The 70,251-nt window shown below is 40.7% G+C and overlaps 6 protein-coding genes across 10 annotated transcripts in view; 2 read left to right on the top strand and 4 right to left on the bottom strand.

Annotated features, from left to right (window-relative positions):
* Positions 1–750, top strand: part of suox (sulfite oxidase) — an 11,575-nt gene extending 10,825 nt beyond the window's left edge. For both annotated transcript variants that reach the window (XM_083939940.1, XM_083939939.1), the window contains one exon: positions 1–750. This exon is cut by the window's left edge and continues 2,269 nt beyond it. The gene's annotated coding sequence lies outside the window, so the exon portion shown is untranslated.
* Positions 751–4,586: 3,836 nt separating this feature from the next.
* Positions 4,587–9,398, top strand: mmp19 (matrix metallopeptidase 19). Its single transcript, XM_083939477.1, has 9 exons — positions 4,587–4,674; positions 4,794–4,879; positions 5,036–5,166; positions 6,442–6,654; positions 6,750–6,995; positions 7,782–7,907; positions 8,350–8,514; positions 8,599–8,726; positions 8,831–9,398. The coding sequence occupies exons 1-9, from the start codon at positions 4,588–4,590 to the stop codon at positions 9,062–9,064; spliced, it is 1,416 nt and encodes a 471-aa protein (XP_083795603.1). The 5' UTR covers position 4,587; the 3' UTR covers positions 9,065–9,398.
* Positions 9,399–9,931: 533 nt separating this feature from the next.
* LOC310966044 (transmembrane protein 198-like) lies at positions 9,932–26,027 on the bottom strand. 3 transcript variants are annotated; one of them, XM_083939840.1, is made up of 6 exons: positions 25,579–26,027; positions 24,821–24,864; positions 13,232–13,469; positions 12,287–12,862; positions 11,136–11,284; positions 9,932–10,966 (listed from the first exon to the last, which is right to left on the bottom strand). In XM_083939840.1, exons 3-6 carry the CDS (start codon positions 13,383–13,385, stop codon positions 10,817–10,819), a joined length of 1,029 nt encoding a protein of 342 aa, XP_083795966.1. In that variant the 5' UTR covers positions 13,386–13,469; positions 24,821–24,864; positions 25,579–26,027; the 3' UTR covers positions 9,932–10,816. The 3 variants fall into 3 exon arrangements, with proteins under 3 accessions (XP_083795966.1, XP_083795965.1, XP_083795967.1); XM_083939839.1 differs by lacking the exon at positions 24,821–24,864; XM_083939841.1 differs by lacking the exon at positions 24,821–24,864 and having other exon boundaries at positions 11,207–11,284.
* A 4,037-nt stretch (positions 26,028–30,064) lies between these two features.
* timeless (timeless circadian clock) lies at positions 30,065–41,480 on the bottom strand. Its single transcript, XM_083939604.1, has 29 exons — positions 41,397–41,480; positions 41,094–41,247; positions 40,738–40,852; positions 40,541–40,603; positions 40,310–40,411; positions 40,033–40,188; positions 39,823–39,956; positions 39,306–39,393; positions 38,744–38,920; positions 38,214–38,431; positions 38,028–38,131; positions 37,049–37,218; positions 36,832–36,957; positions 36,587–36,738; positions 36,406–36,503; positions 36,209–36,326; positions 35,910–36,111; positions 35,656–35,795; positions 35,388–35,467; positions 35,187–35,310; positions 34,579–34,661; positions 34,275–34,429; positions 33,903–34,125; positions 32,087–32,155; positions 31,823–31,941; positions 31,426–31,666; positions 30,891–30,936; positions 30,712–30,776; positions 30,065–30,495 (listed from the first exon to the last, which is right to left on the bottom strand). The coding sequence occupies exons 1-29, from the start codon at positions 41,476–41,478 to the stop codon at positions 30,365–30,367; spliced, it is 3,735 nt and encodes a 1,244-aa protein (XP_083795730.1). The 5' UTR covers positions 41,479–41,480; the 3' UTR covers positions 30,065–30,364.
* An 11,220-nt stretch (positions 41,481–52,700) lies between these two features.
* prph (peripherin) lies at positions 52,701–58,587 on the bottom strand. Its single transcript, XM_083938460.1, has 9 exons — positions 57,997–58,587; positions 56,196–56,256; positions 55,794–55,889; positions 55,101–55,265; positions 54,882–55,007; positions 54,558–54,778; positions 54,241–54,293; positions 53,486–53,559; positions 52,701–53,396 (listed from the first exon to the last, which is right to left on the bottom strand). Exons 1-9 carry the CDS (start codon positions 58,542–58,544, stop codon positions 53,325–53,327), a joined length of 1,416 nt encoding a protein of 471 aa, XP_083794586.1. The 5' UTR covers positions 58,545–58,587; the 3' UTR covers positions 52,701–53,324.
* A 5,810-nt stretch (positions 58,588–64,397) lies between these two features.
* Positions 64,398–70,251, bottom strand: part of pmela (premelanosome protein a) — a 7,413-nt gene continuing 1,559 nt past the window's right edge. Inside the window, exons 2-13 of one of the 2 annotated variants that reach the window (XM_083938809.1) lie at positions 70,214–70,251; positions 69,957–70,103; positions 69,022–69,156; positions 68,207–68,368; positions 67,812–68,096; positions 67,365–67,703; positions 66,720–66,875; positions 66,449–66,622; positions 66,235–66,337; positions 65,799–66,004; positions 65,621–65,711; positions 64,398–64,994 (exon numbers count right to left, since the gene is read on the bottom strand). The exon at positions 70,214–70,251 is cut by the window's right edge and continues 58 nt beyond it. In XM_083938809.1, the coding sequence (XP_083794935.1) occupies positions 64,841–64,994; positions 65,621–65,711; positions 65,799–66,004; positions 66,235–66,337; positions 66,449–66,622; positions 66,720–66,875; positions 67,365–67,703; positions 67,812–68,096; positions 68,207–68,368; positions 69,022–69,156; positions 69,957–70,103; positions 70,214–70,251 (1,990 nt within the window). In that variant the 3' untranslated portion in view covers positions 64,398–64,840. The remainder of the gene's footprint in view (positions 64,995–65,620; positions 65,712–65,798; positions 66,005–66,234; positions 66,338–66,448; positions 66,623–66,719; positions 66,876–67,364; positions 67,704–67,811; positions 68,097–68,206; positions 68,369–69,021; positions 69,157–69,956; positions 70,104–70,213) is intronic. The other variant, XM_083938810.1, reaches the window with a different exon arrangement.

The raw sequence follows: 70,251 nt of genomic DNA, 5'->3' as shown, positions 1-70,251 counted from the left end.
TGCTAGCAGCGAATGGGGAAAAGTACTTTTCTGACAGTGCGGGCTGTGTGCAAACTTAAGGTTTGAAGTTAGCAACTCATCTATAACAGGAATATTTTACAATAAAGAATGAATGGAAATGGATAAGATAAAACTACTTAGAAAGCTAAAACAAACTACATCCAGGTAAGAACAAACAGAAGGTGTTGAGTTCTGAACGGTGTACATTGCTTCAGGCTCCATCTTCTGGTGAACTAAAATTTAAAAATATTAAATATATAGAAACATTTAGTCCTTTTGGCAGTAGAGTGGGATGGAGACTGCATGCAGAGAGTTGTAATTTTACTGAATTCATATTTACACATGATGGAAGCGCTGCTAAATGCAGTGCAGGCTAAAATTAAATTAATTGGGTATATTTTTAACCAAAACATGCCGTAAAACATAGTATTGTTTTTTGCGTGTTTCCCCCCGAAAATAAATTCACTATTAAATTGAAATTGCAAAAATTCCCTTAATTCTCCAACTTTGCCAACTTCACTTCCCTCGGAAATTTACTGGACTTGTTTTGACCCTGTGCAACCCCAGTGGAGCTGCCCTCCGCTGTTGTTGTGAAGTACCACACCTCACTGTGCCGCTCTAGCTGAGGCTCAGCTGTGTTTACACTACGACGCCACAGCACTCTGCAGAAGTCAGGGTGCTTTTTGAGCACAGTTTTGACTACACTGTGTTTTGTGTAAAATGTACATTATCAGTGAAGATGAAATAAATAAAGAGCTCTAATTTACACACTGACATACTTGTTCTGCTGGAGTCACTTGCTGCTTACTGCCAAAAAGTGTCATACAGCACTTATTAAAAATAGCCAGTTATTTAAAGACATTTGCTTTAACACCATAGTACTATGTGTTACTCTGTAGTAACTTTGTAGTTCTTACGTTTTTCCACTCAAAGTAGATTTAATCAGATTATTTTAATTAGGAAAGCTCATTAAGTTTGGACATTACTGATTGTAAAAATGAGTGCCTGTGTAAAAATAAAATATCAAAATAGGATTTATTTTATTTTCAGTAGTATGTTTCCTTCTCCTGTTTGAATATATTGTATGTACAGTAGAAGCGTTTACAGTATGACCCATTTACTGTAAAACTGTTAATTCAAGCTCCATATTAACTTTTAGTGGGCATATCTATGCTGTGGTTAACATTTAAATGCCTCTTGTAGTTTTGCATATAGAGTAGAAAACTCTGAAGTGCCACTAAAGGGGACTGTTCAAAATGCCTCACAGCATTAGGCAACCTAAAATATGACTTTTGACTGACCCTTTTACATGTTGGTGATACTTTTTGTTGTTTTGCTTTGATAAAATTCAGTAGCTGTCAACCTCCGGATTCAGCTATTTGTTCTGAAATCTTAAATAATGTAAGGTTAAAACATTGTTCATCTTATTTCATTAACTGCAGAAATCTAACCGCTGTACATGTTGGTACCAACATCCTGCATGCTCCTGGATTAGTTAAAGTAAGTTTAGATTGTAAAACTTGTCTGAAGGTTTTTATATATCTTCTGTTGCAACTTTACTTCCATTCGTAAAAGTGGTAACGGGGGAAACAGGATATGAAGTGACTCAGACAGCCTACAGCTGGCAGGAAAGGAGGGAGGACCATGATGTAAACGATGAGGTGTCATGTCAGGACATACAAGTGGAGATCTAGAGGAATGCACTCAATTATCCTGTATTAAACTCATATTTTTGAACATACTGTATGAACTAGGAGACATGATGAGTGGCCTGGCCTTTTGTCCTGAATAGGACTTCTCCTGGATGTTGTTATTTCTGACTGCAGGAGACGTTTTTGTGCATGATAGATCCCGTGAGATTTGTTTATTAGTACCCCAGGACGACTGACCTAGTAGAGGAGTTGTTTTGCAATCGTATGTGTATAAACTTTTCATTCTGATCTTCCCCTGAGTCATAAATGACTAGAGTTACGGTAACCAGAAGTGCGTCAAACAGATAAAGAAAACGCATTTATATGGCTCTGCAGTTGGCCGGGACTGTGAGGATTGATGTATTCTGTTGACGCTGCTGTGAGTATGTGTGCAGTGGAGTGCAACTATGCACTACTCACAAAGTCTTAGGAGAAATGACAGAAAGCCACATATCTGCTCGCTGCAGTAGAAGATGAGACGGTAAATATTTGTTGTATCAAATAATGTGGACCAAATGTTCGACATGCACCATTTACCCTTGGTTGGGTCAAACATGTTCACTATTATGCTGCTGCGTGACATTTCGGATTCAGACGACCTGTTCAGCCGTGTGCAGAAAAAGCCTATGCTATACTTCTCCGTCTTGCATGTTCCTTCTTTCGGTTCCTTTCTTTTTGTTACCAGTAATAATGATGATTCTGTCACAACAATGATGTATACAGTAGATAGGAAACAGATGAAGCTGACTCTTAGTTCCTCTCTCAGCAAATACAGACATTTGTCACCTTGGTGGTAAATGCAAACCGGTGCACTAAAGGTTTGGTTTAATTTCTCTGTGTGGTAAACTGTGATACAGTGAGGAATGAGCAGCATGCAGACTGTGGGTATTCTTATCTTAATGCTAATTTTGCAAATAAATCCTAGGCCTAATAATACCAACTGTAGCTAGGAATTTATCTACAGCCCATTGGGAGTTGGGTTCCTACGTTTTAGACTGAATATAAGAAAGTAATTTCTCTTCCCTCCTGGAAAGTGTTGATTTAAGTTCTGCTGTTGGCATGCAAAAGACAGTGTGTGGTGTTAGTGTGTCGCCTCAGGTTTAAGTCTGAGGCTGCGCGATGCCAACCATCCACCATGCACTCACATCTTGAGAGCAGCTGCTTTGTGGGCTAATGCTACTGTAACATTTATACCAGTCTGCTGTCGTTACAGCCCCAAATTTTCTAAGGATCTCGTACAAATGTTCCAACTTGTGTCAAATGCAGTATGACTTTTCCCCTGTCAGGATCCCCTTTTTCCAATTATTCCAACCCCACATGAATGCAGCACAAATCTTGCAATATTAACGAAAAGGAAAATGTATTTATTTTTTCCCTGTGATTCGGATCTGGTCTAAAAAATAAAAAGGATTCTCCTTGGTCCACGCTTCACCCTTTCACTGCGCTTCATGAAAGCAGGCTTGAGTTTCTTCGTATTCCTGCTGTCAAACAGACAAATCAAGCTAAAAACATTAAATTCTTTAGTGTGCCAATTTCATACGACAATATCAACCTTCAGTCATCCACAACTAGACAATTAGACGTTCTGCTGTCATTTACGTTATTTGGGTTTTGTGAAAAATTTACACTCGCACACCGCAAACCACAAACTGATCTTAATGTATCAAAAATATGATTTGCCTTTCCTTAAGCAGAAATTATTTATAGCTGAGTGGAACAAAACAGAAATAGCAACAAAAGTTCCTGGTGACGAAAGTTTCTCAGATATTATTTGCTTCTTTCTTTTGTGACTCAATTAAAGGTTATTACAACTACGGAGACGCAGCATTATAGTTCAGATGGGATTTTATATACATCTGTAGCTTGTCTCCATCAATTTTCTTATCATTATGTGCCAGAATAGAAAAAAATGTTGTGTCTAACATTTGACCACATAAATGATATTAAACTTAAATCTTTATTCATTAAGTTTTGGCCAAAAGGAGGGAACACTAATGCCATTCAGACACAGAGCAACATTATCTTTTGAGTCGTGTTTATGGTCACCTGATGGATTTAAGTCCCATATTAAGTCACTTCTGTCTCGTTCAGTTGCTCATCAAATATGTTGGTGTTTTGCTCTCTGTTTCTGGGTTTATACAGTGATGGAAATTGTTGTCAGAATTCATAGCTTTGATTTAGCTGTTGTCGAGCGTTGGTCTATTAAAACACCAGTGTGTTAGCACAAACCAGGGTTTTTTGTATTTGAAACCTGGATCACAGATCACATTTGTTTTCCACATAAGGGAATATTGTTGTTGACGACATGTAGCATACCAAACCGATATGTGATCTGTCCTTTGTTACCTGTCAGCATGGATGGGTCCAATGATGCATCAACTTTTGTTTGAGCAGTAAACATAAATATTTGTGTCAGATGGGATAGCTGTGGCGACAACAGAAATGTGGAGATGAAGGCCCAAAATAAAACTGTGATACAGACCTGTAGGACAAACAGTGCTATTATTAACACCGGGGAATCAACAAAAAGACATTGATCCTGAGGGAATAATACAGGAAAGTTCTAGTGATAGTTTCAATCAGGGGGGTGACCTCTTTTCAGGGAGTTAAACGGTAGCTTGACCCTGTAAACTGGTCGAGTGTGTCCTCTATGAACAGCTGTACACTTTAACAGCAGACTTCTTGGCTGGAGATCAACTGGCTGCTCTCGTAATCCTCATTCTTCAGTGATGGATCATCACAGCCACAAGGCTGACTCACACTCCGGACTGAGTTAAAAACTGCCAGGGTGCTCCGAGAACAAACAGTCTGCTGCTGGACTCCACTGAGCACTTCACAAGCTCCGAGCATCGACCCCAGATCAATTGGGACAGAAACTCTTGAGTGAAACTGGAATATGGACTACACATGGCTGCTGCTGCTGCTCAACCTCAGCGGAGCTATTTGTGAAGTGCTGCAATGGACAGAATTAGAGGAAGCAACGGTAAGATGATAGTTTGTTTAGGAATACATTCACAGTGAGGATATATGCTGTAGATGTAGACATGCTACAATATTCTTTTAAGTGTATGAGAACTTAATCGTCTGCTTTTGCGTTCACAGACCTATTTGAGCAAATATGGTTACCTGAATGACCCTGCTGATCCACAGGACCCTCATTATCTGGAGGAGATCATTGAAGCTCTCAGGTAACATAGACTGATGCCATTTAAAATGGGAAACACAGGTATCTTACAATAGGTTAATGTCATACCACATTAGAGAGTCCATTGGAACGATTTTCCCAGATACATTGGAGGAGGATGAGAGCACTTTGCAGATGTTTGATCCCCTCTTGTCTCTAGGGCTTTCCAGAGAGTGAATGATCTGCCACCTACTGGAGAGTTAGATGAAGCTACTCTGGTTCAGATGAGACAGCCCCGCTGTGGCATGGAGGACCCCTTCAACAAGAAATATCACAAATACAGAGTGTTGGGTGAGTCAAGAAACAAAAATCTTAATCTGCCAGCGGGTAGTTTATTACTCTTTGAAGCTATAGTAAGCAATCTCTTTACTTCTCAAACAGCACAGGTTACCTACGCTGTCCACATGTCCAGCAAAGTGAAGGTTAAAAGTGTTTGTAGTTATAACTTTGCGAGGTCTGGACGGCTTTAAGAAGCCTTTAAAACTTAAAGCGGTTGCAGGGAAATCGTTGGAAAAGCAGAGGTTCTCAATTGCTTTTCAGCCAAGTACCCCCGTGCAAGATAGAGAATATACCAGGGACCCCCTCATGTAGGCGTAACCTGTTTTTTTACACTTTTAACAACACGATAGAAAGTTATCAGAATGATTATAGACATGTATTAAATATATGAGCACCATCTCAACCCAGCTGCACCTGACATCAGTTCAATTAAGTTGCAAGTAACACTGTACCTAAACAAAATGTCGAAGGAATATCAAGAGAAAACAGCTAATTTGATGTGCATTTACGAACACGCACATACGCACACACACACACACGCACGCACGCACGCACGCACGCACGCACGCACGCACGCACGCACGCACACACATACACACTCTTAGAATCTGCTCACAGCATATGATGAAACATCCTCCATAAACCAGACAATCAAAGGGAGGGCAGGGAAGCATCTGCGGAATCCGTGATGGGAACCTCGGCTGATTTATGACCACTACCAAAAAAGGGTAGTAAGCGATGCATTACAGTTGCATTTCTCCATGATCTTTACTACTTTCCTGATCTGAATAAACCACACGCTGTCTATGAACAATTTCCCCCCAAAAATGAAGAGAATTGAGGTTTTTCAATTAGGTCAGTATTAGCTATTGTTGGCTTACAGATTCAGATTCTGACTATTTAAAATAATAATAATATAGGCCTACAATTTATTGGATAAGAGATATAAAATATTATTTGTTTAACTCAGGAAAAAATACAAAAGGTTTTATATTATAATAGTTAATAAACCCCAGTGCCACAGGCCCCACTCTGTAGAGACTGCTGAAATGTTCCACTCTAGTATATTTTGTTAAAGAAATAAAAGTGCTTGTTTAAGCTCGACACAAGTAGCAGTTTTAACTTCCTCAATTCAAGTGCACTCAAAGTATGACCAATCATTAGATGTGATCATTGCTATGTGATGAGAAAAAAAGCAACTAGAAAAACAAGGACCCTCAAGACAGTTCTCGTCCTCACTGACAAATATAGAAAACTTTGTTGTGAAAAGGAAATCTTCTCTTGTAGGTCGTTGGAGAAAGAGGAGTTTAACCTATCGCATCTACAGCTACACACCTGACATGCTGAAGGCAGAGGTCAAGGCAGCTATCAGATCTGCCTTCAAGTACTGGAGTGATGTGGCTGCTTTGACCTTCAGAGAGGTCGACTATGGCAGAGCAGACATAAAGATCTCCTTTCATAAGAAAGATGGCTACTGCCCTGTCCCATTTGATGGCCGCGGTCAGTTTTTTATTAAAATATATAAATATAGCTACTATTGTGCCTATTGTCCCTTAGAACACTAACTTAAACAGTTTTTTTTGTACTGCGTGCAGGTCATGTACTCGCCCATGCTGAAACACCAGAAAGTGGTATTGTCCATTTTGATGAGGATGAGTTCTGGACCGAGGGAGCATATTATGGTACTAATCTACGTATTGTGGCTGCCCATGAAATCGGCCATGCCCTCGGCCTGGGCCATTCTCAGTTCAGAAGCGCTCTGATGGCTCCTGTCTACTCTGGTTACCGTGGCAACTTCAAACTGCATACAGATGATATCAGAGGCATCCATGCATTATACGGTGAGTGCAAGATGGCCCACTGGATTAGATCAAAGCTGTCTGTTTGCTATTGATATCAATGTTATTGTATTGTATCAATGTTTGTAAATTCTCATCAGAACCTGTGAATCGACCTGACACTGACCTGACATGTGGTTGCATGACTATAGATTCACTGTTTTATCACTCTTTGATCCAAATATACATTCATTTTAAAAGGAAAATAATTTTAAAGATTAAGTTATAAAGCAGGTGGAGGTGCTATATGAATACTGTGAAAGCATTAAAACGCTCAATCCACAGAGAAATGAACACAACCTGTATTCAGAAACTGTGTCTTTAAACGAGCCGTCAGGACGCCTGTACAGTTATGTAACTATGCTATATATATATATGCTATGTTATATATAACTATGCTACGTATATATATAGGTAGAAAGTGATACTATAGTGCCGTTACAGTCATTCCCTGGCTACAATGACAATGTAGAGACGCAGAGAGCGCAAATTATGGAAGACCCGGTAATGCTGACTAATCAGAGCAGACTGGGCTTTTTCAGGAGGGGGTCTTAAAGAGACGGGCGCTAAAACAGAGCGTGAATACTGGTATATGCAGACAGACAGTATGAGAAATATAATGTGTTTTTTAACATTAAAGTTTGTAAACATGTTCTAGAAGAATCCCAAAACATAAATATGGACCTAATAATTAGAATGATATGGGCCCTGTAAACTGTAGTCACCTGTCTGGTAGTAATGTTAAAATAAGAAAGCATGCATTCATCCTTAAACTTTTATGTTTTATAGGAAAACGCATCACCAGCACTTTAGCCAGTCCAACATCCCCAGACAGTCTGTTTCCCACAGAAAGCAGCCATGATACTGAGAACATCCCTGACCCCTGCACTGCCACACTGGATGCCATCATGTTAGGTAAGTTATAGATCCGCTGCTGCCTGAATAATTACCCACCTGTGTGCACAAGAGTCTGACTTTACGTTAGAGCACAACTTGCTGGATTCTCAGGGAAGATACGAAATATAATGCAAACTAATATTAGCAGCATCAGTGACCCACAATAAAGACAATTTAGTATTCTGATTTGTCAGTTTTCAGAGGACCATGAGTCAAAAGAAAAATAGTTAATTTGTCCAGGGGAACAGTCTGAAAAATCACATTTTTGCAATAATGATTTGTTGACTTTAAGTCCATTTTCATGATAGGTTTACAGTATTTTGTCCATGAAGGAGATTATGTTAATCTGCCTACATCAACATATTTTTGCCTTACCATCATATGAAGACTTTTTTAGCACAACAGCAGCGTCACAAAGTGTGTCGCAAAGTCTTTAGTGCCTCCCTGTATATTTAATCAGGTCCATGGAGGAAAACCTTTGCTTTCAGTGGTGATTACGTCTGGACGATCTCTGAACTGGGTCACAACACACCAATAAAGATGGACAGACTGTGGAGCACCCTCCCTGGAAACCTGGCTGCTGCTGTGCACTCTCCAAGAACCAACAAGACCTACTTTTTTAAAGGTACAGTTGTCCAATTCTTGTGTTGTCTTCTTCTGTGAGTCCAGAATTGAAATGCGTGAACGTTCATTCTGTTTCTGCTCACAGGCAGTAGAGTGTGGAGGTATACCATGTTCCAGCTGGACTACGGTTACCCAAAACTGGTCAAACGGATCCCTCACAGTATTGATGCAGCTTTGTACCTGGAGAAGAACACGAAGCTGGTCTTTATCAAGGTATCAAAACATGAGCAGCAATAAAACATGTAGATGCATACTCATTGTATCACTCTTCTTGCAGAAATGCTCAGTTTGCATCTCTTTGCTGTCTGTCTGTGTAGGGTTCAGAGTACTGGCAGTGGGATGAGCTGAAGTACACTGACTTAAGTGTTTACCCCAAACCGCTGTCTATGCTCTTCACTGGAGTGCCATCCAATCTGGACGCCGCCTTCACCTGGACCAATGGCAAAATCTTCTTCTTTAAGGGAGACAAGTACTGGCGTGTAAATAATGACCTGCTGACGGTGGACAGAGGATACCCGCTGAGCAAGAAGGAGCGCTGGATGCAATGCTAGGAGCCGACCATCAGGGGGCAGCATGTATAAGGAAGTCTACTACTCAAGAGGCATTCACAACCAGGCAACCTCAACAGCATTGTGAATTGACATCTATAATGTTAAGAAGAAAAAGTGGTTGAGCAGGAATTGATTTTATTTCACTGGACCTGATTTTATTCGAGCTACTCCTCCCCTCTGTGGCAGGCGGATTTTTTTCTGTGAGGTTAACTCGAGCACAAATGTGTGTGACGGGGAGAATTATGTAAGCTTTTGTATGATCTCAGGGAGAAATCAAGGGAGGCCTTCTGTTTTTCTCTCTTACATGTGTGTTGGATTATGTGTTAATACTTTCAGTAAGATGTAATATGATGATGGGAGTGTGCTCTTGCTGTTCGGACATTTTGTTTAACCGATCAAGCAATACTTTTAAAAGAATGTTTTTAAATAGTACTAAACACTTCCATTATCTCATGAATCACACTGGTCTGTGATGACTCATGTGGCATAGATATGTGCCATGATTTTTCTTTTTCTAAGGTAAAACATTTTCTACAATAAAGCGAGACTTGATGTCTGCTGTAAAATTGTTTTTTATTGCAGTTCCCGGTCACCAAAAAAGTGGCTCAGCATTCCCACAAAAATGAGAAAAATATTTTACATTCATTATGATGAAAGGCCAGTCTGTCCCGCATTGTGTTGTCTGCAAAGAAACTTTGGAGGCGCCATGGCAACCCCAAACCAGTCGCAGAGTAGGAAATCCTCCCCATGACCCCTTTATTGCCCATGAAAAATCTAGTGAGTAATGGTGCCGGTGTTGCTAAGCGCCCAGAGAGACAAACAGTGTAATTAATCTCATTCAATCAATGAGTTAAAACTGGTTTTGTATCAAACACATTTATTTATCTTTGAAATTTCTATCAACAGGTATGTACAGATTCAGGTAACAAGTGCATTGTTCCTGCAAAATTCAAACACACAATTGATAATTATTTAAAAATCTACAAATTAACAAACATGCTTTGTTTTTTGTCCTTTTTTTCAACCCTACCATGTACTTGGTCATTATATAAATTAAGTTATAAAAAGTTGACTCCCCAAGCATACACATCAGTCTAAATTCTTCACCTACTGTATTCTGTCAGGAAATACAAACTGTTTTTTTTCTATTTGCACCATTTAGGTTTTGCTTCACTTTGTCATACTCCACGTATAAATCTGCATGTTATGTTTTACTCTCTCACCAAACTCCATCTAAAAAAAATACAGTCGTTTTATTGATAAACTTTCACGAATCCTACGAGCACACAGTTAAACAGGTAAGACAGGTAATAATAATAACACAACACTTCATGGCAATGACTAACTTTTTAAGTACAGTACATGTAAGGTCAAACATATTGCTTTTTCATATTCACTACCAAAACAGAAAGAGGCTCGTACTTACTGTTTATGTATTTAATACTTGATGAGAGGAAACTGAAGGACCTTACGGTGTTAGTATCTGTTTTTAAGTGTTTCTCTGAGAAACACAGTGGTTGCAGTGGTTATATTAGAGCATTCACCAAACAGGTGATGCCTCCTACTTTACCCAGAAAAGCAGCATTCTCTTTCTCCAAACACCCGACTGACGCTCGCCCTCGCTCCAAATCAATTTCAGGGCAGAGTTAACCCTTGGCTGAGGGGAACAGTTCGTTGGCTCTACTCTACGTTAGGAAGACACAGTTGGAGAACCAGAGAGCACTGAGCAGTCCCTTCTTCTCTATGTTTCGCTCAGACTCTGACGACTGGGGTTGTAGCTGTAAGGGGCGCAGTGGACCCGGTGTCATAGTCCATGTCGATCATGGTGTGGTTGGCAGTGCCCAGGCTGCTAAGGGAAGTGCCGGTGCCCATCTGTCTGTCCCGCAGACTTTGCAGGTAGCTCTGAGAACAACAACAACACAGGGAGAGATGAGTGAGGTAAACAAAAATGGTGGCGTCAACTTGAAAAAGATTTCATGGCATCAGTTAAGCTTACTGATGAGATGTAACTGATGCCATAAAAACACAATAATCAGTATCTACAGCACACGCCATGTTGGGTGACACTGACCGGTGCCAGTAGATCCCCAGCGTAACGTTTCACTGGGGTGGGTTTACGACGGTACGTGCCTTCCTGCCCACCTGCCTGCTGTCGCTTCTTGGCGTCCTTCTCTCGGATCCGCATCAGCTGGACTCTCTTCTGTCTCCGACTGATAACGACTACGAGGGGAGGGACAAATCCAAAGGCTTCATTAAACAAATCACAGTCGTTATAGACAAGACTATGAGATACATTAGTGGTAGAAATGAGGTGTTAGTAACATGGAAACTTAAAAAATATATTTATCAATCTGCTTCAAGTACAACTGTGAAAGATGAAAGTAAAAATGTTTTACCCCTACACAAACTTAAGAACATGGATATACAGTATATCTGATTTCTTTAGAGCCAGACAGATATATATCGGTTGGCCGATCCGCCGATATTGATAATCAGCGGTATTGGCGTATATATTTTCTGATATGCATTTAATTTTATTTGTATTTATTCTTAATTTAAATGGTCAATAATTGACTGGTACTGAACATAATGTTTTATTTAACTTTTTTATTTTATTTGTTAATCTCTAGAATTGGTTGAAAATACACAGGGCTCAAAGTTGTCAGGCAACAGAGCAGTTTTAAATTCATTCAAATCCTTTCCTGCTTTAACCCCTGAATGTACATTGTCTGTATAATAATGTTCAATATTCTTTAATAAAGTTTTTTGTCTAAGAAAGCAGCATTCTGAGTACCTTTACAGTAATATCGATGCAAAACCCTCATAGAAAAGTTCTACTTTTATTCCAGCTCAAAAATTCACTACATTACAGTGAATTCTTCCCCTTTAAAATCAATATCGGGCTCAAAAATCCCATATCTGTCAGGTCCTATATTTCTTACAGCTTATGCTCTTCTATTTAAGAAAGCTCCAGATGTGTCTTAGGAGACTGAACAAAATAGCAGTGGTAATGATGAATAAAAAATTATATTCATATTGATCATCACTAGGTAATTTAAACTCACACTCGACACCATTATCAGTATTTAAAAACTACTCTACTGTGAGTAATATTTTATTTAACATGGTTTTCCCACACAGACAAAAACTCAGACAAGGGTCTGGAAGCCCATCCCACAGCCCTACAACAGAACTCAAAGTGTCATGATATTTCCTCCTTACCCTCAGTGTGTGAGAAGCTGTCATCCGTCAGTTTCCATTGGACCAGTACTCCTATGAGGCTGAGGGCGGGCCAGATGCCCAGAATAACCCAGCTGTACCAGCACAGAGGTGGCCTGGGTGTGAGGCGCAAGCATTCATACACATGCATGGCCAAAACCAGCATCTCAACAAAGTAATCAGCACACACTGTCATGATAGCGGCCCCGAACACTGCCGTGGAGAGCATGGTGAAGAGCTTTTGCCACTGCAGAGTCAGCACAGCAAACAGCATGCCTGTTCCCAGAAGTGTGCCCAGTGGGACCCAGACTGTGGTTGGGGTGTAGAACTGGTGAGTGACCAGCAGGGCGGCGAGAGCCAGGAGGAGGCCCAGCAGAAGGCCTGTCATGAAGAGGCCGACGCTTCGTACCAGCATAGTGACCAGGCCGCACAGCAGGCCGATACCGAGGCCAATACCCGCACTGGCCTCAACGCTCAGCTGGGTGTCTAGCACGTGCTCTTTGTGACACAGCAAGAAAATGATGACGGAGCCGAACATCAGACCGGACAGGAACATGACAGCTTTGAAACAGCGGTAACCTAGAAGAGGAGAGAATCAGGAGTTAGAAGGATCCGTGGATAAGCATTTTAGTTTTATATGAATATAAAGTACACAAGGTACAAGCTCAAAAAAGTAGATTTGGACACAGATACAACCAGAAGGTTTCTGTCAAGTGTTTAACAAGAAACAAAAGATGCCGACAAGAACCAGGCTGCAGGGAAAATTAGTAACATCAAGTAAAAGCGCAGGTTTATCCAACTTGATCTGATCTTTAAAGATCTTAAAGGCTGCACTACGGAGCACGTTTATAGCTACAAGTGGCATTTTGATGGTGTGTTATGTCATCACAAAAACATCATTTTCAGCTTCCTTGATGTCAAAGTCTCTGAGCCAGCAGGGATCCTCACCAAAGAAGCAGTAGATGATGCCAAAGAGGCAACACATGGAGCAGATGACGGCTGGGATGACATCATACTTCCTCTCTATCTCCAAACTACAGGTGTCGACATCGGCCGTGCCTGCGCCGGCCCCTCCAGAGCCTAGCCCGGTGGAATCGGCCATTCCTGGAAGAACGTGGGAGGCTGCGGTTCAGGAAAAGGGTGGAACTTCTGCGTTATCTCAAGTCCATCTGAGCAGGTCTGGTGACTGTAAGAGAGGAAATGTTGATGAATGAAAGTGCATGGTATCCTGATCAACACGGAAAACTGAAGTGCTCCAGGGGTAAATGTGAAGTGTGAAACCTTCAGGTCAACTGTGACTTCTTTCCTAGCTGCTCTGTATGTGCAGCTGCCATAGACTCAACAGACAAAGCTATGCGACTGAGTGCAATACTGAATGTCCGGGCATACACACAAGCAGCTCATTCACTCACTATAATCCAGGACCCCTGTTGATCTCTGAACTCCGACAGCTGTAAGTGGTCAGTTATCTGAGAGGAGTAATTGGCTTTACTCTTATCAGTTTTTAACACAATTAAAACAATCTAGTTTTAACTGTCCTTTTAGAATTACAAGGGAAGTAGAAAACAGTCGAGCAATGTTTTCTGTCAGTTATTTTGCAACTTTGGTTTCATGTTAAATTAGTTATTTTTATTATTTTACTGTTACTTATTACACTGCTTTATATTACAGCATGTGACGGTCTGTTATTGCTCAATAACAGAACGTTGCCATGGATGCAGTTCTGATCACAGACTCCGGAGAACCTATATTTTGTGTCAAATTATTGTTTTCTTTAGTGCGTAGCCATTCATTAAGCGGGATAATGTAGAGTGAATGGGTCATTATTGTGAATTAATGACCAGCTTGTTCTACATTATCCCTAACTTGGCACCCTTGCTTATTAAAATACACATACAGTTAATTGATCATTTTACCATTTGGACACAGTATTTATGTCCACAATTACTGATATTATCATCCTGTGAAAACCATGTATCTCCACATGTTGTCTTTTCATTAACTAAGAACAGAAACCATGTTTTCAGCTGTGAAACGGTTTGTTTAGCGTAAAAAAAGTATTTTTTTATCCTCAATTCATAAAGGAACAAGTAATCCTTCAGTTCATCCAAAAGATTCACCAATCATCACCAAATTTGGAGAGATCTGGTTTTAACTGGACAGCAAAAAAACAATATACTATACTATAATTTAAAATGGCATGAAGCCCACCTTTTTAAAAACATCTCTAGTAGTTCTTTGTCATTTCACCTCCAGTGACTTAAAACTTTTCCAGGACCAACTAGAAACTCTTGAAAAACGATATTTGAGTTGGCAGGCCTGTAGAGAGCCACAGAGGGCTGCAGCGGGGCTAAAGGCTTTTGGGTGGACTGCACTTTCTGAGGCTGCTGGCAGGCCTCCTGTATGATCTCACCACAGCGGAGATCCGATTACAGCTCACTCACGTTTTCTACTCGAGACAAACAGTCAGGAACAGTCACTCCTGCCTTTATTCTTTGCTACTTGCCAGATCTTTTTTTCCGCCCTGTCCTGTCCACTACGTCTTCTTCTTTTACAGGAACTTTCCCCACCTTAAATCGATTTCTTCTTTTAAACTGAAATGTGCCTCATTTGTTTTGCCTTTTCTCAGACACTGGGCTGTGGAAGCTGCCTGTGAATTACTTTACATGGAAAAAATGAGAGCCCATTGGAAAGTATCTTTTCTTCTTAAGTCACCCACAGTCTTTCAGTACATATAGCACTCTCCCTCTTTCTGCTTTCCATCAGTGACGACTGTAATGTCTAAATTCTTTGCTGAAAGACAAGACATACCTTTAGGATATGCTTAAATAGCTGAAATTGAGATAATATATACAATGTTTATGCAAATGTATTTGAAGTGGATGCAGAAATGTTCTAATAAACATACCACAAACTGCAGCTACTATCGATTTAAAATTGTCATTGTATATGTTTTATGATAGAGTGGCTTCCCTTTCCCAATTAGAGAGGACTTCTGTAACCCAGAACAAGATAAAAGGTTAGAAAATGTATTGGCAGACACAGGGCGGTCATTGTTATGGGCTTTTGTCTCGCTCTTTGGTCTCATTACTGTGATCTGCTTCTCCATGATGGTGTTGATTCAGTCATATGAAAAGAAGAAGTTGCATTGTAGAACTGTTGAAATGTTAATATGTACTTCCGAAAAGGCATTTATGTTTTAAAAATTAACCAACAAACTTCAGTAGATATACTTCAGTAGATATACTGATTGCCATTGGTTTGCCCCAGAGCATTTTGCTGGAGTCGGCCTTTGTCCAATGTCACATGAAAGCAACACAAGGCCACCTGGTTGGTTTGGATATGAAACACCTGCACCAGCTGGCTTCCTGCAGGGAGCTTCATTATTTGTAGAGCTTTTTGTGACTGACTCTGCTCTCAAGTTTAAAAAAAATAAATAAAAAAGGGTCTGATTATTCTGTAGTTTCAAAGCTTAATGGACAACATGTCAAATAGTAAATACAGCTTTGTACAACATTTTGAAGGTAGCTAAAATAACACATGTGACACAGTATCTTAGTTTTTACGGTAATAATTTTAATTGGACACTAACAAGATTTTCCCACAACTTCCTCTGTTACTTCTGATGAGCCATGACTTTGGATAGATGTTTTGGGGCCTATTGAAATTAGTTAAACCATGAATAAATCATTAGTGCTCATAGAAAATTCCAGTCTCTGCTCCAGTTTTCTCCCCTCTACCACCTATCATATTTTGTTGCTGTTAAATCTTATATTGCAATTAATAAAAACCTTGTTTTGTTTACCAGCATAGCACTATGTGTGAATATGTCAACACCATTTTAGCAGTAATTAACTTAACTCTACACACTCAACCATATATCTGTGAGTCTACCTCATGTTACTCCTCTGTGAGTCACAATGGTGTCCTATGTCTAGCAGGCTTGGGAGTCCTTGCTGCTGTGGGAGAATAGAGCCATTATGGGGCAAAACAAAGACTCTGAGGCCCATGCTGTGACCTCTAGTGGCACTCAGAGGAAACCATGAGGACAAAAAAAGAGACCACATAAAGATGGCTGCCAGCACCAAGGAGACTGGTAGATCCTGGGTGTTTGCTGTAAGTATTTGCCTTCAGAGGGCTGTTGAGTGATGGAGGGAGGGGGTCCTAACTCGAAACAGAACTATCTGTCTTAATGACTAAGCTCTCTGGAGGCCCCAAAACCTTGCAATGCTTCCTCCTGGCTGAATTCTCTACAAGCATAAGTCGCCTAGCAACTAATGCAATACAAGTCAATAAGACCAGCCACGCTGCCAGCTGTGTGACTGTACTTACTTAAAGGTATAATATGTGAAAAGTATCGCTTACAGTTAGACGAGGTCGAGCAAGCTAGAGAGCAAGTGAAGAGAGTGAGCGCCGTTCAGTGAAGACAAAGCAGTGAATCTGAGGAATAAAAACGTATTTTCTGACAGGGACGACAATCTTTTTCAGCAATTGAGCTCTGTAGCAGAAACGGTTCATAATGGCTTGTGTTATTATTTGTTTGTGCAAAGTGAATACAATTTGGTCCTGTAATGTACTAACTTCCTTAATAGCCTCTTGAATTCATCCTGACAGTCTTCCATGCTAAAATTAGCTAATTAGCACAAAACACACACAACTGTCATCTTTTTTTCTCTCCATATTTTTAATGAACAATATTTAAATTCAGACCTGATTATATTGCTCAATAAAAAGTCAGAGGATTGCCAAAGTGAGTAGGATTCTTCCACCTGGGATCATAAATGTCTGTACAAAATTTTATGGATAGCTATCCAATACATGTTTTCAGTCCAGACTTAAGTGGTGGACAGACCAACTGACAAAAACTTTAATTTCCAGCATGGACTAGCTTGACCAGTAGAGGCTTGACAAGTGTTGAACCTCTTTACACAAAAATAAAATAAAAGCCTTCGGGAGTTTCACTTACATTTACTTAAGAGGCAGTAGGTGGGTAGTGTCCATTAACACACAGTAAGCACAAGATGCAGGTGAGCTATTGAATTATTTTACAAAAACTTGCTCAGGAGTATATTCACTCCTGAATAAACACTGTGGGGGGCTGAGTAGCCCAGGTTTGAGTGCTCAGCTGCCGGGGAACAGGCAGGACCGACTACAAGTTCCCCACATAGCTAATTTGGGTGTGTTTAATGAAGGGGTGGGAGTGTGTGATTCCAGCCAAGGATTCTGCGAGTGCTCCTCAGAGTTGACAGCCAGGGCCAGCTGAGAAGCTGAGAAGCTGAAAACCTGTGGTGTTATGACCTGGCTGTTTGACAGCATCACTTGGAAGACTCTACCAAGAATGTAGTGAGATGCACTGGGGTCTGTGCTTTACAGTTGCAGCCATAAATCCTGCCACCTTCAGCTGAACACCCCAGCCAGCTGAAACACTGATCAGGTCTAGACAACGGAGCCGTGGTAATAAAGCTAACTGTCAAAGTGGGGGGTATTAAAATAGATGCCATATAACACTGAATAAACATGGATACATTTACGCTCATCGTCACAATAACATCTGCTGTCACTCTGCATCATATTGAGCAAGACATCGTATGGATCTCTATTAAGTTTCCTGTCTCTCCATAGCAGGAAGCTCGGGACCAGATGAGGAAGTGGAACATCAGCTTTCAGCAGGAACTGACCTTTGTGTTTGTGACACGGAGCAGACAGGAACTAAAAGCTGGATCATCAACACTCAAACATCACGTTACCTCAACAACACTGAAACTAGATTTCAAATGAGAATCTGGGACTGGGAAACACGACGCAGCTACCTAGAATACAGCACTGCTGCGAAAGAATACATTGCCAAACAACTTTGCCAACCTTGCAATATGATGAAAACAAGCTGGTAATCTGTTTGGCACGCAGGTTAATCTACATATAACACTTGCCTTTGTGTATAAGTGCTACTGGATTGAAACGGCGTCTGTACTTGGTGTGCTGTAACAACTTGCATAATGAACAAAGCGTCACATGACAGTCAGTTTACACTTTTTTACAGACTTTGAATGCTCTTAGGTTTTGTAATTCTTATTGATACAGTCTCAGTCTGAGCTCCATGCATTCACATTCAAATCAAAATGATGCACTGATCATGAATGTACCAATCTATGCAGACATTATATCGACCAACCAATGCTTCAAAGTGCCACTACTCTACAGTCACACTCCTGTTGAGGAAACCCTTTAGTTTTTAATTCAGCTTTATCTTTCCCCACTCACACTTTCTTACAGCCGAAAAACACACACAGACAGGTTGTCCTTAAATCACAAGGTTGGTGGTTCGAATCACAGCTCCTTCTGTCCGCATTTTTAAGTGTCCCTGAGTAAAACAATGAACCCCAAGTTGCTCCCAATGGGCAGGCCAGCGCTTTTCATGGCAGCTTGGCCACCATCGCTTTAAAAATGTGTGTGTGAATGAGAACCAAATTGCAAAGCGCTTTGTCTGGTGGGGTAGAAAGAATATATAAATGCAGCCATTAACCATCAGCTGCTTAACCCAAAGCCATTTCATAAATTTACCAGTACACAGGCAGCTCTCTGAAAAGATGTGACACAAAAATGTGCACTTGGATAATGCACGGATCTTTCTTGAACAAAAAAAAATCTGTACTTTAGTACTCAGCAGTTTTGCAATCTCAGAGTTTCAAAATTTAAGAATTGTATGCAAAACCATTTACCCCAAATGTTGACTCAATCCACCAACTTAGTTTTGCACACAGCACAGTTAAAGTTCCCTTATTTTATAGAGACACAGTTGGCAGCTGTTCAAATGAAGCACACTCTGGCTCCATGTGCATTTCTCTTTTTTATTATACAGATGATGTTTCTGCCCCAAGGCCTTCTTCAACAATCATCTTGATCTTGAAGGGGCAAAACGTCTTGAGGGCCAAAACGTCATCTGAATAGTAAAAGAGAGAAATGCATATGGAGCCAGAGTGTGCAACACTTTTCCCCTACTTTTTGTACTGTAATTTGTGGGTCACAGTTTGAAATTAAATCAACAAATATTCTTTCAAATGCAAAAGTACTCGTCCCTAATAATATATAGCAATATAATTGACTTGTGTATATATGCAAAACCAGTGTAATGAATGAAAAGGATCCCTGTATCATTGTATCTGGGAATGCAAAGAAAAGAAAGGAGTTTTGGAAAGAAGTAAAACATATGGACAGAATCACCGCTGTAGGTGTCCCTCTGGAACCTAAGATTTACATTTTGAACTTGTACCCTTCAAACTTAAAAAGAAGGAAGACAGAATATAAACTTGCAGACATTTGTATCCTGCAAGCCAAAATGCTTACAGCTCTTTATTGGAACAAAACAAATAGACCAAGTATTAAAGTATGGATAAACAAAATGGCTTCATGTATGGTATTAGAGAAGATAATTTACATGTTGCAAAAAAAGTGTTTGAGGAAATGTGGAAATCTTGTATAACATTCCTTATAAATCGAAGCATTAGAGATACCCTGACATGAGGAAACAATCTTACACTTTCTTAAAAATAATAAACTAGCCTATCACTTATGAGACAAGAATGGCATTGAGAGTGCAGACATATTTTTTGTGTAATTTTTATTTTCTATCTTCTGTTTTTTATATGTATTTTGGTACTGCTGTGTTGTTGCTGTTTTTGTGTGGGTTTATGTCACCTATTATTTTATTAGTAATACGTTATTATAGGCGTAATGTTTTGTTATCATGTTATGAAGAAGGGTCTGGGGAATTCGGGTGGGGGAAGTCGGAACATTGTTTGTCTTTGTCATCTGTATTAAAAAAGAAAAAATGTTTATGTCATTCTTTTTAAAACCTGACTTAAAACGATGATGGGGCATTATCAGATGTTATATTTTCGCCTCCACGTGTTATCTCCACTGGTCTCCACACTGTATTCTTACCTCTTGGTGCCTCGTACCTTTTGTTAAAGGAAAGGGGCGAGAGAATCCTGCATGCACATAACCTTACAACTTTTATTTCCTTATCGAACTGGAAAATTCAGCTCACATGTGATCACATGCGAACCAGGCCACAGTTTGTATAGTTAACGGTTCGGTTCAGTCTCTAACTACAACCCTCGGTGTATGTTACGTTTCTACATTATAGTTGTTCAAGTGACAACATGTCAGTCACAAGTCTCACTGGTACTTGTAGGACATTAACTGAAGTCTCCTATTTCCGAATAAAGATCAAGTTCATAATTCTCGCAGCCAAATAGTCTGCCCTCTGGCCATGGACCCCAATGGTCACTTGTTGCAATATTTCATTAGTGGTATCTAACTTCTTTTTCCCTCATAATCTCTCAATCTCATGCCTGACTTGAGTCTAAACAAAAGAGCCCTTTCAACTTAAATATGCAGAGAGCTACTTATAGAGCGGCATGTAAAAAAAACACACAATGAGGAGCCTTTTGAAGAGAGTCACATGTCAATGCTGTACATTAGTAAAGGTCATTAACATAGTAAAGACTAATATCTAATGCATACAGACACTGAGTAAACACTCTATGCTGCAGTAAGTTGGATTTGTGACTGAGCAGCAGAGGAAGGAGTGAACAGCGTGTGCAGCAAGGAGGGGCAGTTCCACAACGTTCTATTAGGGTTTGTGGTGGAGGCAGCATTTAGTAGGCAGTGCGGTGCAGTCTGATGTCCATATGTTAGTGAGAGCATGACAGTAAAGCACTGTGTATCAGACAATATATGCTGTTGAGGCACACTAGGTTGGCATAGAGCAGAAGTGGCCTTGAGCATGACACTGACGCCCAACCAGTTCCAGGAGTGTTCTGTATAAAGTCGAGCTGGAGGATGTCAGTGGGGCTGTACGATGATGTATGTTGTTTAGTTCTTATCAAACTTACATTTTTATTTCTTTTCACAGGAAGTTGGTGTACAGGAAACAGAGTTGCTAAGGAAGACTGCGAAAACAAAATCAATTAGGCTATTGATTGAATTGTGATACTTTTACATAGATTGTGATCTTACATAGATCCTTTTGCTGTAGTGGCAGAAAGGAGAGTCAGAAGACAGTAGCGGTTCAGACCTCCATGCAGTGCCTATATAAGTCTGCAGCTCTATCATTTAAAGCAGCCATTTAACCCTCTTTGTCAAATTCCACTTGACAATAATTGTACCTCCTACAGCGATCTCACGAGCCTAAAATATCACATGTCCTTCATTTTCCAAGCCAACTGAACACCCTTCTCATGTCATAACTATAACCAATGTTTAAAGTGCTATAAGTAGCGTATGGATGCATGTTGGAAAATGACTGGTATCAGCTTGTATGTGGTTTTCATGTGACAATGGGGTTTTTTCTTTCACCCAGGAGTCTCCAAATCCTTCCGTCTCTGAGTCTAACTACAAACTCAGGTCGCTACTCAGCCATCGTTCTTCTTTCAGTTAGCATTGTTGTCATTTAAAGAGATTTTTTATGGGGGTTGTATGAGATCCTTTCCATAGCCAGTGTTATACTTACAGTAGATGACAGATAGTACAACGCTAGTTTGGAGAAGCATCAGCATAACTTTACGGTGCACTGTGTTACGCCGCAGATCAGCCTTTCTGCGGTTTATGGAATAAACAAAAACAAAAAAATAAAAGAGTGATCATGACAGCGGCAGTGAAATGCTATTCGCTCTGGAGACAAGAGGATTCCTTCATGAGTCTCAGAAGAAGAACTTTTGCAGAGGGAGACTGAGCGGCCGAAAGAGAGAGGGGAAACTCAACATAGCATACATTTAAACTCAAATGGGAAAAACGTTCAAAGTGCTGTCCTCATCCACATCAGTACATTGTTTGGCTTCTGTGTCTTTACTCCTGCCTGCTTCTTCAACCCGGGGCATGCTAACCGTCATAGCGTAGGTGACACACTGACTGTGCATAAGTACCGCTTACAACCCCACTTCAAAAAAGCTGAACTAGCCTTTGAGAAGTTCACAGGAAGACAGGATCAATGGCATTTGATGGTGAAAGCAATAACACCTTTACTTTGTAATGAATTCGCTAATAGCTCCCTTTAACTACATTAAAAACAACAAAGACATGAGTAATACACTTTTGTAGAAGAAGTGAAAGTCACGGCAGCAGCGGCCTCCATATTAGATAGTCACAGCAATGACAGTAGTACAGATTATACACACAGCTCTTCCATAATACTACATCATAACCAGCTTATTAGAGTCACTCCTCTGTGATTTGGAGTATGGACAGATGCAGGAAGCCTGAGCATGTGGTCAGACAGAGCTGGAGTGCTAACCCAACATCTCATCCCATCAACTGTGTCATTGTGAAACTGCATTTGCAACGGCTTTGATCGACAGCTAACAACAGAGGAGAAGCCGAGTATACATGAATACTCATGTTTGCACTATATATACTACTGATAGAATGACAAAATTGTGTTAGAGTAACCACAGTAAGCATTTGAGTTCATCTTTTTCCGCTGGTACCACAGTTGAAAGTGAAACTAGAATTGTCCCAATTTCTAATATGGGCGCTAAGACAGCTTTAGCCAAAGCAATTTGTTTTATAATGTAAACTAAGAAGAAGAGTGTGTTTAATTTTTACTTTATTTTTACTTTATGGTACAAAATAAAGTCAACCAATGTCCCCATCTTTGAACTGCAAACAGAGATTGCCAATACCTTAATTAAAGGAATAAACCTTAGCCTATGGATTTGTTAGTTTTAAGAGAAAAAAAAACATTTGTGTTTAAAGAAGAAAGCTGATCCAAAAACAGTAATTACCCAAACTTTAAAATTAAAATGTGTCCTCATAAAATTAATTCTTGATTTGCTTTGCGGGTTAGCTGCTTCTACCGTACACACTCTCTCCCTAACATTACTTTCCTTAAAAAGCTCGGCTCACAGTACAATGAAGTGTGCTTAATTGTTGTCAGCCTGCTGTTAGCATAAGACAAAAATGAGACCCCTAGGTCCGCGCTAATTAAAAGGCACCGTGCAAAACAACATGTGCAGTGTAACTTTCATCGACCCCTGCTCTTCATGCCTCCTTTTCCTGCCTTCTCTCTTTCCCAACAGCAAGGACGGGCTTCCTCTGCGCCTTTTCAAAAGGGGCAAAACCATCTGGTGCAGGCTGACAGAGTAGGTCAAGTAGATGGGGGGGTGTAACTACAGACTGCACTTCCCAGTAAAGACAGGACCTGCAGGCTGTCATCACAAGGCCCAAAAGCCCAAGAGGCACTCCCACCCTGAATCACACAGCAGAACCGCAGGGCAAGGGCTTCTTGCACGCTACATGGGCCATAAAGGGACATGAAATGTTTGCCTTACATCAGTGGTTCTTAAACTTTGTATGTGACGTCACACCTCAATAAATATCAGGCTCTCTCAAGAACCACCACTAAGACCAGTGTTAAATACAGCAGCGTAGACCGAAACTATTCAGCTAAAGACAGGAAGGTTTATCATAATCAGAAGGTTATTTGTTGTTGACTGTCTTCAGCCACGCTGTATGAAGGGCAGCATCAGAACTGACATGTCAGTGTTTTGAACCAATCATTTTACCTCTGCTCACCATCTTCAGCCACAGTTTAGCTCGTAACTCTGCTCTAATTACATGACTGAACTATTTGATCAAACAAACCAAGAGGTGTCATTGATTTCCTCCCTTTCAGTTACCTTTTATTCTTAAAATGTGTCTGACACACTGTAGTAACCTTTCACAGCTAGGGCTGCAAAGGGACGGCACACTTTTGGTGAATTGCTGGAAACTTTCAAGAAACTAAAATATGACAGGAAATGCTAAACTTAGTTAAATCACAATCCAAGGATCCCAAAGTATTTTCTTAGTATTATATAAATTTAGCAATCAAAGTTTCCTTTTTTTAGGAGTTTCATTCAAGAACCCCCAGAGAGAGCCTGAGTGCCACTAGTGGTACAAGTGCCACAGTTTGAGAAACCAGTGGTTTACACGATGATGGCTGTTTCCGTAAAGTTATGCTTATTCACAGACACTATGGGGTGAATATAAAGAACAAAGAAATACAAGTTGTTTCTTTAAGTGTTCAGATTCTTCAACAATGTGCTGCATGTGCCATATAACTGGATATTTAAAAGAAACAGATAAGACAGATTTTATATGTATATAAATATATATTTTTCTGTTTGTTAAAGAGCTGCAGGCCATAGACCATCTTCAACTGGCAAAAACTTTCACATAACTCACTAAAAAACCAAGAGGCAGTGCTGATCCAGGCACAGTGCTAGGGGATATTTTGGTCTGAATGTTTGGTCCAGTGCACAACAATAAAGCCTTTATTATCCTGGATCATTATGTCTTTGTGTCCTCAGAAGGCTGAATGATAAAACTGAATTATGCGCCTCAAGTGTAAAATACTTTAAAGGGAGGGGAGCAGTCATGGAAGCTGCTACGTGTTATTACAAACATTTCCAGCTGTTGAGTTTGGCACTGGTCAAGTCAGGATCTGAGGGGGGAAAGCTCAACTTGGGGTGACCAGACGTCCCGTTTTTTAGTTACCTGTCCCCGGCTACTGCTGTCCCCGGAAATGTCCCAGGTTTTCACTGTGACAGAAAGATCCGAAAATGGAATAAAGGAAAAAATGAATAAACGTAAACGTTGACCAAACGACATAGAGGTGTGCACCCTACACAGACTAAAGCCAAAGTGGTTTAACATCTCCAGGTCAGAAGATAAGGAAGAATAATAGTTTTAAGTTTTGTAAAAGAAAAAATCGTTAAAAAATCATAAAACATTGAAAAAGTATTCAAAAACAAGCCTTGTGATACATGAGGAATACTAGTCTTTATGTTACACAAGTGGTTTGACATATCCAGGTCAAAAATCATTATAAAATCATAAAATATATATATATAATTAAAAAACAAAGCCATGTGGTGCATGAGGAATATTAGCCTTTATGTTGCACAAGTGCTTGATATAATTCAATGAAATGGTTTGAATGCATAATAGTTTGTTATTCTGAATATCAAATGAATGTTGAATATCAAACTGACTTAATACTGGTCATGTTTTGGAGGTTTTTTCGCCTCTGAACCAAAAATGTCCCCGGATTTTGCCTCATAAATCTGGTCACTTTAGCTCAACTACAATCATCGGAATAATGAATATAGCCCGGAGTTAACTCAACTCAAGTCCACCGTCAGAGAAAAGCAGAAACCTCGGGGCTCAAAACTAAGAGTTTAGTCTACTTGTGCCATCATCTGCAACACAAAAGGTTAAGTTTCTTAAATGAGTAAAAGTGGTTTTAAACTCACCAATAAGCCCGTGTGCTCTTGAGTTGTGACGTTAACTTCTCCTTGTCAAACAGGAAAAACACCCCACCATTCACTGACACAAAAACGGCGGTAGGGTACCAGGGAAAACCGGTTTTCTCCCACCTTCCTACTAGGTTCTTTTAAAACTCATAGCCGGCATTAAACCGACAACAACGGCATCGTTATGTGTCTAACCCCGGCCTCGGACACACGTCTGGAGCGCGGTGAGGAGGTCAGTTAGCTCCCGTTCTTCTCCGCGGAGCCTCGGTCCCTCACTCAACTTCGTGTCTACATTAACCGTTCAAGTTCCCGTCGACACCAAACTGCTCCAGAGTCCTCCTCCTCCCTAACGACCGTCCCTCTCTTACCTTCCCCACTCCTTTTCTCTCTCCGCTGAAGTAAACGCCACTTTTTAAAAAAACAAAGGAGAAAAGGGTTGTTTTTTTCCCCCTCCGAGGCAATCCCCCCTCTCTGCCTCCATCCGAGTCGGCAGTTGGGCCGTTGGAGCCCCGAGCGAGAGGAGGGGTGAGGAGGAGGGGTGAGGGGGACCCAGCAACAGATGAGGCCCGACCGTAGTCTGTACAAAAGGGCCTACGCTCCTGTAACAAACTCTTTCAATTAACTGAGGTTGCTTTTAATTATTTAAACTAGTTCCACATTCAAGAAATACCAAAAGAAGCCACAGACAGTTAATTTACACTAAACATCAATGTATCCAGAGGGGGTTCTAGAGTCTGTCGGGGCCCTGGGCAAAACTACACAGGGGGCCCCTCGAACCAGCGCTCATCACCATTCTGTTAATAATATAATAATAACTTTATTTGTATAGCAACATCAGTTTACAAAGTGCTTTGGCATAACACAAATTAACTGCACACATAAATACAGTATAAGCAAAACAAACAATAATAATAATAATAATCAGTGGTTCTTAAATTGTGTACATGACGTACCACCTCAGTAAATTTCAGGCTCTCTCAAGAACCACCACTAAGACCAGTGTTATATAAACTATTGAGCTACGGACAGGAAGGTTTATCATAATCAGAAGATTATTTGTTGTTGACTGTCTTCAGCCACGCTGTATGAAGGGGCAGCATCAGAATTGACATGTCAGTGTTTTAAACCAATCATTTTACCTCTGCTCACCATCTTCAGCCACAGTTTGAGAACCAGTGCAATACGGTACAACAAAACCTTGCTAAGAAAGAATGAGAATAATGAGATAAAAGGATAAAAAGACAGCATCACAGGAAGGCAAGTCTATAAAAATGAGTTTTAAGAAGTGATTTAAAAGAGGATTTTGTGACATTATGAATAATCTGACAACACAAAAATGTGAAATATGAACACCTTTTAAATTCAAAAGTGCACATTTTAGTTATTTTCAGAGTAAGTTATTTTCAAAATATGAAAACAAACATAATTTAAACATATTAGTATGAAGAACAATAAAAACTTGAGTGGAGTCAGGTGGAGCCACCTTAGGGAGGTCAGGTCTCCTAAGCCGTTTCTCAACCTGCGTTCTTGTCTGTACTTGTGGTCTGGTGGGCGAATAATAGTCCGCATCTCGCCAAGTATGGCCCAAACCACCCATTTTGTCGAGGATGCATCGGAGGTATCCCAGAATGCATTGCACATTAATGGTCGTACTGCGTCCTCCCGTCCTCTGGAGTCTGGACTCCCGAGTCGAACTTGCCATGTCTGAACTTCGTATTGAGAAACAGCTCTCGTGTCATTACAAACTTTGACATTGCCACTGCTGTAGTTTAGATTTTCAACCCTCGGGGGGCCCCCTATCCAGCTGTTAAGTCTGACGTACTGCCCTTTCAAAGAAACAAGATTTCCAGGTCCAAACGCTTCATTGAAACAAAACAGACACAGCGGCTGAACATGTGAACAATTACGATCACCTCTTTCGTCAGTTTGACACCTTTTTCATCCACGTGAAAGAGGTAAAATGACAATTACGTTGTTTTTTTAAGAACTCAGATTTGTTCAACGACAGGGAACACGGCACTGCGGCGTTATAGAAATACCCAGAAATCATATTTTGAAAGGGCGTTACATTGCACCTTAACAGCCGAATTGAGTCCCGAGCGGTTGCCTGCCTTGTCTGCTGGTAAACAGCGCCTCTGCTTGTATTTGTGCCGTTTTTCCCCTACGTCCCATTTGAGAACACATTTAAGGCTACAGCTGACATAATTAACGCCCACATTAGCTTAATTACAGCTGTAATTTAATTAAGGATTGGCTACAGTGGTAGCAAATGTTATAACAGTAGGTACCATTTATAAAAGGTTATAAGGGAGCGTGTCTGTGTTCCCTCAGATTAATGAGAAAATTATGTGGAGTGTTTGTGGGCTGAGGGAAAACAGGGATGACCCCGTCTTGTGTTGGTGTTTATCCGCCTAGCTTTGTGTTGATAGACCTTTAGTTTAGTTTATCAAGTAACCCACTCAAAGGGACCTCTGGCCTTCTGGAAAAGTGCTGACTAAGCTTTCTTGACTCCATTTATTAAGAAATTATTAGAAAAATAGAAACCTGTGAGCCTTATTAATCACTTAACATTTTTAACTGCAGACTTAATGACATGTAGGCTAACCTAATACTATTAATGATAAAGATTTTCTACAAACTGGCAACCCAAAAGTTGTTCTTATTATAACTGATCGATAATGATTGCAGTTTAACTTTTATTAAATCACAAAATTTAATGTCTTTTTATAAGTGGTACAGACGTGATATATTAGGCTTCAGACAAGTTGTAGCCTCGATATTACAGTTGAATTCGCTTTCTTCTCCTATTTCTTGTATTCAGTCACACAATCAGGAGGGTTGGGAATTTGCTGTGTTTAGAGCGTAACAACTGGCGACACAGGACCCTGTGGATTGTGTTGGTACATTCAAAAGGAATGAGCTACAGCTGTGAGTGCTGAGACTGTAGGAGCACTTCATTCACACCACAGGGTCTACTGGAGGAGGAGGGGTGTGTATGTGTGCCAGGGATTTATATATTTAAAGCCACGACCATAGACTGCGTGTCCACCACACTAACAGATCAACAACTACACCCACAGGTGTTCAGTCAACATTCACATGTGATCATTTTATGATCTGTTCAGGGAGGTTTAACCTGACTGAGCATATCATAAAGATGATTATTACTTTGATAAGGCTTGTAGGTTCCCATATGAACTTCCTGACACGCATAGAACAGTAATTACGCTAAAGGCTATGAGTGTTATTGTGTTGCACAATCCAAGTGAGTTCTGGGGAAAAATGAACTGTGACAAACAAATCAGGTATTTCCTCCACCCCTCAGAACAAATACATTTCCCTAAGAATTTACCTAAATTAGACTGTGCTCCAAGCCGACTTACAGCAGCAAAACAACCCATTTGGGGACAAGTTCTCTGAGACTGGGTTTAGATTCACTTAAACACATGGTAACATATGATTTCTATAACTTCCCGCAGCTTTTTAAATTAAGTTAGATCTTCATTTTCACAAACATCTTGGTCTCTATTTGCTGAAAGTTTGAATGATCTAATGACTGTATAATGCATCTGCTGACAACATTTATATGTTTCATGCTTGGGGCGTTTATGTTCTGGTTTCAAAGCAATGAGTCATCCCTGTAAATTCACTATACATGTCCAAGGGTGGTTTAGATTACCACACAGATTCATATTGGAACAGTTCTCTGTGCAAAGGAAGTGATATACCTTTAATCTTGGTTTTGTGAACTACGCCCACCCACCATTGTGCTCACATGCTTAACTCACAGCAGTATCTGTGGATTGTCAGGTCTGCTTGTGCCTCAGTGGGATGGGGGCACAGCAGATGCTGTGACAGGAAGTAACTAACATGGTCCAGATGTGGGGACAAGAGACCACCTCCGACACAGCTGCAAAACGTGGACTACAGGCAGCGACGGTACACATACAAGAGGTTCCCTGTATTGAAGAAAGCTCCATCAAAAGACATTTGATCATTTTATCTTTGCTGAAGTGTAAGACAAAGGTGCACAGACTTTAATGTCCTCATTGTTACTGCGTGTCTCACTACAGATGTACTGTAGAATACTTATTACTTATCAGTTTTACATTTTAAATGCTATATAATATACTAAAGAGTTCAAACAAGATATTCTGGATACAGTTATTCAAATAATTCTTTCACTAATTCTCAAATGGCAATAGATCAACAGTTAAGTGCCCTCTAGTGTTTAAAATGATGCAGTGCAACAAAGTGACAAAACAAAAGCTGCCAGTGAGAAACTTTCTTTGTCACTTTTATTATTATTAAGTAGTCATGAATTTGACTATGAAATCCAAAAGGTGTCATTGAAAAATGTCCGAAAAGTACAACAAAGTGCAACTTTAACAAAACGTCACGCTAAGTAAGCTTTCATGAGCAAAGATAAATGTATTATAAATGAAATACTGTGATGCCAATCCTTCACATGGTTTCCATGCTGAGAATGAAAGATAAAAATAATAATAATCAAACTGGAAGACTGGCAGAACGTGTTTACCATAACTACATAAAGGCACCAATCGAGCTTAACAAAGAGATGACAGAATTTTATTGCTTAAGCGGATCTATGTATCCACAGGGGCCGGTCTAACGGCCTGTTTCTGCAGGGAATTTCGTATTCCATTAACAGAGCTTCCGCTATCTGGACTGCCGACCTCCGGTGGGTTGTATCCACCTCTGAGCAAAGTGAGAGCCTTTTATGTCTCCCTTGTCTGCAGATTTTAAAGTCCATTAAAGAAAGTCGCTAATCCTCATCGTCCTCTTCATCAATTAGGACCATCTTCCGTCTACGCTTCACAGGAGCGGAGATATCCTCCCTGTCTGAGTCTGCATCACCGCTGGTGTCCATAACCATTGCAGTGGTGGAGTCCTCCTCTGTTAAGAACAAAATGCTGCATTTCAGTCATGATGAACACCATGTTGTCAGAGGCTTGTTAATGGTCCTGGACTGCTGTCGTAGCACAGATGTTATAAAGAGTGACAAAATACCATTATCCTTTACTTTTACAAGTTTTATAGCTGGGTGTCCAGTCAGTTATCATTAAAAGCTAAAACACTAAAAGAATAATTTGATATCCAACACTAAAATACCATTGTCCTCATCATCGTCCAAAACTCTGCTTCTGCTTCGCTTAGTTGAGTTCTTCTCTGGAGACCTGATGTGACCGGGAATACATATAGAATTAAGTAGTGTTTAAAATTAAAAATAGACATTTCTCAGCTGTGGTTTGGCTTAACTGATTAATGAAAAACATAGTGTGAATCCTCACCTCTCAAGTGTCCTATCCTCAGTAGGACCGGAATCTGACGCAGGAGCTAAAAAACAACAACAACAACAACAAAGTTGAATCAAATGAACAAAGCCGTCTCAACCCTTGACTCAGCTTTGATTGGCAGTAGATTTCAGCTGCATCTTAAATGCAGTGGAGCCAGTCTTGCAGTGGCTTCACATCTCACTCTAAAGCAGGTGAACTATTTTTGAATTTGGCATAACAGAGGAAGCTTTTAAAGTAATTATTTCATAATTTAATAAGTATTATTAATTAAGTAATTCTTACTTTCAGGATATAACAACACTTCATCGTGATAACTTGTAGAGCAGTAAATCTCTGTTTTTTCACAGGAAATTGAAGCATGGACACTGACTTTTTACAATGAAAAACATGCAATACCACATTCTTGGCTAGATTAGCTTAAGTAGGCTATTCTAGTAGCCATGTAACTTAACACTTACCTACGTGACAGAGCTGTAATTAAGTGCTGTTACCTGAGACAAGGCTCAGAATCTGAAGCTTTCAAACATACCTGCAAGCTCCGAGGTGTGGTGTTTCCTCTTGCGTGTGAGCAGCAAAGCTTTCAGAGCCTGAGCTCTCTGTTCACCTGAGACCTCCTCCTCCTCCTCCTCCTCTTGGGATTCTCTGGCTGGACTCCTGGAGCCGTCTTGCTCTTCATCTCCATTAGGTTCCTCCTCTCTTGGACTAAGAGCTGCAGCTGCACTCTGGAGCTGAGATACACTGATCTTTGCTGGGATCCTCCAAAAGGTCTCCTGGTAATGCAACCATAAAACAAATAACATTAAAAAACAACTTTGCAATCAAACTGAGGTACTCTGGCGCAGTCTCAAATGAAAGGAAAGAGAGCAGATAAAAGAATGAGGTGGAATGACTGGTTTAGTGGTGAAATATCACACATAAAAACCCACCTGTTCATTTGCAGGTGCTCGGATTCCCAGTTTCCGCAACAGCTTCCGGAAACTCTTGTTGTCCATGGCGTCTTCGTTTGCCTCTTCTAGAGGCACAAGTGCCACATCCTGGGAGAAATCTTGTGAAAGGACCGCAACCATTTAGTTAACAGACCAAACAGCACTAATAACACAATGTTTTTCATACATACGGTAAGTTCCCCGAAAGCCCAAAACCACTAGCAATAAAGAAATAACAATAAATAATTTGACAGTTGCACTTACTATCTTTTTCTCGGTCGTCTGCTGTTCTGTTTAGACATTTCTGTAGCCACAACAAAGGTCCAGACATGCCTGATAAAAAAAAGTAACAGCATGAAACAAACCCGAAGAGCACATCATGGAATAAAATTTGTGCTGTTTTGAATATATGTACACTGGAGATCAAAATTAGAGAATAAAGTGTTAATACTTGATTTATTCGGAAATACTTTTTTTTAATTGTTCAGAATTTGATAGCCCAAATGTCTGACCAACAGGCGCAAGAACTCCTTTGTCCCTGAGGACATCATCCTCTACAACTCCTCACTCGGGGGGAGGAGGAAATAAAGACGACAGAAGGGAAGGAGTGGGAGCCACTCACTGTGAAATTAATAATCTACTCTCACAGACCTGGACACTAATATTCTTTTTTTGTGCAATACCTTTAGCCAACACTTAAGAGCAATAATGTAATCTTACTGCTTATTTCTGTCATATACAGTCAAACATATCTTATCTTATACATTTCCTCTACATTTAACTTATCTGATTTCATTTTCTGTGAATTTCATTTGACCTGTAAACTTACATCTACCTCATATATATATATGACTAAGAGTTTATTGCTTACTGTTTATTGTTTTTTTATACTTTCTGTATTTATTTAGCCAAGAGTTTATTGATTATCTTATACTGTATTAATTTTTTTTATATCTCCCTTGTGTTTTTGTAAGTTGCTGGAATCTCAATTTCCTTGCGGGAGTCATCCCAAAGGATCAATAAAGCGAAGTCTAAGTCTCTAAGTCTAAGTATATACCACTGCTGTACGAGCATGTTTTTTTAAATAACCAAGGCACTTCAACAAAAAGGTGATCTTGGTCCGTTCTTCTTCAGTCTCCTCCACAGTTCAGTAACTGGAGTGAGTTTCTCAGACATTACTTTGTCACTGAGGATTTTCCAAAGCTTCTCTTTTGGGTTTAGACCTGGACTCTGGGCTGGACATTTCATTGTTTCAATATTCTTAGCTTCAAGGAACTGCTTAACTTGTTTTGCAGGCTGATTGGGAGACAAAATCAAGGTGTTTCATGTTGCAGAAGGTTCACATAAACATTTGCGTTCACTCTGCCATGTAGTTGTACAAGAGGCCCAACTCCTGCTGCAGAAAATATTCAAACCATGACATGACATTCCTAAAGTTTGATTTATTTTTTGTCTGATGGGAAACATTATATTTGGTGTTGGACTGGAAACTACTGAACGTCAGTTAAATTTGGAAAAGGGAGTGTCAGAGTCCAGATCTAAACCCCATAGAGATTCTCTTGAAAATCCTTGGCATCAAAGTAATGTCTAAGAAACCCACTACAGTTACTGAACTGTGGAAGAGACTGAAGAAGCACGGACCAAGATCAAACCAGAGAAGTGTGAGAAACTAGTGATGTCCTGTGGGTGCAGATGTGCTGAAGTCATTCAAAGCTGTGGCCTCTACACTTCCTGTTCATTTTTTAACGCTATAGTCCTTAAACACATTGTTATAATCTTCTCTTCTGACACAATGGTAACTGTTCTCTAATTTAGCTCAATGTTTTTTTTTTTTTTGTTTTTTTTTTTTACAAAATAAAGGTTTTTGTTGAAGTACCTTGGTTATTTTTTTTTTTTTAAAACATGCTAGTACAGCAGTGGTATAGCCACAGCAGATATTCTAGCAAATTCTGAACAATAAAAAAAAGTATTTAAGAATAAATAGTATTAATAATGTGTTCTCTAATTTTGATCTTGAGTGTATATAAATATATATATTCAAACAAGGACTTAACAAACATCACCACATTGATCGTCTCACCTTCTTGTTGTAGTGCATACACCATGGTGCCTACGTCAGGTCTCCTCTCTACTGGGGAGTGCAGGCTTTGGTTCCTCCTTCCTCCATTTTGTGATCTTTCCCGTACTTGCTCTTCCTCTTCCTCGCTTTCTTCAGATTCATCCTCTCCCTCATCTTCATCATCTCTGTCATCAGGATCATCTGGGAACTCTTGTGTTAGTCCTTCTAGGAACTCTTCTTCAGTCTGTGGCAGAGAAAAAGTGACCTTTATTTCACAAACACCATTTCTTCAGCTATTCACAATTTATTTAGCTATGACTTCTTCCATGATATATGTATGTATTTTGTATAACATGTACAATTAATCGTGAAGTACATCTAAAATAACTTTACCATTCTTTTTCCAGAACTCTTCCCTCGAGCGCCTCGACTCCTCTTCTTATGAAGTTCTCTTCTCTCAGACACCAAACCCATACTGAGCAGCTTATCCACCACACGTGCACGGGACCGCTTGGCTGTGAGCTTTTTCATGATGTTACCCAGCACATCTGTGAAAACACAGCTTTATCGTTAAAGAGAGTCACCACACAAAGCATGAAGGTATCTTGAGACTTCTGTTGTACAAGGACTGAAACTGAGGACCGAGGTACACTGTAAGGGCACTATTTCCCTAATAAAATAATACGGCGTCCAGTACCATCAGAGTCTTTGTACTCCTCGTAGAGCATCTGCAGCTCCTCCTCCTGGTCCTCAGTCCAAAGAACAATCTGGGTACCTTTCCTTTTGGAAGAGAAAACAAAATTGTTGTGTATAGAGCCATTCTGCAATATATTCCTCACTGCATTTACTTTAAAAGGAAAGCTTCACCCTCAAAAAGTATGGCCTTGAATTCTTGAAGAAAATGTTTTTTGTTGCATGCCTCCACGGTGAAGAGAGAATGCCAAGTAAATCCTTTATGCATTGAAGAAATAGGGGTTGACGTTTAACCGTAAAAGCCCGGACAAGTAGGGCGTCGGATGAGTAGTGCTGTTGTAAATAGTTAGTCTTAGCGAAAGCGCATGTGTTTGTAAAGGACTGAGTATACGACTGGGATTATAATTAACATGTTGTGCGCAAGTTGTGATACAGATTTGCTGTTTTTAAACACGGCCCCTATGTATTCTGACTTTTCTCCGTTCACTGTGGAGACACACAACAAAAACAAAAATTTCTTAAAGGATTCATCGCAAGTAACCGATCTAACAGATGGTCATTTTGAGGAAAGTATTCCAAAGTAGTATTACTCATTCTGTCTGGAGTACATACTTCTGTTTCTTCAGTTCTTTAGCATTGTCCACGAGACCCATGTGCACCAGCTGCATCACTACATGGCGCCGAGTGCGGGTGCTGTTGCTGAGTAACGGCAGCAGAGTCTCCACTATATCTGGCACTAAACACAATAATCAGCAGTCAATGAAAGTCTAGGCAATTTTGTAACATAATAGGACAAAGAAAAAGAAAGCAGACCTTCAGAATGTTGATGCTCTTCATAGAGTTTGCGCAACTCCTCTTCCTCCTCTTCAGTCCATGTTGGTTTCTTTCCCTCTCTGACATATTAAGGACAACAAGACACAATATTTAGAATAGCAGAGTCAAGACTTTGCTGTTTTGTAATACATATAAATGCCATATCTTTATTAAATGTCTTAAAATCTAACACACGTTTTACCCTTTACTTGGTTACAATAGTCAGCTTATGACGCACAATGCCAGACACGTAAAAACAAGCACCAACCCATCTTTGCTGTAGCCTTCTGTCATCTCACGTACAGCTCCCACATTTTTCCAGAACAGCAGTTCAACATATGCCTTGTTGTTTTTTGCTGCCAGTGAAAAGAAACGGTTCAGCACAAACTTGGCAAAGGTCACCAGTTCCTGTGAAGGAGAGAATAAAACTAAGCTCCTGTGTCTAATCTGCACCGGACCTTAAATCACAAATAGCTTGCATGACAACATTGAAGAGTGTTTTTCTCATGTCAGTAAGTGCACCTTGTAAGCAGCTGCAGCAGGGTCACTCAGGATCTTGTTGAAAACGTTGAAGACTGACAGCTGGAAAAGCTGTGCGTCCATTTTCAGGTCGACAGCCAAGCGGTGCAGCATTCGAGCGATGCAGTGGTTTGTGTGAGGTGTGTTTTTTGAGTATGATTTTAATAAGAGGAGGTATGGACGCACAATACTGGGATTGGAAAACCTGCCGGGGTTAAAAGAAGAGTCACATGCCCCATTAGGAAGGTCACAACAGTACTATTTGGCGTGCAGTGGCAGGTTACGGTTACTGTTTTCCTCACCTCTTGATAAAGTCTAGAAAGTTGAACTCTTTCTCAGAAATCTGGACAGACTCCATCTCTTCCTCTTCTATCTCTGCTGCATCGTCCTCCTCTGCCACAGGCTCAGGAGGGGATGATCCTGACATCAAAAAGCAAAATTTGAATGCTCCATAGATGCTGTGAAACAAACGGGCCATGTAAAAAAATAAAAATCTTACTTGGCAGGTTGGCATGCAGGATCTGCTTAAGGAGTTCCAGTTCCTCCTCAGGTTCCACATCAGCAGAACCAAACACATCTCCCTCTGGCCACACATCCCTGAGAACCACAAGAAGATGGCAAATGATTAAATAACTAAACATCAGTCTTAGGGGTCCGTGGCATGTTTGAGTCTCACTGACCTGGCAGCACGCAGCAGCGCCAGCGCCTCTGGTCCCAGCCGAACCAGCAGATAATCCTGCACCCGGACCATGGTCATAGTTCGCTGATCCTCAAGTGGAGTTTCAGATAGGGCATCAAATGGCACAATGCCTTCAGTTAAAGACTCAGACAACTGCACACAGATGACAGACATGGTATTCAGAGTTGGTAAATTTGGCTTTTTGGCCAGTTGCCGCTCCCCCTAAAAGTTGATTCTCCCACTGACCTGAAACCCTGAAGCCTTTAACTCTTCTTCCACAACCTTCCAGATCTCTGCCAGAGCCTCTGGACTAGTTTCTGCGGCAGACGGCCTTTGATCTCGTCGAGACTTTTTCCGCCTCACCTTCTTTTTCTGCAGAGATCACAGGGCTGGGTATTAATATTACAGTCAGATACTAATAGCAATAATTTTCACACACTACACGTTTAGCGCAATAACTTACCTGAACCACCAAGCTTTTGCGGCCTTTGCAGAAGCGTTCTAACATGCGCAAGAAAAGATGAGTTGACTCCACCAAGTCTTTGAGGTAGGAGTGAGGCTGTTTGGTTTCATCATACCTCCTCAGCAGGGTCAAGAAAATCTCCCTGTATTCCATCAGGTAAAATATGTTGCCTAGAAAGTAAATAAGGTAAATAGATCAGGGAATTAACATTCATATTACAGGCAAACCTTTCTTTTATATTCCAGACCTAGAACAAGAATTTAAACCGAGTAGCATATCCATACACTCAAAGAATTATGCACTGATGAGACCGTTTGCACACTTCTGTTCCACTTGAGCAGATCTGATCTTATCAATGAAAAGAGTACTCTATGGGCGCACTCACACTGTCCTTCTGCACCGGGCCAAAACAGGTTTTTCGGCTAAAGCCTAGTGCGTTTGACCAGTGTGAGTGCAACTGCTCCGCGCATAGCTGTGGCCGTCCACGGCCCGTCTGAGAGAGGTGGGCTTTTGTAGAGCGCGTTTGCACATGTACGAGCACGAGCACAAGCACGAGCACGAGGCCTACTGCGGTTCTGACGTCATTTATGTGTGCCTGTTCGGACATAGACAATAGAAGGAGGGACCATGCGCGGACATTTTACAACAACAACAATGGTGGCGAAAGGTTCACGTTGGTGTGATGCGGAGGTGGAGTGTTTACTGCAGATTTGGGTGGATGAAAATATTCAAAAACAGTCGGACAAGACGCACAAAAACTCTGAGGTCTATGGAAAGATTTGTAAACAAAGCGACGCACGCGACAGTGTGACGTGATGGACAGGCAAGAAGCATTGGCCGAGGCCCAGGCAGCGTGAGTACAAACGGGCTGGCCAGCGGTGGGAGAGGGAGGGGGTGACAAGTACCCTAAAGCCCGGGGCGCGGTGCGGAAGGACAGTGTGAGTGCGCCCTATGTGAACAACAGCAGTTAGTATCTTACTTTTAATAATGCTGGAACTCTGACAGATGCTTTTGTCCTGTGAGCGGTCCATCTCGTTCACATTTAGCAGAAGCTCCTGATACGCCTTAAGTGCCAGGTGCATCCTAAAGAGAACAAGTGAATCAGTCTGTAGTGCACACAGATTTGATATTTCTCTAAGAACCTGCTTGCTTATGATCTTCTTACCTGCGCGACCAGGACGTGGCCTCTTTGCGGTCAGTGAGCATCATCTCATAGTAGTTGGTGATGTTGCGCTCGATATAATTGAAAGCACGGATGGACATGGTCTCAGAAACTAAGTCAGCACGGAAACCATTGCCACGGTTAAAGGCCATGAAAAAGCTGAGCGCCCAGAGGTAGTACGTCTCGTCATGTTGCTGAGTTTGCTCACGGATTAGACTTTCCTTCAGAGGAGACAAGGAATTACAAAGTGATGAGAGTACAACAGACAAGCCATGTCAAACTTAACTGGTCCACAGATGTACACAGCAACCTAAGAAAGATTTACGTATGGGCCACTAATTGCACATAGATGTATCAGACATCTTCTTTAAAAAGGTATTTTATGCAAAAAGTTTTTATAAAAATAATTCGAATTTTAACTCTTTCAGTCCTATATTTTATTTGTATACTAAATGAGACACAAAAAGAGTCGTTGTTGAATTTGGTCTGTGAGTCTATGACGCAAAAAATAAGTGATTGTTTCAGCAGCTGACCTTGACGAGGTGCATGAGGCAATTGTAGCAGTTCTCCAAGAAGTCCACACAAAACTCTCGCAGGAAGAGTCGGACATTTAAGGCAGAGCGACGTTTGTCCTTACATTCCTGAGCCTGTCGCTTCCTCTTGGGAACACGTCTCACCGCTTTGCCCGTGTCGTGAGTGTGGTTTTTGAACTAAAAAGAAAAAAAAAACAACCAGATTCAAATTAAAATTGTTTCTGCAAGCATCACTATTTGGCATCACATTTAAAAACAGCAGATTACAAAGTGCTTTGACATAACGAAATCAAAATAAAATTAAAATAAATACAGTATAGACAAAAAAATAAAAATAATAGTTAAGTCTAATACAACATCACCATATTTACACATCATTTTATAAGTGTGTAAAAAGGACAAAGGAAATTATTATTATTATTAGCTCATTAGTTTCTTAATTTAAGGTGCTTGCAGAGAAAAAAGAAAAATGAGATAAAGTTAAAAAAGACGACATCTCAGGGAGGCAAGTCTATGATAACGAGTTTTAAGAAGTGAACAGCTACAGGAGTTCAAAACTCACATTATGAATATTTCTGTGATAAACCACGTCATTGTCCCCGATCGACTTGAGGCCTTGAACAACATAGGACCCTCCGAAGCGAGAGTGTCTGAAAGAATAACATTCACACACACACACACACACACACACACACACACAAGCACACACGCACGCACAATAGAATATACATTTATTTTTCAAGCTCCAGATATTCAAACAAGCCATATAACCATCATGCAAGAGTCTATGATATTTATATTATTATATTTATGTTATTTTTAAGGCCACGATGGAAAATAAAACACATTTCGGCTGTGGAAATAACAATTTGAAGGATATTAAAGTTTCAGCTGGTCCCACTATACTATAACTATATATGAAAGTGTGCAAAATATAAAAACTATAGCTAAATGTACAATAAAGTGACCAAACAAGAGCCAACACAAAAACTTCTCTAAAAGTGCATTACTGGTTTGTTCCCCGTAGCCCTCCTAGTGCAGTGTTGTAAAGGTGTGACTGTATATGAGCCTGATTGTACCTGGTTCCTCTTTGTAATGTGCGGGAGCGTTTCTCTGCGAGCTCCTTCTGCCTCAGTGCATCCAGCTCCTCAGAGTCTCTGTGCTTCTCGTCTGCTGAACGAGCTTGACCGGCGCTCACCAAACCTTCCGGCGTCTGTAAGGAAAGAAAGGCTCAAACACGGAAAAGCTGTATGCCTGCATGTGTGCCTCCAAGGGTTCTTCTGTCTAACCTGGTCTCTGAACATGAGGGAGATGATTTCCAACACATGCATACTCCACTGCTGCTCACTCCCGGCCGACGCCAGGTACTTGATCAGGTCATCAAAACCACTCATGTGAATGGCCCACAGCAGCCTGTCGTGAATGCTGGCATCATCGTCCACTTTCTGCAGAAGAGGCAGCGGTTAGGGAAGAAGTACAGGTGAGGTGAGGGGTAAAGTCTAATATAAAGAAAGACAGGTCGTAGCTCTACCACTAATCACATTGTTATTCATGTTAAAGTCAGACCTTCTCTTCACACGGGTCCGCAGGTACGTGAAGCACATTTCTGACCAGCAGCAGGATCCTCTCTATCAACAGGTTATCCTCCTCCTCTCTCTGCTCCCAGTCCTAGGAGAGAAGAAGGTGGGTTGGAAAAAAATTACATGAATACACATTTTACTGATATATTGTAGGAAACAGGTACAGTTAAAGTAAAAATGTATTTTTGTTGTTTTTTTATACCAGTGAAAAACTCACCAGTTGTAGAAGCCTGTATACTGTCTCACTTAAAATGCCAAACACTGCTTCACTGGCAAACGCCTGGAAATTAAAGCAGAGGACACTAAAGGTAAAGTATTATTATAACAGAACAGAGGACATTTTCAACATGAATTACAGTTGTTATTACAGTCATAGTGGCACAAGTTATTATTACTGTACTGAGATCTTAATACCTCTTTACAGGCTTGTAAATGAGACGTCACTTGCAAAAAGTGGTGTCTAAACACTGGGTCATCTGGGACTTTACCAAAGCAAAGCATGGCAGGCTGCGTAAGGTTGACCATGAGTCTGAGGAAACACACAGAAGAGTCAGTAAATCTAATGACTATGCGTTATATAAAACAATGCTTGGTAACAGTGTTCCAATAATATACACTATTTTGGCACTGGTGTATCAATAATCCACTTTATAAAACCATATTATTATATATGAAGAATTTGATTATATTTCCTCCACATATTATAAATATCCATGAGCATACATTTCAAGTTAAAGAGAAAGAGAGAGAAGTTTCAGGAGGGTTTATACCTGATACAGGCATCAAATAAGGCCTTGTCTTGTCCATGCTGGATGATAATAGGTAGAAGGTCGTTCTGTACAATCTGGCTCGAACCGAGCTGCTGGCGGACGTCACGGGTGTCATCTTCATGACGCAAGTACCTGATCAAGTCTTTCACACTCTCTGCAACATAGTCAAACACAGGAACAGTCAGAGGTGGACAGGAGCGCTCCTGTTTTGTATCCATAACAATATCAATATATTCCCCTTCTCTCTGATGATGCAGGAAATGTACAGTATGAAACATTTATCACGTTTTTAAAACCACTCACCTAAGCAATCAGCCTCTTTGTGGTAGGAGTCTCCCTCCAGATAGCCGAGAGCACTGCACGTTGCCAAAAGTTCGCAATTCATCGTCTGTACACCATCAGACAGCCCACAGGTGAAGGTTCAGTCTAATCAGACACACAACAGGCTACAGAGAGAACAACAGACCCAGATCAAAACAGCATCTTAAAAAGCTGCGTGTACTATAAACTTCACCTGCACATGATAATAAGCTTTAATTATTCCATACTGCACATGAAATTAACATTTAGAAACAGCTAAAAAAAAAAAAAACTTGACCTGGTTCATCTGTCAGGTAGATATGAAGCGTATCCATGGTGTGCTCCTTACCTGATTGACTTTGTAATGTTTGAATATTTGAGTGTGTTCTAGGTAGGTAAAGATATCTCACTCACAATTTAGCAGCATTTTTGACATTTAAATGTTCACTGTAACGTTACACCTACTGGAAACAAGACTCAGACTTATACACCTTTTGAAGTTAAATTCAAGCATTTCGAGGTGCGTTTAATGCCTTTCTAGCCCCTTACAACCGTGGTAAACTACATATTTGTACACAGTACAATGCTCAGTATTCATCAGTATAAATATTAAGGCACTTGTTAATCACATTAAATTAGAAGTTATTGTGTTTTAAACAAGCAACCTGTGTTGAGACAAATGAACTGAAAACAGACAGAAATATAATAACCCACTGTTCATCAAATGTAAGTTTTCATGCAAAACATCAGTAAATGTTGTTTACAGTCTTTCAAACATGCAGATCTGTTATGCCCTGATCCCATATAACATAAAGTTCAAGCCGTTTCAAGCTCTTTATTCAAAATCCGGCCGTACAACTGTGCTACCCCAGCATATGGCAAGGTAACGTAACACAACATTGACGTCTGTTATTATAAAGTACACTATTCATGGTTCATATTAGCCACGGTAACGTTGTGTATGCGTTGTGTATTTTCTGCACATCTTGCTAATGTTATGTAGCAGAACCAGTTGGCTTCATCTTACCGCAGTCTGGCCGCGCAGGGACTGTTTGAATCTTGGTTTAGAGGAAGAAAAACAACACGAGTTAATTTACCTGATCGTTTAAACGCTGTTACTCGACATGTCCCTTGTCCCGACCGGTGGTGTAAAAAGTTAAGAGCTTTTTCGTCAGTTACTGGAGATTGTCGGTTGGTTTCAGTCTCGCGCCAAGACAGCGAGCGAAAACTCAGAAAGCGGATGTAGAATGTCGTCACTATGTTGACATCCTGTTGCCCTCGGCTGTGGGGGGACGCGCCTAAAGCGCCGCCATCTTGGAACAGGGCTAGCAGAGGCAGCGGTGCATCAACAAACGAAAGAAAGAGGAACTCCTCAATCTCTAAGTAGAATTATTCACTGAATTTTGGACCATTTAAAAAAAAAATCACACCATGTGGATAACAAATGTTACGAGTCACAATTTAAAAAAAAGACAAATGTATTGAACTTAAAAAAGGCGTCTCCAGCAACAAAGAGCTACATGTGGACGCCTGTCTGTAAATTATGTTGTATGTATGTATGTGGAAAAACTATCGGCGAACGCATCAACCCGCATCAGCCGATACTGATACACCTACCTCCTACCACCTGTGTATTTGTCTACGGATGCACTCATGTTTACATATATATGTTTATGAATGCACTCATGTTAACATGTTTACATGAATGCACTCATGTTTACATGTGTATATGTCTGTGGATGCAGTCATGTTTACATGTATATAAGTCTATGGATGCACTCATGTTTACATGTATATATGTCTGTGGATGCACCCGTGTTTACATGTGTATATGACTATGGATGCACTCATATTTACATGTGTATATGTCTGTGGATGCACTCATGTTTACATATGTATATGTCTATGAATGCACTCTTATTTACATGAATGCACTCATGTTTACATATATATATGTCTATGGATGCACTCATGTTTACATGTATATATGTCTATGGGTGCACTCATGTTTACATGTATATACGTCTATGGATGCACTCATGTTTATATGTGTATATGTCTATGGATGCACTCATGTTTACATGTGTATATGTCTACGGATTCACTCATGTTTACATGTGTATATGTCTATGAATGCACTCATGTTTACATATATATATGTCTATGGATGCACTCATGTTTACATGTATATATGTCTATGGGTGCACTCATGTTTACATGTATATACGTCTATGGATGCACTCATGTTTATATGTGTATATGTCTATGGATGCACTCATGTTTACATGTGTATATGTCTACGGATTCACTCATGTTTACATGTGTATATGTCTATGAATGCACTCATGTTTACATATATATATGTCTATGGATGCACTCACGTTTACATGTGTATATGTCTGTGGATGCACTCATGTTTACATGTGTATATGTCTGTGGATGCACTCTTGTTTACATGTGTATATGTCTGTGGATGCACTCTTGTTTACATGTGTATATGTCTGTGGATGCACTCATGTTTACATGTATATATGTCTGTGGATGCACTCTTGTTTACATGTGTATATGTCTATGGATGCACTCATGTTTACATGTGTATATGTCTGTGGATGCACTCGTGTTTACATGTGTATATGTCCATGGATGCACTCATGTTTACATGTGTATATGTCTATGGATGCACTCATGTTTACATGTGTATATGTCTGTGGATGCACTCGTGTTTACATGTGTATATGTCCATGGATGCACTCATGTTTACATGTGTATATGTCTATGGATGCACTCATGTTTACATGTGTATATGTCTGTGGATGCACTCGTGTTTACATGTGTATATGTCCATGGATGCACTCATGTTTACATGTGTATATGTCTATGGATGCACTCATGTCTAAATATATATATGTCTGTGCATACCGCCACCTACTGAGCCGGAGTATGTACGACAGGATCTTGTTGCCTATAGTTTTACATTAAATTATCTTATATAATAAAAATAAGAATGAAACAAAACAAAACAAAAACGCAATATATATATTCACCCACTATATCCTATAAAACAAACCTGTGTAACCTAGAAACTCTATGAGCCCTCTCTGTGTTTACCACACCATATTACCCTCAGTTCTGTTGAAGGATATATGTCTATATGCTGATTGATATTGTGGTTAAAGAGTAGTGGTTAAAAGTATCACATTAGGTGTTATACATTTATATTCTGTGCTCATTGTAATTTGCATGCATTATGCAGACAGTAGGTGTGTCAGGATTCCGGTCGTGTCAGCCTCTTCCCTCTTCCTTTTGTGTGAGTTTGTCTCCCTCTGTCTGTATCTCCCTGCATGTGTCATTTCCTTTGTGTTTGTCTGTTGGAGCTGGTATGTGTGGTTCCACCCAGCTGTGGCTCATCTACTTGTCAACGCCTAGATAAATAGCCAGATGTGACTCACGTCCGGCGCCAGACCAGACCAATGCTATTTCGTGGTTCGTGTCTCTCTCTTGGTTGGCTACCTACTTCCGATGATCGTATTTTCTATCCATGTTGTGTTTTGTGGTGTTAATGGTTTCTTTGTTTCTTTTGTTATAGTTACCCAAGCTCCTGTTTTCCTCCACCCGTTCGTGTTTCGTCTCCTGGTCACCGCGTTTGGTTTTCCCCTAGTCTCCACCTGGACCCTGTACCTGTTTTCCCGTTCTCTGTTTTTTGTTTGTTTCTCGTTTTTGTTTATTAAATATCTGTTGAAATCTTACATGGTGTCCTTGTCCGCATTTGGGTCCTGCTCCTCGGAGTTATTCCCCGCACCGTTCGCTTGTTTCTCAGCCTTGAAACCACTGTGAAAGTGTGTGTAGAGGAGAGATAAAAAGGAGTTTGTGTAGCAGTCAGTAGATAGGGCAACTACAAGCGAAAGAGCACTGAGGACTTCAAGCAGGGGCAGAGTGGGACACAAAAATCCACCGGGACAATTCTGCCTGCACCTACAACGGGCCCAACCCATCCCCTCCACCAGGACAGGGGGGTGTCTGTGTGTGTGTGTGTTGACCCCTGGTTGTTTCGGAACAAATCTTTGATTTAGATCAAGATGGGAGGCTAAACAAAAATCAGTAGGCTGGATTAATGAGAGTGAGTGTGACACTGTAGCAACCATGAGTGAGATGTAGAGACATGTGTTATATATAGTGGTTGGACTCGCTGTATACAAGGTTTATAGAGATTTCTGAGATCTACACAGGAATGTGCTTGATTCTGAAGAGTTTTAACTCAATGGGCCGGTCATGAACATCACACGGCTGCACAGGGCTTATTAGCCACCGGCCGACCGGGAAATCTCCCGGTTGTCCCGATGGCCACTCCATCCCTGACTTCAAGGACACTGTCTGTGGGTGTGTGATATTATCTTATACCTATAAAGGAGAAGTGTACTCTGTATCAGCATGTGAGCATGTGTGATTCTCTGTGGTGACATCTCCAAAGATCTTTGCATTAATAAACATCTTAAGCTTGTTTGTATGTGTCCAAACCTATCACTTCTCATTAACAGATCTGGGGAGGCATGTTCACTGCCTCAACAGTTCCCAGTACCCCTGCCAAATTCCACTCACATCCTGCCTCTCTCACCCTGTATTTCAACCTAGTCCTTTCTTTGGTATGTTCACTGCATTGCATAATTACATCTTCAGCGTATTCTGTTTTCTTACGTGCTGTACAAAGATCTGAATTAACTTTGCCAAATAAAAATAATGTCTTATTTAATCCAGTGTGATGGAATCTTAATCTTGATAAAACTACCTCCTCTCTTCTACTTCTTGATTATCTGTGCTCTGACTGTTCTGTGTTCTATAATAAGTTCTGCCCTTACTGTCCTCGTCCCACTTCTTCTGCCAAAATTCAGATATTTTCTTTTTGATTAGTGCTTTACCTTAACCTTTTTCCAAATGGAATATTAGTGATATGTCTCATGCTTAATGCTGATTTTGCCACCCTTTCTGCACATTCATTACCTTTTATTCCCACTTGAGCAGGTACCCAGCAAAGTTCTACCTCGATCCCCATTCTCTGAATTCTGAACAGACACTGAAAAACTTCAAACAATAAATCTTCCCTGAGTGACTTCATAGTCTGTAAGCTCAATAGCACTGCTGCAGAGTCAACACACAGCACCACCCTGTCTGGTCTGACTTCCTTCACCCACTGAAGCCCAAAAATGACTGCCATCATCTCTGCCGAATAAACTGATAGTTGATCTATTATCCTATTTCTCAGTTGAATTTGATAAAGCTGGATGTAAACTCCTGTACCAACACGATCGTTTTGATCTTTTGAGCCATCAGTAAATTTTTGTAAATACCTGTAAATATTACTCTTTATGTACTGATTGTGTCCTATGTCCCTTTCCAGACGATAGATGGGACCGAGACATCACTGGAAGAAATTACTATAATATACAAAAAAATGTGAGTGTGCATGGTGTTTAAGGTTGACTATGTAGACTCTTCATTAAAAGCTATATATTTAAAATAAATAATACACCCACGGGGCGTTTCGAGGGGAACAGAATGAAAGTATAGCGTTTCCATAAAAAATATGTATATTTAGTCTGAATTAATATTTAAATTTTTCTGACGGGTTTGACAATGACTTTCTGTCACGTTCTGTTTACATTGTACCAGCCAATAGCGGCCGGTATTGCGGGTTGCCAGGGTTGACTGTTGTTGGGTGCAGCTACTGTAGGCTGGCACTGGTAAAATGGAGTTTGCCAATCCTGCAGCTGCTTATTTGTCCCAACAGCTGAGTGATAGGAGACGGGCAAAAACCAGAGTCAATATAGGCAAAGCATTCACTCGATGGACTGAGATAAAGGAGTTCAACGGCATTAAAACACACGCCTAAATGGCTACATTTCTCCTTGATCGGTAAGCTAACTTTCATGTTTACTTAGCTGTAACGGTAACTGTCAGTAAACTCCTCTGCAATACTTGTTTTTTATGGTGCGATTTGCCGGAGGGGATGGGTTGAAACAGCCTCAAACAGACTCCGGTCTCCTGTTGGCTACTGGGCCGGGTCTGACCAACATGGCAACCCGAGTCCTTTTAATAATATTTTGTTGTTGCGACTACAATCTTGAGAAACTAGATGGCAGTGTTCTGCTCATTTTCCATATTCAACCTTTAAAAAGGAAAATAGAAGGGAGGAAACAGTGCTGACAAGAATGAGTATAGGACACACAGGACTGAATGAAACTTTATTTTTAAAAGTAAAAAGGGGGAACGGATGAGTGTGAATGTAAAACATCAAGGAAAGAGTAGAACATGTATTGATGGAGTAAGAGATACACGGAGGAGAGAAGGAGGTTGGCTGGTAAAGTGCAGAGAGCAGGAAGAGTGAGGAGTCTGGGAGGCAAACTGGAAAAACAGGAGTGTGTGTGTCACTTACACAGAAGGCAGTGATCAAGTATTTAAAGGAGTAAGGGACGTGTCTTTAAACAAGCAGCTCTTGTTGGGTGCACCAATGATCAGCATCAAAGTTTTATCCGCAATAAGGAGTAAGAAGTTTGAACACGTCCAGTCCTTGATAGCGCATATACATTCTTCCACATTTGATATTTGAGATTGGTCATTCGGAAAAACTGGAATATATAATTATAATAAGTGTGTCATCCGCATAACAATGGAAACTAATATTGAACCTGGGAATGATAGCACTAAGAGGCAGCATATAAACAGAAAATAGTAGTGGGCCCAGCACAGACCCCTGTGGAACACCATATTGCACTTTTGAGTAACTTGAAGTTGTATTGTTGTGGACTACACAGTGTTTCCTATCACTTAAATATTATTTGAACCAGGACAGAGCTAAGCCTTGAACACCAATTTGGTTCTAGAGCCTATGCATGAGGATATTATGGTCAATAGTGTCAAAAGCTGCACTTATGTCAGGTAGTATGAGCAGGGAGGATTGGTTGGAGTCAATGGAAAGCAGAAGATCATTGGTTACTTTAGTAAGTGCTGTTCCAGTGGAGTGGAATGATCTGAAGCTGGTTTGGAAGGGTTCATGGAGGGTATTACAAGAGAGATAATCAGTAATCTGGTTTGCAACGGTTCTCTCAAGGACTTTGGAAAGGAAGGGAAGGTTCAAAATGGGTCTGCAATTACTAAGAATTTCTGGATTAACATTTTTTTTTTTGAGTAAGGGTTTGATAACAGCAGATTTAAAGGCTGAGGGCACCACGGCAGTGAGTGCGGGGCCTACAGTTGGAAGCAGTTCTTTTGAGAAGTGGTGCAGGGAGAGGATCTAAAAGACAAGTTGTAGGTTTGGCAGCGAGAACCAAATTGGTGAAGGAACTGAGTAAAAGCATATCAAAACCAGATAATTTACAGTTCACTGAGGAACAGTGAGGGGACTTACAAAGACATGGAGAGATGGAGTTTAATGATCATATACAATACTTTATTATTAAAAGATAAGCACAAAATTGGCAATGCAACAGAAAAAGAAGGGAGCCCAACCAACAGGGGGACATAGGCTGTGGCTTACCGGCGGGAATAGGGGTTTGATAGGGGAAGTGACATCCAAAAGAAAAAGGAGAACACCCCATGCACACAGCAAAAAGTGACGTGTAAACAAAGAAAATCTTGAAAAAGCATCACACAGCACACTGGGGATCACCACCATCCAGGAAAACCACCACCACCACCGTCAGCCTTCAGCACTAAAGGGGAGAGGAAAACACGATTAAAAGGGGCTCAAATTTAAGAGCCAAACAATTGCCAGATTGCACTTAACACACACACACACACACACACACACACACACAAACACACACAGCAGCGAAGCAGCAGGACAGTGGCAGACAGCGGCGAAGCTATAACCGCATCAGCTGATCCTGAGAAGGATTCCACTATTCCGGTGAACACCGCCACCACCGCCACCTTCTGCCACCTTCTGCCACCTCCGCCACCTAGAGGTCTGTATTGGTCTGTATCGCTCTGTATTGAATCGCATTGTATTGCATTGCATTGCATTGTATTGCATTGCATTGCATTGTGCTGTCTATGTCATCTACGCATACGCATGCACAACGTCGGTTGATTTCAATGGGTTTCCCGCCACTTCGGCTCCGTAAAATATTGTATTTAACTAAGTTTATTGTTTCCATATTTGGAATCACTCGTGCCCAGCTTTTATGTATTTATTTCTTCAAACGGACACGGAAGTCGTGATGCCGAATCGCACAACCGAGGCACCAATTGTAAAACATTTCTTCAAATTTCTTCGGGATCTAAAAACAACTGGTGAAGTGGGCTGCCTGCCTAGGAGTCAAGAAGGATCTTCCTGGACATTCAGCTCCAGGGCCGGAATTTAATTTAACTCACCTCCCTTTGACGGTTCTGTGTCCCGAGGTGATGGATCCCCAGCACAGGTTGCGATATGATAGCTGTATGCGAGTCCTGTCTCCCCACACTCTCAAAACTGAGGGAGAACGTCCCTGGCCTGAAAGCTGACCTCAGGGAGAAGAACAAAATCCTCCTGGATTTCTCCATCGTCGCCTCAACTCAGGCAAAGTTCCTCGCCCATCTTAAGGCTTCTGCCGCTGGTGACAGTACCATGACGGCCGCCGCAGCACCACCCTGCCATGGACTGGCACCAGGGTGCCAAGCCCTAGTCATCGGCACCCTCCACCTCCTGCCTTCTCCCTGCGGAGTGGCAGTGCTCCACCAGGGAGGACGGAGCGGTGGCTCCGGGTCTGGTGAGCTTAACTCCACTCAAGCCGAGTGAACCCTGGTCAGTGGTGAACAGGGGCACTGGGGGCTCGCCCATCTCTCCCTCCTCCGCCTCCGGAACTACCACTGGATAGGAAATATTATAAGGAAGCACTCCATAAATTTTCATTGTTATGCTGATGATACACAATTATATTTTTTGATCTATGAAACAAACAACAAGGACTGCATATTTTCACCTGCGTAATATTGCGAAAATTAGGAACATTGTGTCTCAGAAAGATGCAGAAAAACTAGTCCATGCATTTGTTACTTCTAGGCTGGACTTTTGCAACTCCTTATTATCAGGCTGCTCCAATAAGTCTGTTAAGAGTCTCCAGTTGGTCCAAAATGCTGCAGCTCGTGTACTAACTTAAACAAATCGAAGAGAACATATTTCTCCTGTATTAGCCTCTTTGCACTGGCTACCTGTAAAATCTAGAATATAATTTAAAATCCTTCTCCTTACGTACAAAGCTCTTATTGGTCAGGCTCCGTCGTATCTTAAAGAGCTCATGGTACCGTATCACCCGACTAGATCGCTGCGCTCTGAGAATGCAGGGCTACTTGTCGTTCCTAGTCTCCAAAAGTAGAAGTGGAGGCAGAGCCTTCAGCTACCAAGCTCCTCTCCTGTGGAACCAACTCCCAAGTGTTATTCGGGAGGCAGACACTGTCCCCGTATTTAAGAGTACGCTCAAAACTTTCCTCTTTGATAAAGCTTACAGCTAAGGCTTACAATCCCTTAACAATGTTGTTATTTTTTAAATGATTTTGTTCTGCTTAATTATGCTGCCCTAGGCCTAGTCTGCCAGGTGATAATACTTTTCCTAATACTCTGACCTTCTCTCCTCTCTGTCTGTATCATTCATGTCTCATCAATGCAGGTTACTAATTAACTTCTTCCCCGGAGTTGTTTGTGCTTTGTCGTCTCGCAGGTCTCTGCTGATTGTGGTGGTGCCTGCTGCCGTGGTCCTGCATGATGCTTCCTGCTATTTCTATAACTATTAGTCATATATACTATCACTAGTCTTATAAATTATAACATTTGTAGCCATAAAAACACCATCAGTGGTATGTCTCGCTGTACCATAGCTACTATTGCCGCTACTCATGTTTGCCATAATTATTATCACTTTCATATTCTGTCACCTTAGATGTGCTCTCTTCTACTATTCTGCTGTATTAACTGCCATAACATATAAGTCATATTCACATTACTATAGATATTATTATAGTTACTGTTACTCTTTGGTTGCTTGCATCTCTGGAAGTGTGTCTGTCTCTCTGTCTTTTGTCTGTCTTTTGTCTTTCTCTCTCCTTTTCTTCCTCCCCAACCGGTCAAGACACATATCCGTCCTCCATAGAGCTGGGTCTGTTCGACGTTCCTGCCTGTTAAAGGGAAGGTTTTCGTTGCCACCGTACTCTACGGGGGAATCGTTGGGTCTATGTAAATCATAAATAAGTCATAGAGTGTGGTCTATACCTACTCTGTAAAGTGTCCTGAGATAACTTTTGTTATGATTTGGCACTATAAATAAAATGTAATTGAACTGAATTGAATTGAATTGAATTGGTAGCTGCAGGTGTATGTAGCCCTGGTCGGGCCTGCTAACTGCAGGTGTATGTATCCCTTGTTGGGCCTGGTAGCTGCAGGTGTATCAAAATATTCTACGACCTCCCCAGTGGAAATTACCAAGTGAGGGGCCATTCATGTGCAATTTTCATGTCGGCTTTTGGTATTTAACATATGTTCCATAGGACGTGAAGGCTCCATTACATATCCAATAAACTCCAACTAACTAAAATCAAAGAATTGTTGGAGTCAGGTTGAGGTAATTATTGTTAAATTTGGACATTAGCCATCGTTGATGATTGGGTGTGCCAGACTTTTGAATATACCTGCAGGTTGAGTTAAAAAGTCGCCTGAGAGTTTGTACATAGGGCAAAGAGATGAGATGGGTAAAGAAGTTCCTCCCATTAAAACTCGTCATTTTGTAGTTGTTTACAAATCCTCTTTGCATGTCACTGTCATAGGCTATAGTTACTTTATTATCATACCTAATAAAAGTCTATATCTCTGTGTATCATGTTACCATTCCCACTGAAAAGACAAAAGAAAAACTTTGGGCTGTCTGCTGGACAACCTTCTGCAAGTGATGCAACGTTGAGGTATCCTACCCTAGGCTAATATATTCTAACTAAGTTAATTCATTAATTAATCCAAATTAATCAATGTATTTGCAAACCTTTGTTCAGACATCCAGAATGTCATATGATGCTCGTGTGATTTTGATCAGGCAAGCAAATACTGCTTTAATTTAAACACATTTGAGAAATCATTTGTGTGATGAAGGTTTTCACCCTGCGGTTTAAAGGGGCATAGCAAATTTACAGTGTGTTTTTCTATGGAACAAAACACTGCTTATGAAAATAGGCAATTAGTATCAGCAAAAAAAAGACACATTTGTTCTAATTAGTTTTATTTGCACTTACATATTCATTCATCAGTTGTGCGAGATACACACAGCACTGCAAAGCACATTCAGCAAAAGTCTTTTCAGTTGGTGACTGACATATTTTCAGTTTCATCATCTCCTTTGTGTTACATGTTTATTAATAATCCATGTGTTTGGTGACTTGTCGGTTTGCACTAAAAGAGGATAGCAAAGCTTCTAAAACAAATGCAAATAGGTTAATTTGTTCTCAGGCTTCTAAGGTGTGTTGACCAAAGGGCAGTATGTAGTTTTGTTAGTAAGTCATATCTACGACACAAACTACCAAAATCCTCCATTTAAACGTTCTACATATTCCAGCCTGCAGTTTAATACTTTGCTAGAAACTTGTGGTTGTCTAAGGATTCCACAGGATTGCACTGTAAATCAAGGCCTCAAGTGGTATGTTACTAAAGTGGCTTTGCTTAGCCCTACGGATGTTTAGCAAAAGTCGGGTAGCTTAAATAGCACCAAAGTGACACTGTCTAAAGGGAGTAAATCAACATTGCACCTATACTGAGAGACTCTCTGCTGGATGATTTAACACATAACTAATGGAAATGAGGACTGTATAGATCAGATTTTGTTTTTGTTTTTTTTGTTGTTGTTTTTTTAATCCCTCGTTTTATGTATTTCTTTTTTCCCTTGGGGCTCTGGCCTTCACATTTTCTAATCAGGTTTTGTTCTACTCATCATTGTCATCCTTGTCAGTGTGCACTGACTCTCTCTCCTTCTCCCTCCTGGATTCCTTCACCACCTGATGTAAAAGAAACAGATTATAAATTAAAAATATAAATACATTGAGTTCATTAATATATCAGGCTAGACTTTTGTAAATCTGTGTACCTCTCCGTCTCTAGTCTCAACTGTCTTGATCACCACAGTTTTCTTGCCCATGCTGTCTGGAGCGCGTTCATAGTCTGTAAAAATAAATCAGATTAAAGTTCTGTTTGTTGTATTTACATTCAGAAACATTTGCATTCACAAAATAAAAGTTTTGCTTTTCTGAAGTACTTTTTTTTGTAAGATTCACTTCAACTTTTATGCACCCCTGGTTTAGAAAGTTAAAATACCTCTTGGTTGAATTGACAGAACAAAAGATCAACAACTGCATCAGAAAATGTCAGTTTCTTTGATTTACAAAAAAAATAAAACGCAAGCTTACATTTATCAATGTCTCCCAAGGTGTATTTCCAAAAAACATCATATAATCAAGAAGCTTAAAATTTAGTTACATGCACTGCTAAAGGAGCGAAAGTTAAAGATTATGCTGTTGAAAAGTTGGCAATACACAATCATCAGCTTAAAGCAGTTTACTTTTGGATCCTGGTTACATTTTAGATGAATCCTGCAACTGTGTCGATGTGTTATTGACAAATAAAAAAGGTTTCTCAGTTGAAAAATGAGAGCTATAACATAAACCCACAGGTTTGTTACATTTTCCAGGAGAGTATTGCATTTCCATGTTAAGTAATATTGAGAATATTTCTGAAATAACTATTTGAAATGGAAATAAACCTGTATCAGTGGCTCGCCACACTTCACAATGCTATAAATGAAAGTTTTATTTAGGAAAAATTAAAAAAAGAACTATAGCTTACCTCGCTCACCATGGTGACTGCTCATGCCAATATTGAGGATGGGAACAGTAATCCTGAACAGGGGATAAAAAAAGTTATGTGTTATAAACAAGTCTGTAATGTAAAGTATGGAGTGGTTTGTTATTGACTAGAAACAACAATAACAATATAACAATAACATTTCGGAAAACTTCAGCAATAGTTGTACAATTAGTTACATTTATATGCACCTGCATCCAACATACTTCCAATCTTGCCTCTAATCAAGACAGAAATCTACAGGGAAAAAAACATAAAAACATATAAAAACAGCAACCAGGGACACAGTATGTTCTCACCTGCTCTCCTCCCCCTCCAGCAATTTACGGTAGGTGGCAATCTCAATGTCCAGAGCCATTTTGACATTGAGGAGGTCCTGGTATTCCCGAAGGTGGCGAGCCATCTCCTCCTTCAGGTGGCGGATCTCATCCTCCAGTCTGCCTACGTTGTCCTGGTAGTTGCCAATCTCATTGCCAAACTGGTCCTCCATTTCACGCATCTGTCTCAGCAGAGCTTCATTCTGCAAAACACAGCAGCAGATATGGTGCGATAAGAGGGTGTAATGTGTATAATGATAGATTATCAATTACTATAGACAAATGATGAGTGGTGTTTGGCCTCACAGTGTTCTTCAGTGCATCAACTTCACAGTTGAGAGACTGAATCTGCCTCCTGGACTCATTGGCCTCCTGCTTGGCCTGCCTCAGAGCATCAGTGTTGCGCTTTGCAGACTCAGTCAAATCATTGAACTGTAGGATCAAAAGATGAAGCACACAATAATAAATAAGTGCTTTGTATGGTCACGTGTGACTGTCAGTGTGTCTGTCTGTCTGTCTGCCTACCTTGGACTTATACCAGTCCTCAGATTCCTGCATGTTCTTCAAGGCAATGGTCTCATACTGGGCCCTTATGTCCCTCAGAGCACCAGTTAGGTCAGGCCTGGCGGTGCTTTCCACCTCCATCTTCAGCTGCTGGGTCTGGACACTCACTTGTACGTCCTGGATTTCCTGATTACACCAAGATATGGAAAAAATATTGTCAGAAACAAAAAAATGGATATAATAAAAGACAATTAAAGAAAAACACACTATTGTTCCATTTAGGAGCCGGTTTAGCCATGTGCGTCTCATTATTTTTAGCCTCCAGGGTTCAGTTTTGAGACCCCTACTCTTTTCTATAGAAAAAGATCTCTTAACATCACATGTAACTCAACTTCTATGCAGATTACACTCAAATAATTGTTTATTTTCCTGCTTCTGAATCTTAGCAACTGCTAACAAGTGACAGTTTCTGAAGGCAATACGTGTTAGTATTCTTTGAATTTAAATCAGGTAAAGAGAACAAGTTGAATGGAGTTAGTTCAGTGCATAAAAATATTATTTGCAGCGTCTCTGCCACTTTGGATATATGTGCATGCAAAATTTGAGTGGTATTATTGGTCTCTAGACCTACTGTGTTCGGTGACTTCTGTAAGAAAGGACTTTTCCATTTATTCAAGCACAATGGAAAAGTGCAGACAAGGTAGATCCACTTACCTCATCATGGAGCTTCTTCAGGAATTCAATCTCATCCATCAGAGACTCAATCTTCCTCTCCAGCTCCAGACGGGACAGCGTGGCATCATCCACATCCTATTTTTGATATGAGACAAACAGGTTATGTTGAATAAATAAAAAATTAAGACTAATTACAAATAGAGATATGTCAATCAACAACAGAGTACATTTTATTTGTGATCACTTGCAGCCTCATGTATAATAATATTTCAATAAAAAAGTGTCTAGTCTCTTTCCTGTGCAGCCCTATTATAGATTATAAGAATCTACCCTATCACATTACAGTGTCACTACTGGGTAAGCTGTCCACTTTGACCTGTTATCTGAGCCTGAGGATTGTTATCAATAAGGTAATCACGGTCCAGTGAGCTGAGTGTTTACCTTGCGGAAGGCAACCAGGTTATTCTCAGCATCTGCCCTCTTCTGGGTTTCTTCATCCAACCTTACGGACAAAAATAGTGAGACAAAATATTTCAAACACGTAAATGTACGGATTTCCTGCAGACTGCAAGACTCTCTGTGTTGAAATTTGTCCAAGAATAGCCTTTCTATCTGCGGTTGCACTGGGGCGTCAGCTGGCAAAAAGCTTTCTGGATCAATTTGTTAATTCACTGTCCTGCAAAAAGGGTTTGGGAATTCACCCAGAGGGATCAGCAGCTGCTCCTTTCCGCTAATGTGGTTTCCCTACAGGTCAATAAGGTCATCTGCACAAACTCAATAAGGTTATGTACACACAGTTTCCATCTTTTAAAAGATTTTAAATGGCCATTTTAATATTGGAACCCAAATTGCCGGTAGGTGTGACCCCAAATAGGATAAGTGGTTCCAAATAATGGTTAGGTAGGATTTTAGCACCATCAAGTATAGCGTAAAGGGACAGAAACACAGTACATATCATTTGAGTGACATTTACAGGTTGCTATAAAATCTGCAGTATGTGGGATAGGTATCAGCAAGGTACGAATTTTGTGGACTGTCTTTAGCCAAAAGATGTCCCTGTAAAAACAAACTAAATGAAATTTTAGTTATGTTGAGTTATGTTCTGGGAAACTCAGTGATTTATCATGACAAATTATATCACAATGTGCAATGCATACATTTGTTTATTCTCTGACTGATGTGCTCCATCTGTTCTGTCAGACAGAAGTCATGTCTGGACATAAAGTAGATTAGTGGAGAAAGCATCACATAGTGGGCCCAGCTTCCTCATCTTTAATTCATGTTGTGTTACAGGGGTCCTTTTGTCCTAATGGGGTCTCTGGCACCATCCCATCAGCACAGAGGGACACTGAAAACACACCTAATGGAGTCATTGAGTCACATTGATTTTTCCTGACGCTATTCTCACCACGCCTGATATCCAACCTCTCTTCCACTGGTCCCATTTCCTCTCTGTCTCTCGCTCGCTCTCTCTCTCTCTCTGTGCCCCCTCTTCTCCTCAACCGGCCCCACCCTGTGTCTGGTCCATCCATTCATCCATCTATCCATCCATCCATCTATCTATCCATCTATCCATCCATCCATCCATCATCTATCCATCCATCCATCTATCTATCCATCTATCCATCCATCCTCCTCTTATTCTCCCCTCAACTCAACGTGTTCATACATGTTTCTAAAAGTCAATACGTTTGCATTGTTTAAGCCTTAAATAAGAGGAATTACCAAACAGTTCTTTATCTAATTTGGCAACAAGTACTGTCAAAGTTTTGAGGCTCTTTGTATTTTGTTGAACCATGCCAATGCACAAGACATTGAGTAAACATATACACTCATGCATGGAAACGATCTCATACGCAACAGTGATGTGTCCTGTATAATGCCGCCACTCAGTGGTGTCCGGTCTACACATGTGCCACGCCCTGTCACCTTCATTACTAGAGTACTCAAGTGGCAAACGCCCAGAGACTCTTTATCTTCGCTGTGTTTAAAGTAGACCATGTGCAGTAAATTCGGACCCACATCCATGCCCAAAACATCAATCTATCTATCTATCTATCTATCTATCTATCTATCTATCTATCTATCTATCTATCTATCGATCTATCTATCTATCTATCTATCTATCTATCTATCTGTCTATATATATATATATATATATATATATATATATATATATATATATATATATCTTATGTCTTGCATATATCTTATGTCTTGCATCACACATTTATGCACCAACCTTTGCTTATACAGGACCAGGTCCTCAGCCATGTTGTCCCTCTCCAGTTGGTACTGGTCCCTCTCTTTTCCGGTGGCGTCCAGTTGGCGGCGCAGGTCCCTCACCTCCTCCTGGAAGAGCTCGGATGCGCGGTTGGGTTGACCGTGCTGCTGCTGGCCCTTGAACTGGTTGAGCTCCTGCTGCAGTGCACCATTCTGCTGCTCCAGGTAACGCACCTTCTCAATGAAGCTGGCAAAGCGGTCGTTGAGCTCCTGCAGCTCGGCCTTCTCATTGTTGCGGGTGGTCAGGAACTCCTGGTTGATGGCCTCGGACAGGGTGAAGTCCACCTTGTCGTAGGAGAGGCGAGGAGGCTGGGCGACGGGGCGAGAACGCTGTTGATGGTAAGTGGTAGAGCGGGGTGCAACCCCAGGTGACATTGAACGCATATAGCGTCCCCCAGATGCAGGCATACGAGAGGACACATTGGAGTAAGAAGACATGGAGATGGGGTGTGGGCTTCCAAAGGTGCGCCTGTAGGAAGTTGAGGTATGCATTGAAGAGTGGCTCATGGTTGGTCTCGTTCTGTTCGCTTTGCTGTGGAAAGAAGGAGAGCTGAAGGCTTGGAGATGCTAGAGAACATCAGACTGATGAGTGCCGCGGGTTTTTATGCTCACAGGCTGGCTATCCCATCATCCTCATGCCTGCCCCTCCCTCCTTTCTCCTCACTCCACCCACACGAACACTTTCTTTCTCAATCACTTATCAGCATCCAAGCGGTGGCCACTCCCTACCCTTCAGAAATAGACCCTACCTCTCTCTGTCTTACTCTCCGTCTCGACAGCTCCACCCTTTTGTACCAGAGCACTTGGCAAAAGGCCAGACTGGCTTCCACATTACTGCTTTGATATCTAAAGATGTCTCCTCACATCCAGCCCTCCTTGCCTCTCTGATTCATGCCCTTCTTGACACTTGTTCACTTATTCTTAGTCGGTCAGTTTTGATTATTTTTTCTTCACATGATTCCTGCATATAGGATTTCACTCTTACTGGCCAAGTATTGTTCTTTACTATCAAACGTGCATGTGAAGGATTCTGTTACCTGGTTCTCGATAAGAAACTGGGAAATTGAAGCCTAAATGAAGTCATGAGGATACATTGATTTAATCCCCTCCATCCGTCTCCCTTCCTCTCCCCTTTCTGTCTCTCTCTCCTTTTACAGTAATGGAACACTTTATTGATATTCTGGGTGTCTGGGGCAGAGCCATGACTCCGCAGTTATTCTATCCATTTTGCAAATGCACTAGATCCAGTAATCCCTGTTAGTAGAGTTAGAGCTGTCAAACAACATTGTCGGTATTTCTAGTGAACAACCTATTTTTGGCAGAGTGGACTCAACAATGACAGAGATCGTTCTGTCGTTGTCTTTGATCGCGATTGGGATAGCAATAATCCCGGTTACCCAACACACATGACTACCGATGTAGGAAGACATTATCAAAATGTTTAACAGAACTTTGAAAGCATTTGAAAGCAAATCATTTAATTGGCCAACTGAGTACAGTCCAGGCTTGATAATAATACCCGCTGAGCTAGTCAGCGTTCACAATATCAAACTTTTAACTGATAATAATAATAGTTTATTTATTTAAATATAATTTATCATTTTTTATGGCAAAGATGCTATAAAAACATCAGTAGTGTATTAGTTAGATTATTTCTCTGTAGAGATACATGACTCCTATTTGCAAAGCTGATAAACAAGTAAGTGCATAGACTTGAAGCTTTACTGTAGAGTTGTGATATGGGGTGACACACACATAACTAAATCAACCACTGAGGCGGACACTAAGCCTCAACTTGGAATAACAGGACAATCATGCAGCAAGATCCATAAACACTTTTTTATACAGGTATGTGCAATACTGCAGCTTCAAATGTTTTGCAGGTGTGTGTGTGTGTGTGTGTGTGTGTGTGTGTTTGTGGTATGTAGTCATTTTAATTGACGACTGCAGAAAGGCAGTAAAGATGATGTCATTCTGAGCATGCTCTGTGGCGACTGGGTGTGGTTCTATCTTCCCTTTGTGTCCCCAGTGATTCTTGGTACCTTTAGTCCATTTACGTTCTCTTTTATCTAAAATAATTCACAATCCAATATAACATATTGTGTAATTTTTGTTTCTGCTTCAAACAGTGCTACATATCAACCAGCAGCCATTTTTTAACCTGTACTCAGCACTTTTTCTGATTAAATAAACTTTGTGTTTCTTCTTCCTAATGGATCATCAAGGGCACACTGTAGTGAAAGTGTAGTTATCTCTTCGTCTGTCTGTCACTCACAAGCACAAACTTACACACTGGATTTTCCTCCCTCTGGATCTGAATGACTGCTACTGCTGAGGTCTGGCTCTCAGTGTAATAAATGTCCCATGTTAGTCTTAGCTCTGTAATCTAATCAACCTGCTTTATGGTCAGTAACTCTCCCCTGTTTCTCCATCCCCCTCTGTCTCACCCACTGTCTCACGCTCTCTGCTCAGAGCACATCTCACTTACTATTCTTTCCCCAGTTCCTGCTCCAATCCTGCCCATATGTCAAGGTTTCTAATCCGTTGTGAGATTTGCACTTTAATTAACATCATGTAGCCTAAGTCAGGCACACAGTTCAGTGATTTTGGACTGCACTGTATCAGTAATTTGAACCATCAGACAGATGTTACCATTAGAGATTGATCCTTGTGGTTCCTGGAGAATTCTCGAAGGGGCCATAAATTCAATCATGCTTCTACGACAGTGACAGGCTCAAATATCTGTTCCATATATTGGTCTCTGATAGTATGTGTGCCATGTTTCAAACCTAGAAGGCATTAGATTATGATTCAATTTAAGGGGGGGATGGGATTCATCCTATGTTCATACACATACACATGATGTCTTGGTAGTGGTCTCTGATAAGAAATCTAATTAAACTTGTGTCCTAAACGGCAGTGACAATGGCACAGTGCACTGATGCACAGGAAACTGAGCTTACAGCAACATTTACAGCTGCCATTTTATACAGTATTGTATTGGTTATGGAAAGATGGTGTCACTACAAATAAACTATGGTTATGGCCATGGTTATGGTATGGTTGTGAATGCACTGAGCATTCATTGAAGAATATTAACAATTATGCAAGTTGCATATTGCAGCTTTACTATAAACTGATATTACAAAACAATGGAGTTAAAATATTTAAATCTGTTTTTGTAAAGAATTCTTTCAACTAGGATTGCATATATGCTATATTTCACACTATATACATACTTAACTCAATAGGATAGTAATGTGGATCATTTAGTGGGACTTAAGGCTGCTTGAAACAAATAACTTGATACCAAATGTTACCAATGTAAAAAATAGAAGTGTGTCAGAACTGGTTAATATACTATATATGCTGTTTGTGTGCTGCAGTGAGAGTTATTGCTGTGGTCGTTTTTTGCAGTGTAGAGGACAGATGAAGGAAACCGCATCCCTTTTAACATCAGTTGCTAGGGAGTGGTGAGCAATAAAGAATCGTTCAGATTAATCAGAGCTGTGTAGCTGACTCACGTCCAGATCCCCTGTCCAAAGAGGACTCGAGACTTGTAAGAGTCTGGCCTGGTAATCTGGAAAACAGAAGCCCATTCCTGGAGCTTAGTGACAGTCCAGCCAGTTTGAAAGGGACAAGTGATGAGGATGCTGTGACCTATTAAGCGCTGCAGGCCTGGTAAGATGGTGGGATGTCAGGTCCAAGATAGAGATTATCATGTGAAAAATGATGGTCTCCCAGCAGAGCTGTGGGGTTTTGTCTTGGCAGTGGTGCACGTCCAGAGTGAACAGAGATGGCTAAACAACACTTGGTAAATTTGACAGAGCGACATGTTAACCGGGGAGGATGATTAACGACTGTGTTTGTGTAATTACTGTAATGGAGCACTGCAGTGTTACACAAGTCTGTTGGAAGGATATTCATTTGGAATATTTATGTATGTGTGTAAAGAGAGAGAGAGCGTTAAAGGACATTGTGGGGTTTGCAAGTAACACCATGCCACTACAAGTTTCCTCCTGATATCCCTTATATGCATGGTACGCTCCTGTTTTTTATCTCATATTTTACTGCCCACAGACTTAGATTCTAGCTCTGGTGTAATAAAATGCAATAGACTAAATATTAAGTAAAATTCAGTAAAAACAGACATTTGTCAGAAGTAGAAGACATAACGCAACAACCTTCACTTTCGTAATACATTTACTTTGATTCAATGTAAACCAAGAGCCATCTTTTCCTTTACTTCTCTGTCACTCCACATGTGTGTTTGGCTGTGTAGGAAAGGCTATAGCTTCTTCCATTAAAGATTTTGCTGCATTGACGTCAGCCTTTTTTCCTGCACTGCAGTGTGTCATATGATGTGCATGTTAAGACTAGCAGCTCTTTGCCAGCTCAATGCATGAAGGTATCTAGCAACATCTTAATAAATCACTTTAACTGAGCAGAGAGCAGCATTTTTTTATTAGCGCACTCAGCTGCAATGTTACTGAAACCACACCACTTCCTGAAGCCATCTCTGCTCCACCTTAATGTCTAATGAGACCATGTGAAAGGTCTAAGACATGCCTGTACATGTTTTATGAAGTGGTTGGCTGTCATCCAAACAAAGCAGATTTTGTATATTCTACTTTTACATTATTTATGTGTGTTTTGTCTAAAAGTTCTTTTCCTACTATTTTATATAAGCAGTGGCTCAATGTTAATGTGTGAAATATTCTTAAGCTATTTCACTTTTTTATTAATTTGTTAAAAACAAAACTGTAAAACTAAAACAATGAGACTCTGAGTGCAAGGGTGACTATTCTCATCACCAAGAGCTACAACTTTATTATTACACATTTGATCCATTATTGATATAAAATAATTGCAAAAGCAAAAAAAAGTTAATAAAATGATAATAAAATATATATCTACTATATAGTAGATAGGTCTTCCCCTCTGCGACTGTTGTTGGGGTTAGTTGTTCTTTCCTTTCTCAGCCTCCTCTGCCAGCTCTTGGTTGCCTTCTTCAGGATCCCTCCTTTCATTACTGCGTCCCTCACAAGGCGTGTGGTTGACTGCCCCACATAGATAGATGGTGGTCTACCAGCCAGCTATCCGGCACTCAGCAGCCAACTCTGAGTACTTGGCCTTTTTTCGTTCGTAGGCGGCCTCGATCCCCTCCTCCGAGGCGATGAAGCTGTGGATCTCTGCAGGTGGTACCCCTCTGCTGCATTTATATATATATATATATATATATATATATATATATATATGTAGTCTGGATACCGGATCTGTTTTGCAAGGGACTAGAAACAACCAAGTGTTTTACCCAAAGAAATTTAAGTCATTTTTCACAAAGCCATCTGTCCCATAGACCCCCAAAGATGCTGAGCGTCCGATAGGCGGGACACAGCCCGCATTTATCCAATGGCCTTCCCTTGTAGTCTTAGAGCAATTGCTACTGGTTCATTTACGCATCTTACCAGGCTGGGACTGGTCCAACTGTCTGGTGTGGAGATCCAGTTATTTAACCTCTAGTGAGGGCGTACACATGGTCGATGATTTCATTCGAACCAAGTGCCAAGGACCGTCGTTGGAGTGACAGTCGTTGGTGGGAAGTAGGTTTGGACTTCGTTAGTGCTCTATTGGGTTGTAATGACAGTCGTAGGAGTCACTGGAGGCCCTTCGCGAACAGTTGTTCTTTGAGGTTGGATTGTTGAATCTCCTGAGAAGGGATAAAAAGGAGATTCAACAATCTAACCTCAAAGAACAACTGTTCACAAATGGCCTCCTGTAACTCCAACGACTTTCGTTAAGAATCAATAGAGCACTAACAAAGTCAAAACCAACTTCCCACCAATGACTGTCACTCTAATGACACTTGGACTTGGCACAAAGGGTTCCAGTGACATCATCGGCCTTGTGAAAGGTTAAATACCAGGATCTCCACACCAGATAGTTGGACCAGTCCCAGCCTGGATGCTGAGACTAGTCCAATCTAAATGAACTGATGAAGCCTCTTGGATGAGAGGTGAAACGTCTTCCAAGACAAACAACCAAGTCCAGTTTCTTATGACTTAAATTTCTTTGGGGATAACGAAGACCTGGGCAAATGAGAACATTCACAGGCCAACCAAGTGTAGTCAGACCATACTCCAGCACTGTGGGAATAGTTTGGCTATGCAAGATGAATCCATATATGAATCAAACATTTTATACTGGTGTGTTGATTAATCAATTTCATATTATTTCTGCTATAGTGTTGTATTAACCTTGAGAAACTTTTCAAATCCTGTTCACATGAATCACATGAATATCACATGCAAATGAAAAGGAAGTAAACACACGATGGTGTTGAAGTTGCACTTTATTCATTTCAGGGTAGCAAACACAATAATGTTCTGTGACGTAAGTGATTTAAGTTACATCACAAAGAAATTGAACTGAAATGTGTTAACATTGATTTTCCAAATTGTTTGAGTATAAGTAGGCCACAAATAGGAGAATAAGACATGGCTTCTATAAACTATCAGTGCCAATTAATAAAAAATACTGTTGGTCAAAATAAATATCACTTTCCTCTACAAATGTTTCATCATTCTTATGACACTTATTTATTCCACACTTGACTCCTTTATATTTCTACACATGCTGAATGCAGGGCAGGTTCACTTAACTTCACTAAGGTTCGCTTAATTGGCTCTGGTTTAATACATTGACCGGGAACTACAATATTACTTTAGTTAGAGTATTATTTGTATAAAGTCAATATTGGAGCAGATGTTGTAGATGATGAGTGCATTAGCTGATGATGATATTCACACAATCCTCCCCTGAAGCAGTGGACGACTCTCTCCTGGCGACTGTCGGCTCAACAAGTTCCACAACAGCAAAGGCACCGATGTTACTGCAGAGCTGCCTCCATTACTGTCAGCCTGGTCATCTGTTAGTGGCTGATACTGCTTGAAACGCCTGTTTAAAGACACGCGGCAAGTGAGACAGGTGAGGAGAATTCACTAAACATAATATGTGGTTTCCCCCGGTGAAACATATTAATTTATATGACATGAAATGAAGGCGAAACAAAATAAAAAAGGAAACAAGGAATGAAATCTAAAAAACAAAACAATAAACCCACTAAACTAAGATGGTGACAATGGTAAATATTGCCATGTGAGCATGTTAGCAGGCTGATGTTAGCTCAAAGCACTGTTGTACAGACTCTGATGGAAAACTGTCTGTTTGGGAGTTCCACAGGGAACAATTCCTGGATCCCTTTCTCTTTCTAATACTGCGTTCATTCAGTTTTGCCGGTCACTTCAAGATTTTTGATATTGTGCATGCTGGCTTGTTGGCATAGCTTCAGACACAAGTTATCACCGTGTTTTTACTGCTAAAAATGAAATTCACACATTAGAATGATGAGAAATATAAAAATGATGCTTAGGTTAACAATAATGAAAAGAGGATTCATGCAATTTACCATAATTACAGCATCTTTGTTTGCTACTTGTTTGTTAATCACACTTTTCAAGAGTTTTCTTTAATAGTAATTAATTCACCAATTCAATAATTGCATTCCTAAATTAAGTACTCACCTGTACATCAAACCAATACAACAGACGACACAGGCGAGAACCATAACCCCCAGGACTGTAGCTGCAGTTCCAGCTGGGGAACCACCGGAGGCTGAAATGAATGCACATCATACAAATGAGAGAATAATCTATAGATCAAGTACTTAAGTTGTGATTAAATTATTTTTCTTCCACCCACCTACTGTTACACTGACTCTGGCACTTGCCACAGCAAGACTGACATCGTTGGTCAAGGAGACATTGATACAAAATACTCCAGAGTCATTGAAGAACTGACGAAGGATCATCTGACAGTCTGGAGAAGGTGTAGCTACGCTACAGACCGTTTCCATCGGTGTGATACAGTCAGCATCTGAAATGACTGTGCAGACCTCACTTGGCAGACTGATGCAGAGACATAGTAACAAAAGTGGTTGTTATTTTCATAAACAAGGCTTTTTGTCATAAACACAATACATGAGATATTACATATCACAGTCGTTGTGTTCATTAGAATAATGAACTCGACTTATAAAGACCGTACATCCAAATCTGAAGTTAAGCTGAACAGTAAGTCAAGCTCTTGACTGTCTGCATGCACTTTATAGATTGAGTTGATGAATGTTACTGCTCACCTTCCCTGACACGTAATGGTGACATCTACAGCATTCTGATCCAACTCGGTCGCCATTGCTACAACATTGGCTACCTGTATAATCTCTACACTTTCAATACCCTCTGTAGGGTTGAAAGAGGCAGAAAGAGAGATTTTGACACTGTTAAATCAATGTTTCTATTAAAACAGCTGAGGTTTAAACTGCCATAGTTAAGAAAACTGTGTTGACTTACGGACAACATCTACAGAGGTGGCGAGGGATCCATAACGGTAGATCATGCAGTCAGCTGTCAGCTCTGGGGCTTGTCTTTTAGCCACAACGAGGGGAACCTGTGCAGGATCAGTTTCAACCTCTGCTTGAACTTCACCTTCGGCTGCAACAGCCTCTTCTTCAGCTGCTAGTTGCTCTGGAAGAACAAGAGAAATGGTGCCATAATAATTTTGTGACAAGAGTCATCTTTTTATTTTGTGTATGCTTATTTTAAAGGTTATTTTAACACTCACCTGCAGGAGCTGCAGTAGCTGCAACTTCATTCTCAGTTGCCTGTACTTCAGCCTCGGTATCTTCAGCTGTTGCTGCCTCTTCTACAGCTGTGGACTCTGTGGCAGCAGGAGCTACAACGTTATCTGCAGGGGCTTCGGTTTCAGCTTGGACAACCTCTGCAGCATCAGCAGCAGCATCAACATCATCAGCATCAGGAGTAGCCTCAGCAACGGCAGCGGCATCAACATCAGCAGCAGCAGCAGCAGTAGCCTCAGCAGCGGCAGCAGCATCAACATCAGCAGCAGCAGTAGCCTCAGCAGCAGCAGTAGCCTCAGCAGCGGCAGCAGCATCGGCATCATCAGCAGCAGTAGCCTCAGCAGCCTCAGCAGCATCAACATCAGCAGCCACAACGTCAGCTTCTTGCTCTACAGCTACTTCTGCAGCAGGTGCAACAGTGACAGTGACAGCAACAGCAACCTCAACTGGATCTTCTTCTCCCTCAACAACAGGTGCAACTGAAGCAACAGCGTCAACCACAGGCGCATTTTCTTCAGTTGCATCTGTAACCACTGCAGTTTCATCTGCAACAGCATCTGCAGCAATTGTATCAGCATCTGTTTGTTCTTCAGCTGCAGGTGCTACAGGGGCAGCAGTGGCCACCTCACCTGCTGCTGCATCCGTCTCCTCAGCAGCCACATCTGCATCCTCAGCAACAACATCTGTTTCTGCAGCTGCGTCGACTCCTGCAGGTGCTACGGAGGCAGCCTCTACTGCCTCTGTGTCTGTATCAACTGTATCGACTGTATCGACTGTATCGACTGTATCGACTGCTTCTCCACCTTCTACTTCAGCTGGCTGAACAGATGCAGCGAGTGGAGTGTTGTCAGAGGCAGGAACATCTAGTGCAATTGCATCTCCACCCTCGGCCGGTGCTGCTGGGACAGCTGCAGGAGTGGAGGCTATCACAACTACGGCTGGAGCAGCAGAGGCATCAATAGGAACAACTGAAAGAAAAGTTAAAAACTATCAGAAAAACTACAGTAAATTCAGACTTCTTTTAGGATGGTCAGTGTTCATGTCTAAAAGATTTAAAAAGCTATGATTTGTCTCACCAGCAGTGGGGTTTCCGCAGCCGTTGGGGATGCTTGCCATCAGGACCACCTGAGGTTTGAAGGTCCCGACTGCGAGGTATGTGTGTGTGACAGTGAGCTCTCTGGAGATCAGAGTACCAGTGTTGTCGCCAAAGTCCCAGCTGAAGCTGACATCGGCACTGTTGAGATACTGGCTGGGATCATGGAGTTTGACGCTGAAAGCAATGGCTCGGTTCTGGATGAAGTTCTGGTCGTCCTGGTTTACATCATTGACTTGGGCGAGCGATATGGTGAAGGGAATCTGGTCTGGTGACGGAGAAAATTATGTAGAACTGTTATGATGGGGCTTGTTAAAGAAATAACAATATTGCACAATCATTTTCATCGTGTTAGCATAGAATTTGTTTGATGGTAACCTGTGATGGCGAAGACCGTGGAGGCATAGCCGAGAGGGATGAATTTGTCTTTGCCGCGGCAGTGATAGATGACAACCTCCATGTTGTAGGAGCCCAGGGGGACATTGTCTGTGCCGATAGTGAGGGATGATGATGGTCCGTCTGCCACCTGCCAGTAACGCCCTTGAATAGAGATTGAGTTGTGATTATTTAGAGAGATCTGGTATTTACAGCTAAATTAATTGAATTCACATATTTTGGAGAATTTGATCACATAGCACATGAGATGCAATTGCTTTGATGTGAAAGAGCAACAAACTAAATGTACTTTTTATTTTATTCTGAATTGTGCTGAGGAACAGACTTTTGGTATGAAAAATAAAATAAAGAAGATTGCTGATGCCTTTAGCACACACTGGTTTCTTATTATCTGGTTTGGTCAATTATTGAATAGTGTCAGACTTCATGACTTGAATACCAAAAGATTAAAATGGCAAACTGTACTGTGCAGGTAATACTAACTATTCACAGAACAAAAGAAGAATGTCCTTGAGTTCTGCTGCAGTGTCTTCAGATGTAAAAGGTGATGAAAAATATAAAACCTTTCTAAAAAGTTGCTTCTGAGAGCCTTTGTGATACGGCCTGGGGCAAATGGAAAACTTTAACTTCATTGCCTGTAGGAGAAACTTTCCCTGTACTCTTTTATAGCCCCTAGTCTGTTCTTTGTCTCTATGGAGATTTTACATGTAATTTGGAACATTTGGGTGTCCTACTGTAGCATTAATTACAGCATAGCCTTTTAAAATGACTAAATATCACAAAATCAAAATCTTTACCCCATGTCTTCCACACAAATACGTAGTGGGGTTTCTTGTTCTGGCTCCTGGTGAATGGTGTACCGTCAGGGAAAACTCCGGTCGATTGGGTGTCCTGGTCAGGATACACAGCCTGACCCTCCTGGTACTGTTGTCCTGAAAAAAGATGACGGCCATAGATCATACATCAATAGCAATAACAGACGTGCTAATTAAAAACTGTAACACTGCATGTGAATATGAAGCAACACACCCTCTTTACTATTGACCTCAAAGTAGAGACCTTCTGACTGTTCAACACGTTTTATTCACATATTTCTGAATAAGTTCACTTTTGGCTCTTTTGTTATCTTTCTTCAACCTTCAACCATCCTGTTTTTAGTTATGCCACATACAAAAACTACATAATTGGAAAAGTTTATTTTCTGGTTGATCAGTTGATGCTATTTTTGCTGGTAGGGTCCAGTGTCTGCTCCCCCTGTGAAGGTTTGGATGGTATTGTTTATAGTTCCTACCGTGTTACAAATCAACAAAAAGCATTTAAAAACAAGAGAAAGGCTATCCCTGAATAAAAGACCCACTGTGAAGTCAAAGAGTGAATGCTTACGCAAGTGTCAGCCAGTCAGACTTGCCCTTCTATATAATTGTCGCTTTGCCTGCTATATTTGTCTGTATTGGTATTGCTATTTATTCTATGTAAAGCAGCTTTATGTGATAGCATTGGAGTCCTAGACAAATTTCCCTTCAAGGATAATCAAGTGTATCTTATTGTATCTTATCTTATTTGATTGTACAGCCCTTTGGTCAAGTGGTGTTTTTTAAATGTGCCTTATTAACAAATTCAGATTTAATTGGAATTACCTTTCTTCAGAAAACACCACGTCAAAAGCCTTTCATGACAAAATGATCGGCTATTCACTATGAAAAAATTATGACATCAGAACCAGTTTTCTTACCGTTGATGGTGCAGTTTTGTGCCCAGACCACCTGCCCATCAGAGAGCGTCGTCTGGTTTGGTGGAAAGTTCAGATTAATACTGAAGGTTGCTCTTGCTCCGGTCAGTGTGGGAGCATCATTTTTCAGATCAAAAGTTACTTCACCCCCTGAAGAAAAAAAAAGAGGACAAGTCAACAATAATTAAACACCTTTAGATTGACCGGCAGACTGCATTGTGTAATATTCATATTTTGAGAAGTAGAGGATGAGGACTCACCAAACCAACAGTTCCTAAATCTGGAGTCTCCATCTTTC

Source organism: Echiichthys vipera (assembly GCF_963691815.1).
Source record: "Echiichthys vipera genome assembly, chromosome: X".
Classification (NCBI taxonomy): domain Eukaryota; kingdom Metazoa; phylum Chordata; class Actinopteri; order Perciformes; family Trachinidae; genus Echiichthys; species Echiichthys vipera.
Note: the sequence above shows the minus strand (reverse complement) of the source record. Positions and strands in the feature narration are given on the sequence as shown.

Coding starts and splice junctions, on each gene's coding strand:
- timeless (XM_083939604.1), bottom strand. CDS start 41,478: ATGAATTGCGAACTTTTGGCAACGTGCAGTGCTCTCGGCTATCTGGAG. Junction 36,958..37,048: donor GCAAAAGCTTGGTGGTTCAG/GTAAGTTATTGC, acceptor TGATCTCTGCAG/AAAAAGAAGGTGAGGCGGAA. Junction 36,504..36,586: donor GCGCTGCTGCGTGCTGCCAG/GTCAGTGAGACT, acceptor TGTGGTTCTCAG/GGATGTGTGGCCAGAGGGAG.
- mmp19 (XM_083939477.1), top strand. CDS start 4,588: ATGGACTACACATGGCTGCTGCTGCTGCTCAACCTCAGCGGAGCTATT. Junction 4,675..4,793: donor CAGAATTAGAGGAAGCAACG/GTAAGATGATAG, acceptor TTGCGTTCACAG/ACCTATTTGAGCAAATATGG. Junction 6,655..6,749: donor TGTCCCATTTGATGGCCGCG/GTCAGTTTTTTA, acceptor TACTGCGTGCAG/GTCATGTACTCGCCCATGCT.
- prph (XM_083938460.1), bottom strand. CDS start 58,544: ATGAGCCACTCTTCAATGCATACCTCAACTTCCTACAGGCGCACCTTT. Junction 56,257..57,996: donor CTGGTCCTGTATAAGCAAAG/GTTGGTGCATAA, acceptor TTTGTCCGTAAG/GTTGGATGAAGAAACCCAGA. Junction 54,779..54,881: donor TTGATGCACTGAAGAACACT/GTGAGGCCAAAC, acceptor TGTGTTTTGCAG/AATGAAGCTCTGCTGAGACA.
- LOC310966044 (XM_083939840.1), bottom strand. CDS start 13,385: ATGGCCGATTCCACCGGGCTAGGCTCTGGAGGGGCCGGCGCAGGCACG. Junction 11,285..12,286: donor CAGCTTCTCACACACTGAGG/GTAAGGAGGAAA, acceptor CTCCCCTCGTAG/TCGTTATCAGTCGGAGACAG. Junction 10,967..11,135: donor CTGGGGATCTACTGGCACCG/GTCAGTGTCACC, acceptor TGTTGTTCTCAG/AGCTACCTGCAAAGTCTGCG.